The sequence below is a fragment of the Leptodactylus fuscus genome, chromosome 5, assembly GCF_031893055.1.
Source record: "Leptodactylus fuscus isolate aLepFus1 chromosome 5, aLepFus1.hap2, whole genome shotgun sequence".
Classification (NCBI taxonomy): Eukaryota; Metazoa; Chordata; class Amphibia; order Anura; family Leptodactylidae; genus Leptodactylus; species Leptodactylus fuscus.
This window is the reverse complement of record NC_134269.1, coordinates 219,091,727-219,163,137: the sequence shown is the minus strand read 5'-3', so window position 1 is coordinate 219,163,137 and position 71,411 is coordinate 219,091,727. Positions and strand designations below refer to the sequence as shown.

At 47.0% G+C, this 71,411-nt stretch overlaps 6 protein-coding genes across 6 annotated transcripts; 1 reads left to right on the top strand and 5 right to left on the bottom strand.

Annotated features, from left to right (window-relative positions):
- Positions 1 to 19,064: 19,064 nt before the first annotated feature.
- Positions 19,065 to 26,374, bottom strand: ERGIC2 (ERGIC and golgi 2). The gene is made up of 14 exons (XM_075275438.1): positions 26,258 to 26,374; positions 22,013 to 22,163; positions 21,662 to 21,770; positions 21,178 to 21,224; positions 21,024 to 21,094; positions 20,833 to 20,873; positions 20,657 to 20,758; positions 20,357 to 20,452; positions 20,210 to 20,265; positions 20,026 to 20,124; positions 19,673 to 19,770; positions 19,435 to 19,597; positions 19,269 to 19,348; positions 19,065 to 19,182 (listed from the first exon to the last, which is right to left on the bottom strand). The coding sequence occupies exons 2-14, from the start codon at positions 22,116 to 22,118 to the stop codon at positions 19,114 to 19,116; spliced, it is 1,137 nt and encodes a 378-aa protein (XP_075131539.1). The 5' UTR covers positions 22,119 to 22,163; positions 26,258 to 26,374; the 3' UTR covers positions 19,065 to 19,113.
- A 9,681-nt stretch (positions 26,375 to 36,055) lies between these two features.
- Positions 36,056 to 37,689, bottom strand: LOC142204630 (E3 ubiquitin/ISG15 ligase TRIM25-like). The gene is made up of 2 exons (XM_075275937.1): positions 36,733 to 37,689; positions 36,056 to 36,688 (listed from the first exon to the last, which is right to left on the bottom strand). Exons 1-2 carry the CDS (start codon positions 37,687 to 37,689, stop codon positions 36,056 to 36,058), a joined length of 1,590 nt encoding a protein of 529 aa, XP_075132038.1.
- Positions 37,690 to 44,802: 7,113 nt separating this feature from the next.
- LOC142205134 (E3 ubiquitin/ISG15 ligase TRIM25-like) lies at positions 44,803 to 46,547 on the bottom strand. The gene has a single exon (XM_075276494.1). It carries the CDS (start codon positions 46,518 to 46,520, stop codon positions 44,898 to 44,900), a length of 1,623 nt encoding a protein of 540 aa, XP_075132595.1. The 5' UTR covers positions 46,521 to 46,547; the 3' UTR covers positions 44,803 to 44,897.
- An 8,096-nt stretch (positions 46,548 to 54,643) lies between these two features.
- On the bottom strand, positions 54,644 to 56,224 carry LOC142204629 (tripartite motif-containing protein 75-like). Its single transcript, XM_075275936.1, has 2 exons — positions 55,381 to 56,224; positions 54,644 to 55,335 (listed from the first exon to the last, which is right to left on the bottom strand). The coding sequence occupies exons 1-2, from the start codon at positions 56,222 to 56,224 to the stop codon at positions 54,644 to 54,646; spliced, it is 1,536 nt and encodes a 511-aa protein (XP_075132037.1).
- Positions 56,225 to 58,304: 2,080 nt separating this feature from the next.
- Positions 58,305 to 62,656, top strand: LOC142205133 (histone H2A type 1-like). The gene is made up of 2 exons (XM_075276493.1): positions 58,305 to 58,347; positions 61,777 to 62,656. The coding sequence occupies exon 2, from the start codon at positions 61,789 to 61,791 to the stop codon at positions 62,191 to 62,193; it is 405 nt and encodes a 134-aa protein (XP_075132594.1). The 5' UTR covers positions 58,305 to 58,347; positions 61,777 to 61,788; the 3' UTR covers positions 62,194 to 62,656.
- A 3,476-nt stretch (positions 62,657 to 66,132) lies between these two features.
- LOC142204628 (E3 ubiquitin/ISG15 ligase TRIM25-like) lies at positions 66,133 to 67,803 on the bottom strand. Its single transcript, XM_075275935.1, has one exon. It carries the CDS (start codon positions 67,765 to 67,767, stop codon positions 66,133 to 66,135), a length of 1,635 nt encoding a protein of 544 aa, XP_075132036.1. The 5' UTR covers positions 67,768 to 67,803.
- Positions 67,804 to 71,411: the final 3,608 nt, after the last annotated feature.

Here is a 71,411-nt window from a genome sequence, read left to right as displayed (position 1 = left end):
AGCTCTTCTATCCCCCTGGTGGGCAGCCTCCTCCTGTAGCTCTTCTATCCCCATGGTGGGCAGCCTCCTCCGGTAGCTCTTCCATCTCCCTGGTGGGCAGCCTCCTCCTGTAGCTCTTCTATCTCCCTTTTGGGCAGCCTCCTCCTGTAGCTCTTCTATCCCCATGGTGGGCAGCCTCCTCCTGTAGCTCTTCCATCTCCCTGCTGGGCAGCCACCTCCTGTAGCTCTTCCATCTCCCTGGTGGACAGCCTCCTCCTGTAGCTCTTCCATCTCCCTGGTGGACAGTCTCCTCCTGTAGCTCTTCCATCCCCCTGGTGGACAGCCTCCTCCTGTAGCTCTTCCATCCCCCTGGTGGGCAGCCTCCTCCTATAGTTCTTCCATCTCCCTGGTGGGCAGCCTCCTCCTGTAGCTCTTCCATTTCCCGGTAGCTCTTCCATCTCCCTGGTGGACAGCCTCCTCCTGTAGCTCTTCCATCTCCCTGTAGCTCTTCCATCTCCCTGGTGGACAGTCTCCTCCTGTAGTTCTTCCATCTCCCTGGTGGACAGCCACCTCCTGTAGCTCTTTAATCTCCCTGGTGGACAGCCTCCTCCTGTAGCTCTTCCATCCCCCTGGTGGGCAGCCTCCTCCTATAGTTCTTCCATCTCCCTGGTGGGCAGCCTCCTCCTGTAGCTCTTCCATTTCCCGGTAGCTCTTCCATCTCCCTGGTGGGCAGCCTCCTCCTGTAGCTCTTCCATCTCCCTGCTGGGCAGCCACCTCCTGTAGCTCTTCCATCTCCCTGGTGGGCAGCCTCCTTCTGTAGCTCTTCCATCTCCCTGGTGGATAGCCTCCTCCTGTAGCTCTTCCATCTCCCTGGTGGATAGCCTCCTCCTGTAGCTCTTCCATCTCCCTGGTGGACAGCCTCCTCCTATAGCTCTTCCATCCCCCTGGTGGACAGCCTCCTCCTGTAGCTCTTCCATCTCCCTGGTGGACAGCCTCCTCCTGTAGCTCTTTAATCTCCCTGGTGGACAGCCTCCTCCTGTAGCTCTTCCATCTCCCTGGTGGACAGCCTCCTCCTGTAGCTCTTTAATCTCCCTGGTGGACAGCCTCCTCCTCTAGCTCTTCCATCCTCCTGGTGGACAGCCTCCTCCTGCAGCTCTTCCATCCCCCTGGTGGACAGCCTCCTCCTGTAGCTCTTTAATCTCCCTGGTGGACAGCCTCCTCCTGTAGCTCTTCCATCCGCCTGGTGGACAGCCTCCTCCTGTAGCTCTTCCATCTCCCTGGTGGACAGCCTCCTCCTGTAGCTCTTTAATCTCCCTGGTGGGCAGCCTCCTCCTGTAGCTCTTCCCCCTCCATCAGCAGGCAGCCACCTTCTGTAGCTTCTCCCCCTCCTTGGACAGGCAGCCTCCTCCTATAGCACCTCCCCTTCGTGGGACAGGCAGGCTCTCCACCACACCACAACCACATGCCCAAACCTTTAACTTGTTGTTGGGACCACTTATACTTTGCATGGTCAGTCCATCTTGCTGACATTGGTTGTTCGGATGACATTTGTCTAATATGTATGACCACAAACACATATCGCCAATCCTTCGGGGAATGTCACCTGACCCTTCCTGTACTTAGCAACTGTTCCAAGTTTGCTTGGCCAGTCCCTAAACTTCAGGAACAATCCTGACATATTCTGGTATAATCCGCATTCAAAATGGGCAGGTGCAGCAGTTTAGGGGCAGATTCGACCACTTTCTTGTCTGGCCTTCACCGGCACTATGGGAGACGCTCGGCCTCATGTATCAAAACACCAACATGTGAATATGGTCTTACACTGTTTTGATAAATGTGGCCTATTGAAATGCTCTAGTCTTGCAATATTTGGGACACAAAAATAACCGGAACAGCTTCTTAGGTCGTTTGATCCATTCTTTCGATCCGATCTTCCGATTGATTTTTAAGATCTGCGTCGTTTGGTCCATTCTTCCGATCCATGATAGGACCGGAAGAACACATTGATCGACTGATCCTGACGTGCTCCATTGACTATAATGAGGTGCGTTGCGCATCCTTATTTTCTCCTTGACGCCGCCTACATCTTTCTTGCAGGACTTTTTTGTTTGCGATGTCTGACAGACTCTGCAGCAGACGGGCATTGCAGCCTTAGAGGTCCGGGATGCTCTGGGCCTTAAATTCGTGTCCAGCCCGCCATATGGACCCTGTGTCACTGCGTGAATTCAGCCTTAGACCATTTTGATAAATCTGACCCATTGAGTTTCTCTTGTCCTACGAGGCTCAGAACCTCTAGAGGGTCCAGGATCCCGCAGCGGCAGAGTTAAGGTCGGCGTGGTCGCCTGTCTATGTGCTCAGGGATCTGTCAGCAGCATCCTGTGTATTTATGTGTTATATAACTGAGTAACTCCATCTCCCCGGTGTGCGTCGTGTATATAACCCGTCCCCACAGGCTGTGTATAAATCTGTATATATTTGTGTGCTCCGTGCTCCCTCTCCCTGTGCGCCCTTGTTTGTTCTGGATGCCGGGGCCCTGGCACAGCCGCCTGTGAGTGATGAGAGGTAAATTGTATCCAACATACACCTGGGGAGGAGAAAAGACAACACCAGACAGCTGCCAGGAGCCAGGAATAGATTCTATAAATAGGGGTGAGCCCCCTGCCCCCACGCACTATATACACAGCGCCATTTATCGTGTGCAGTGAGGTCACCCCTGGGAGGGAACGCTGTAAATCACACAGAACGGGATTTCCTGAAGGTCCTGCTCTGATTTCCGTCATCTCTTGATGCCATGTTACCCCCCTCGCCCATATCTAGAGCCCCCTTATCAGTGATTGCTCCCCACCATCACAATGCTCTGCAGATTTGGGAGTTGGCATTTCAGCGCTGCACCCTTATTAATCCCCTGCCCGCAGGCTGGGCTGGCTGGGCTGTGGGTGGTTGCAAATAATTCTCGCTGGCCCAGCAGTCAAGCCAACAGAAGCCCTCACACTTCCACTGTGTACATAAGCAGGGTTGGATAAACACGCCGTTTCGCTCAGCAAAGGCGACCAAAGAAAAGCCGAGGCTGCAGCTGCTGCAGAACTTTATGGCACCTTCAGACGTACGCCCTCTATGTGGGCACAGGGCTAAAAGCAGCGACAACATCCGTCCTGCCACAGTGGGCAGGAAATATTTAATATTTGCCACCAATATATTCTATGCCACAGGGAGCTGGAGCTGTCCTGCCAAAACTACAGACCTAATGCTACTCATCGCTGAGGGTTTGCTACAATTGTACCCAGTCTAGACATCCCTGTCTGAGCTAAACACTTCATCATCACGAGTCTCTCTCTCTCATCCTGATTGTTACAATGTATCAGGTTATGTAGTGCTAAAATCTGCTTACCCGAGTCGATAAATTGTATAATTTTGACCACTAGGGGGTGCTCATTGCATATAAATGTATACAATGTTTGCTCCAGTTCTTTGCACGCTTCAGTAGGCCCCGCTCCACTGATTCTGGCGCAGTTGGGATTTTTTCTGTAGCCCCCACCATTCCTGACCAATCAGTGCAGTTAGTGCCTGATAGGCTAACTAGACTCTCTCATGTCAAGTGGGTGGTGTCAGGGAGGAGTGGGCAAGACACTGCCCACCTCTGATTGGACATTGTTTGGGAGCTCTAAGTCACGCCCCCTTGACCGCTTAGTCTGAGTCGCCTGTGTCAGAGAGCTGAGTCGCATCCTCTTGCATTCTCCTGCCTGACATCACCCACTTGACATTAGGGAGTCTAGATTCCTATCAGGCACCAAAACTGACTGTACTGATTATTCCGGATTGGTGGGGGCTAGAGAAAAAATTCCAACTGTGCTGTAATTAATGGAGCGGCGTCTATCAAGGATGGAGTTCGTGAAGAGTCAAAGTAATTCTATATGCACTGAGCCCCCCCTAGTGATTACTGTAGGTAGTCACTATTATAGCGTTATGGTCCCTGGTCCCTTAGCAGTCATACGGTATACAGTATATACCACTGCCCCCTCCCCACACATGTTTCACCCAAGGACACAGACAATACACAGTTCACTACCCAGGTCTTGGACCTTTCCTTTGTATTTCTCCTCTGTTAGTCATACAGCTGTGGCTTCGTTCCTGTGTACACACTGTCTCATGTTTATTTGGGTGGATGAGAAGAGGGTTATTGGGAGGTTACGGGATCCCCCCACATTGTGTCACGTCTGGAGGTCTCATGTAACCGATATCTCACTCCCCTTCTGAGTGTATCATCTTCAGGAGGGGCCGGCAGTGAGGATAATGATTCCATCATATCTGCCAAATCAAATGAAGATCAGCGCACACACCCCGGCCGAAACGTCTTCAGACAACTTCTCACATATCATTTGCTCTTGTTTTTTAGTATATCTGAGTCTGGGAACTTATAGGGCATCTCTCTGGGTTGTTACGAGTCCCACGTGGCCAGTCAGCCTGGGGCAATGGCTTTGCATCTTGATTCTTTTTGCATTTCTGCGGTTGCGCTCCTATTTCTCACCTTGCAGAGGCAACACAAGTAAGATTAGATGGCTATGGAATAAGTCGGACATTGATTTACAGATTAGCTACCTATAGGTGGCGCTAGAGAGACAGTTGTCTTCCTAATGGAGGAGAGCTCATTTGCATACCATTTCCCATACTGCATAGTGCTACCCTCTAGATTCCTCTAGAACTAGGGAAAGGGCACCAGTGATATTTTAGAGCCTGACTACAAGTCTCTCATTATCACCATCATTGGGGGTCCCATTTCATAACGTAGCTATATCAGAGGATACTTGCAGCCACCACTAGATGGAGCTCAGGAGCTAACTGCATACATAAGCTCCCTCTAGTGGTGACTGCAGATAATTCAGATTTAGTCATTTTAATTCTCTATCTACACGGGTGATTTGGAGCGCTATATACATTACATGGAGCTCTGACCCCTGTAGGTATATTCTAAAATTAAACCACACAGTTTACAGTCCCTGGCGTTAAACAGTGGACATTCCCATTAAATCTTATGGTGAGTTAAAACCAAGAGATTTACCCAAACCTCCTTCCACATCTTTTGTCAAAACCGAGAAACAAAATCCTCCGGAGGTCGCCGCAGCTTCTGCTGGAGGTTTGGAGATTTATTTATAAGAAGAGATGATCCGAAACAGCGAGAAATGATAATAATCCTGATAGAGGGGGCGGGGCAGCGTGTATCGGGGGGGCGGGGGACGTCATTTTGTGAATTCTTTAAGTGAAGCCCTTGTGTGCTGCGAGTGTTTTATCAGCACATTTCGGGGGCTCGGGATACGGGGACGACCACGTCAAGAACTATTCTGTTTCATGAGAGAATTTGTGGAAAAATAAATGAGAAACCCGAGAGCGAAACCAGAGAGTGCGGGAGAGAGCCCACATCAGAGAGGAGCGAGCGTCAGTGGAGAGGGAGCCCCCACGGCACCGCTGACAGCGCTCTGCGCTTTACAAAGCCTGCCAGGGGGGCACAACAAGGCTGCACTTGTTAAAGAGCTCAGTCCTGAGCCATCACATTCATGTACCGGCCGTGGAACACAACCTGGAACCAGGAGAGCTGAGCTGTGCATTCGTGGAACTCAACTGGAGGCTGAAGCTGCAGAGAATCTCTTCTCTGTACTGGGGGCCCCTAAAAAAGAGGCAGCAGCGCCCCCGACTTCTAGTCTACAGCAAAAGCTTCACCTCTGATGAACTTATTCCGCCGGCCCTTTAAGAAGTTGTCACTTGTGTAAATCTATTAGGAGATATTAGAAGTGACAATTGTTTAAAGGGTTAACCCCTTTTTCATTTGAAGACATTCAGAGATCACCTGATCGCTGCGGGACTGACTCTCTCAGTGATCAGCTGATCGTCAGCCTTTGGGGATCACTTGAGAAATTGTAACAGCGGCCACTAATGGTGAAATGTGGTATTACATGCAAGTTGAATAATTGGTAAAAGGCATCCTGAGTCGGACAGTACTATAGCAGATGACCTATGAAATAGCTGTGAGAGTGCATGTGCTATCTCCTGGCAAAACAGAAGAGAACCGCCGCCACTCAATGACCATTCAGATGTGCAACCACAAGCCCCCTTATGTCATTTGCGTTGCCTTTTACAGTTTGGCCAGGGCTTAGACTAAAGGTGGACATAACTATCAGCTGAAACAGTCCAACAGCTATTCCTTCTGTATTTCATCACATACTTGCATGCTCTGTTCAGAAGAGTAGTATGCTCATTTTAAGGCAATTATCCGTCCACTCCTGTGATGCTGTTGGTGAGGACGGTCCTTCCTTCTATATACATATAGATAGGGGATCTTATTTAAATTTTAAGGCAAAGTGCCCTTTATAGGGGTCATCTCTGAACATACCCGGCCTAGTGTGCTCCTCGAACCCCCACTGATCGTCTTTGATCACCGGGGTGAGCAGGGACGAGCTGTGAATTTATTCTGCAGTGACCACTAGTGGTAAAAGATAATATGACATGCCAGCCATGTAAACGAGGGGTCAACCATGTAATGCATGAATGGACCATTTAGTCCAGAGCATAAGTAACATGACTTGGCCCATAGTGGGAGGTCTCGATGACAGTCCCGTCTCTATAACATCCATACGTTCTGTCCAATTGAATGTTTTTCACCTCCTTCTTGCCTATCCCTTTGCACGTGCTTGCCTGGTTACATCTGCTGTTCTCCAGAAATATGCCAGATGTCTCAAGTATTCGAAGAATGAACAAGGTGCATTTGTCAAATCTGCGAGGCGACACGTGTGAGCTGTAAAAATAGGAGGAATCAAAAAAAATTGTAAAAAAAAAAATAAAATCTGCAACTGTACAAAGTGTATTGTGTCGTCCCCCCGCGGCTGCAGTGTAAGCTCAGCTTCAATTAGGGGTCGGGTGATTATCTGTAACGAGACTCTCTATACACACGAGCCCTGGCATCTCCTCACATCTCATCTCCCTTGCCCGTGATTTGCTCCCAAATCCCTTTTCCATGGCCCCCAGGCTCCTGCTCATAAGGTTTGGCCCCTGTCCATCTCCGCTGCATAGACCTTATTGTCCGGCTGCAATTTTACCTGGAGCTGTTTTTTGATCGCTAATTGAAAAATTGAGGTTGAAAAGGCCAAAGCACACACAAGATGCCGGCAGAAGTGGGCACTCTGGCGCGGGTGCAGGTACTTTCTGGCACGGCCATGGGTACAATCTGTCACTACCTAGCTCAGCAGTGGGCAGAATTCATCCCCCTGGCTCCTCGGCAAACACTTTTTGTTCCTGAGCTGAGCTGTTATCTAGTCGCACCGATTCAGCAGTGGGGGCCCTCGGGTCATGGCGGGCGCTGTATAGGGTTCAATGTGTAACCTCTGGAGTTCACTTGACTCCGCCATGTTTGTGGCTCATCAACCAACATTAAAACAGGAGAGTGAATGGTGTTCTTGTTGTGGTCACCTCCTCAGTCCGGTCTAGGATACAATTGTAACAAACCCTCAGCTGTGAGGCGTATTAGGTGTAAGACTGATTGTAGGCAGAGATCAGGAAAATGATGAGGAATTGAAAATGACCATATTTAGCTTAGAAATGAAGGGGTTAACTCCATTATCCTTGGTGGTCTAGAGTAAAGAAGGGGTCGGTGCCATCGCCTCCTGTGCTGTAGAGTAATGAAAGGGATAATGCTATCATCGCTAGTAGATTAGAGCAGAAGAGATTGTAATAATAGTATCCGTGATTTGATTGTGAAAGGATTAATGCTATTGTCATTGATAGTCCAGAATCGTGAAGGGATCAATGCTATTGGTCTAGGGTAGTGAAGGGATTAATACTATCATCCATGATGGTTCAGAGTAGTGAAAAGATTAACACTATGATCCCTGGTGGTCCAGAGTAGTGAAGGGGTTGATTCCATCATTTCTGGTGACCCAAAAAAGTGAAGGGATTAATGGTATCCCTGGTGGTCTAGAGTAGCGAAGGGATTAATGCTATCATCCATGATGGTCCAGAGTAATTAAGGGATTATTGCTATAATCCCTGGTGGTCCAGAGTAGTGAAGGGGTTGATGCCATCGTTCCTGGTAACACAGAATAGTGAAGGGATTCATGCTATCATCTCTGGTGGTCCAGAATAGTCTAAATTACTGAAAGGGTTAAGGCTATCATCCCTGGTGGTTCAGAGTAGCGGAGAGCTTTAATAAAAGTATTGCTGATAGTTTAGGGTAGTAAAGCAATTAATACCATCATCTTTGGTGGCATATGGTAGTGAAAGGGTTATTGCTATTATCCCTGGTGGAATAGAACAGAGGTGACTTTAATAACAGTATCCCTGGTGGTCTAGAGTATTAAAGGGGTTCATGCCTCCAGTCCTGGTAGTTTGGAGTAGTGGCGGTACTAGTGCTATCATCCCTTGTGGTCTAGAGTAGTGAAGGGGTTCATGCCTCCAGTCCTGGTAGTTTGGAGTAGTGGCGGGACTAGTGCTAACATCCCTGGTGGTCTAGAGTAGTAAAGGGGTTCATGCCTCCAGTCCTGGTAGTTTGGAGTAGTGGCGGGACTAGTGCTAACATCCCTGGTGGTCTAGAGTAGTAAAGGGGTTCATGCTTCCAGTCTTGGTAGTTTGGAGTAGTGGCGGGACTAGTGCTATCATCCCTGGTGGTCTAGAGTATTAAAGGGGTTCATGCCCCCAGTCCTGGTAGTTTGGAGTAGTGGCGGGACTATTGCTATCATCCCTGGTGGTCTAGAGTAGTAAAAGAGTTAATGCCAGCATCCATGGTGGTGTAGAGTTTTGAATATTGACTTATACTTCGGGTAGGTCATCAATATCACATTGTACCAACACTGGCACTCCCACAGAACTATACTTCACTACTACAGGCGCACAGCTCCCTTCCCCGTGTAGTGGCCGTGCCGGGTTACTGCAGCTCCCCTGAATGAGAGCTGAAGTGCAATAGTCCGGCACAACAACTACATAGAGTACGTAGTCACCGACAGCAAACAGAGATATTAAAACTGGTGAAGGAGTGCAAGTTGTAGAACCTTTAAGAGGGTGATCAGGTTGTTAGTGATGCCCCCATGTTGTACATTTCGGCTCTGTCCCCTGGAGTAGTCTCTGCGCTCTCTCTCATACAGACCCTTGAATGTTTCTTGCAAAGCTCCTTCTTCCATGGCTGGAGCAGCCGCCAGAACTGTCAATATAAATTATTAATTTGGACCTGGCAGCGCCCCCAATGATTAAGTTTTTTCCGGTCGGCTATTTATACGTGGACTGTGGGCACATGGTTTATTTCACCGGTGATCAATCCACTGATGTTCCTCAATCCTTCCTGGAGAAAACTGTAATGGAAACCAGTCACGTCCTGTGGACTCCCAGCAGGACTGTGTGTGCAGGGCGCCCACGTTATGTCACGTTATCTGTCATATCAGGAACAACCAGTGTAATGGAGTCCTGGGACGCCCAGTGATCGGCTGTGACTCAACTCCCCTGCAATGACACTAGTCTATGTATATACCCTAAGGGTGTGCTGGGGTAGTAAAGGGGTTAATGTCATCATCCCTGGTGGTCTAGAAGGGAAAGGGGTTAATCCCATAATCTTTGATGGTCTTCAATAGAAAAGGGGGTGAAATGTCATCATCCCTGGTGGTCTAGAATAGTAAAGGGGTGAAATGTCACCATCCCTGGTGGTCTAGAGTAGTAAAGGGGTGAAATGTCATCATCCCTGCTGGTCTAGAGTAGTAAAGGGGTTAATATCATTTCAGGTGGTCTACAATAGTGAAAGGTTAATGCCATCATCCCTAGTAGTCATGAGCAATAAAAGGGTGAAATGTCATCATCCCTGGTGGTCCAGAGTAGTAAAGGGGGTAAATGCCATCATTCATGGTAGTTGTGAGCAATAAAGGGGCAAAATATCATCGCCCCTAGTGGTTGTGAGTATTAAAGGGATGAATGCCATCATTCCCGGCAGCATAGAATAGCAAAGGGGTTACTGCTGTCACCCCTGGATGAATAATAAAGGGGTGAAATGTCATAATCTAGAGTAGCAATGGGGTGAAGGCCATTATTTCTTGTGGTCTGGGTTAGTGAAGAGGTTCATGTCATCATCCCTGGTAGCCAAGAGTAATAAAAGAGTGAAATTCTATTGTCCCTGGTGATCCAGAGTATTGAGGTGGAGAATGCCGTCATCTCTGGTGGACGCCATCATTCCTTTTACTATACAACAGTACTAGGTTAAAGACATTCCTGGTGACCTAGGGTAGTGAAGGGGGTTAATGTCATGATCTCTAGTGGTCTACGGTAATGAGAGAGTTAATGCTACCATGCCCGGTGGTCTAGAGTGGTTGAGCATTTGAGTATCACTGACCATTTACAGTAGTGAAGGAGTTAATACCATTATGGGCTATAGTAGTGCAGGAGATAGTACCGGCATCCCTGGTGGTCTAGGGTAGTGAGATGGGTTACTCGTGTAGTTCCAGCATTGTCCCTACTACCCAAAGTGTCTGATCACTATTTGATTCCTCTATTTGCACTGATTTAGGCACCCCTGAACATAAGCGTGCCCATCAGACTCCTGGTCCACCGGCGACCACCCGCTCCACAACTCTCCCTGTGCCATGAGTCCTTTGTCATTCTCCAGACTGGGGATGATACGATATTGGCACCAATCAGAAGCGGGCATTGAAAGACGGGGTGAAGTCAACTGTCAGAGTCAGGCCTCATGGATCTGTATGACAGATGCTGACTGCGGCATGCAGTCCATGATTCATTTTGCCATGGCACGACCCGTACTGACAGCATGCTCTCTGGCTCAACACCAGTTTTTCTTTGGCAGGGCACGCACCTGGCTGACTTAGCTGCGGCCACTCTCTGGCACATTTTGGACGAGGAGTCGACATTTGTAGAACTTCTCTTTTCCAAGTTTATTTTAACAATCATGATCCACTATATCGGAACATTCCGGGCCCCAAAGACACGTTCCATTACTGCCATGTCCCTGGGCACGTCGTCCCCTCCTCCTCACTCCGGGGTACTCGCAGCCTGCTCCCCCTTTCTCCTACAGAATGGATTTAGTTATTGCTCCTTGGCATGGTTTCTCTAACCCTGGGCAGAGTTCGGCCATTCCTGCTCATAAATCCAGCACTTCGGGCCACTCCTTCAGGGCCTGACGCCCTCCCAAGAAGACGAATGAGTGAGACTTGGCAAGACGTCTTCTGCAAATCCAGCTCTGTAGATCAGCTCTCCCTGTGCTCCTGGGGGAGTCCGAGTTTCAGGCCTCTCTCTGAAGCCACCGTGGGAGCTCAAAGTCCTGATACATAAATTCTACATACGTGTGAAATGAATCTTTTCATCCAAGTTCTGCTCAGTCCTTTCTTTTTTTCCTCCGCTGCTGAAAAGCCGTCATTGATAAAAAAGAAAAAAAAAAACGTAATTTGAGGGCAGCAGAGCCGAGTGCGTGGGGGGCCCCCAACAGAAGCATGGCTCTTTCTTCTTCACTGCGTTCACCTGCCCTGGTCCAGCCTCCCGCGCGTTTCTCGACCTGACTCAGTCATGTGATTTCCAGACACACGGCTTGGAATGAAATATTGGGAAGGAGACTCAAACATTCGAGGGAACAAACACAAGAAAATATTTCAGCTCTTAAACATTTATGGCAAATAACGGGATCCCGACTATAAAACGCCGTTCCAAGAAATAAAAATGTGTCTTTTATGCCGTGTCCCTGAAGTGGAGGTAAAAAGTGCGCGGCAAAGCGAAGTAGTCATCAGGAGGTCTGATGTATGGAAGGAGATCTCATCAGGAAATGCACCAGCAGAATAGTGAGCGCAGCTCTGGAGTATAATACAGGATAAGTAATGTATGTACACAGTGACTGTACCAGCAGAATGGTGAGCGCAGCTCTGGAGTATAATACAGGATAAGTAATGTAATGTATGTACACAGTGACTGTACCGGCAGAATAGTGAGCGCAGCTCTGGAGTATAATACAGGATAAGTAATGTAATGTATGTACACAGTGACTGCACCGGCAGAATAGTGAGCGCAGCTCTGGAGTATAATACAGGATAAGTAATGTAATGTATGTACACAGTGACTGTACCAGCAGAATAGTGAGCGCAGCTCTGGGGTATAATACAGGATAAGTAATGTAATGTATGTACACAGTGACTGCACCAGCAGAATAGTGAGCGCAGCTCTGGAGTATAATACAGGATAAGTAATGTAAAGTATGTACACAGTGACTGCACCAGCAGAATAGTGAGCGCAGCTCTGGAGTATAATACAGGATAAGTAATGTAATGTATGTACACAGTGACTGCACCAGCAGAATAGTGAGCGCAGCTCTGGAGTATAATACAGGATAAGTAATGTAATGTATGTACACAGTGACTGCACCAGCAGAATAGTGAGCGCAGCTCTGGAGTATAATACAGGATAAGTAATGTAAAGTATGTACACAGTGACTGCACCAGCAGAATAGTGAGCGCAGCTCTGGGGTATAATACAGGATAAGTAATGTAATGTATGTACACAGTGACTGCACCAGCAGAATAGTGAGCGCAGCTCTGGGGTATAATACAGGATAAGTAATGTAATGTATGTACACAGTGACTGCACCAGCAGAATAGTGAGCGCAGCTCTGGGGTATAATACAGGATAAGTAATGTAATGTATGTACACAGTGACTGCACCAGCAGAATAGTGAGCGCATCTCTGGGGTATAATACAGGATAAGTAATGTAATGTATGTACACAGTGACTGCACCAGCAGAATAGTGAGCGCAGCTCTGGGGTATAATACAGGATAAGTAATGTAATGTATGTACACAGTGACTGCAACTATGTTTGGATAGATAGATAGATAGATATGTAATAGACATATAGAATTGCTGTATATGCACTAACACCCCCTTCCCAAACAAAACAAAACCTTCACCACCCCCTTGTACTATTATTTTCTGTCTCGCGGTTGTTATTACAGTTCTGCCTGTGTCTTACCTATAATCTGAGGATACTCAGACGTCTGCGCTGTGACCTCGGGAGCTTGAGTCTTGTTACCTGTGGATTATCCCTGATTTTGGGATCCCCCATGAAGAGGGTCTGGAGTCGCCTCCCACAGAGAGATAAACCTCCCTGACAAAGAGCCATTGTGCTCTTAACCTCCTATGCCAGGTGCCAGCCCGTGCCCAGAGGATCTGGCTCCTTGCCTGACGTCACGAACCTGTCAATGCTTACAGCTCTATTATTCTTGTGGAGAATCATTACAAGTTTTTGGGGCCTTCAAAAAAAGCTGAAATCACGTCACTGCCGCAATTCCTATATAGTGGAGCAGATCTACCGGAAAGATATGTGAACAGCAAACAAAATGTTCAGATATCTTACGGTACAGTGGTAACAGCAAGTATGGCGGCCACAAGAAAGAAAAATCCCTTGGTGCCCCAAAGTTCCCTCGCTCCCAAAAGTTTAGCCGTATGGAGCAAGAGCAGGGGAGCCTCTGGGTCCTGACTCCTTGGGTCCAAATTAAAGGTCCCGTTACTTCGACTTGGCCCATGTTGGGGAGCGTCCTATACATATGGGTGGGACATAAGTTATAAGATGAACAAGTTGGGCCACTTAGGACTCCTGTCACTGCTGAATAGTAGACGTCTAAGGGTTAAATCCCCCATCGCCCAGGGACGACTGTGAGGATTTAGGAGTCATGGAAAACTGCACCCACAGATTGGAGGTCAGAAGTTTACATAAAACACGGAGTCCTGTTACCTGCGGCCAGGAACATCTGCAGAGGACGCTTGTGGTCGGCTGATGTTCTGCAGAACAGGTTTATTATAAATTACGCTTCCACTTAGAGCCTATCTCGTGGTGCGGAGTAAGTGTCTCCACGACCGTCAGCCAGGACAAAGAGGCCTGTGTGCCCCGAGCCAAACCCAGGCAAAGGGCCGGGTGCCGACATGAATCTGCTGGCAAACGGTCAGGTGTGGAGGGGTAGTACAAAATGGAGCTGGCCGGGCTCTATAGGCCGATCCGCTGTGAGATTTATGGGACGCCAGTAGAGGTGCGCTTATAGGAGAAGTTATAGGATGGATGTGTGTGGTGTCTGCGAGGAAGGAAGCGCCGCTTATCACAAGTGGAATCCTAATAAACAGATTTCCATTCTCTTTTCATGTGGTCGCACTTGATGCTTCGCACAGCGCCCGGGCCAGACGCCGACATGTCTATATATAACTGCAGGAGTAATGTACACATGTAGCAGAGCTGAGCGCGTCCTTAAAGGGCAGGCCCAGAAAAAGAAGTTGTAGGAAAATCTCATTCATTTAGCAATCGAAGGTGGAGGACGGTGTGGATTATAGCCTGCCGGCTCAAGTTAGGGGCAATTCTGTCTTGATCGGATGTTCTGAGTGGTGTCAGATTGGTCTACACGACTCCGGAGGCGGCCACGACTCCGGAATTTTTGAAAATAATTCTGATTTCATAATTCAGGTTTTGAAATTCAGAAAACAATTCAGGTTTTGACCCTAAAATGGGCGTGGTTTATATATAAAAAAAAAAAATCCCACAAAAATTTGGGGATGATCCTGGGACTAGTTGGGGGCAGTTCCAGTGGTGGCTCTGAAACCTCTTCTATCATACTTGCCCTCTTTTGTTGGGACATGTAGCGCCTTGGAGAGGGGTCACATCACCTTTAAGTGGCATGGAACCCAAATGCGCCAGCCATTCCTCCTTTATGTGACAGGAACGGCCATTATCGCATATCATATGACCAGCAGCTGGGCAGAGGCAGGAGATTTGCCAACTTTTTCGGGAACTGGGAGGTCACCTCTTTTTTGCAAGACATTTTGGGAGAGTTTGCAGTATGCCCTATATTATCAGGTAAGTGACCAATCGAGATTGAGGTCGTAATCCTGCGGATCCTTCCAAACCCCAATCTCACACTTAGCAATAAGTCCTAGCCTGTCATTTTTCTCACTTTGGTCAACACCTCCAAAGTTCTCCAGAGGGGCTGTCCAATGAAAGCACAACGCCTGGACGCAGGCAGCAGATTATAATGTGGAGGCAGCGACGTGGAGAGAACGCAGCAGATAAAAATCTATATGCACAGGGCATTGCTCTCCTGTCCCAGGCCGAGTCCCCCGGGTATCTGAGGTAGAGGCGGCTGCTGACCACGTACCACAAGTGGTTATGAAGGAGAGAGGAAAAAATCCACAAGTATCTGCTGTGCTCACCAGAGCCTGAGAAACCCAAACACACAGCGACCGCAGCAAGCGCCACTCACTAAGTGTGTGTGCAAGGGAGACAGGCTGAGCCAGTGCAAGAGCTGCCGAGGGTAGCAAGGGGCAGCGTCATACGCAGGGGACGCAGAGGTCTGTGCTCCGAAAGCTGCATCATCGAGGGTCTTATTCGCTTCAAGCACAAGATTCAGATAATATTAAGGAACTGCTTAAAGTGGAACGCTGCCCAAATTTTCACAATTTGTAAAACGGACACCCTAGGGTCATGTAACGTACTGGGGTATCTCCAATACATGTACAATCCCACAGGCAAGAATAACTACTGCTGTATGTTACTACTGCACAGCCATAGCCACGCCCCTTCTCTGACATCACTCATTGCTCTCTCACTATTGGCTGAAGTTACACATTTCAGACTTCCTGCCTTTCCGCCCCCTTCATAAAATTTCCACGATATCGAAATCTCTCTGCTACATTTTAGCTGTTTTTGTGCCAGAGAACAGAAACGTTATGAAAAATAGAACAGCGAATTGTCAGTATAAGGGCTCGTTCACACGGGGGGTGGGGGGGGGTGGGGGGGTGGATTTTGGCACCAAGAGTGACGCGGGGAGCTGCGTCACTCTCGGGTCAAAACCCGCCTGCCACGACTGTTGCGGTCTCCCCCTCCGAAGTCGGCTCAAATGAATGGGCCGACTCCGGAGGTTGACGCCACGGCTCAACGAGCTGCGGAATCCACCTGAAGGGCAGCTCGCATCTTTTTTCCAAAAATGAACGCTAGTGGTCTCCATAGACCACCATTGTGGACAAATCCGCAGTCAAAATCCGCCTCCTTGCCCCCATGTGAACTAGCCCTTAGGGTGTAGCGGTAGCAGTTACTACCAGGACTCCAATTTTATCAAGCCCAGGAGCTTCAAGACACGCCTCGGTACTACTAGTATTATAGATGCTATAAAGTGGATGCAGAGGGCGGGCAGAACAGGAAGTCTGCGAGGTGCAGCTTCAGCCAATAGCTATACAGCACTGAGTGATGTCACAGAAGGGGTGTGTCTTTGCAGCAGTAGTTTTTTTGCCTGGTGTGACCTTAGAGCTACAAATTGCTGAAACATCAACCCATTCTAGGAACTGGGGAGACGCAAGATCCCGACCTCGCTCCTTAGGGCTCTCATATGACTGGGTGGTGTCTATTAACCCCTCTTGGCCGAGACGTCATCTGTGACCAGCTATTTTCCAGCTTTTTCCGGCACTTTGCTGTTTAATAGTGCAGTGAATGCAGTCCTGTGCCCTCGCTGGCATCGTGTCAGCTGATTCATCATGCTAGAAAAGGCCACCCTCATGCCAGTTTGACAGGGCCCCGTTCCATCGAGGCCACAGAATGGCTGCCTCCGCGGAATTGAAGGCTTACGTTAACTGAATGTTTGCCTGTGGGTAGCCGTGCCCTTGTAATAGCCGCCCATCGTCTGTGCTTCATACTTGGCTCCCAGAGATGAGGAGCAGGATGTGAATGTCATATTAAAAGGCCTTTAAAACCACCGGTGCCCTTGTAAATCTCACTAAATGTGTTTACGTAGGAGCGGGCGGCACGTATCTGACGAGTATCACGCACCGCCACAGGAAGACTTCAGTATAATCCAAAGCTTGTCACATCCAGAGAGGAAAAAAAAAAAAAAAAAGATGATTTATGTCTGTAAAAATCCGATCCCCAGCCACAGATCCACGGCTCTCGGCCTCCGCTATGCCCAGAGCTGGCACATCCCGGCGTCCTCCTCCGGTTAGAGCTAAAGCTTTGATTTATAAAGTACATAAGACACCTGTAGCCACCTACATGGAAAGCAGACGACCAAAAAGAAAATTCAAGAAGCCTTCCAGACAAGAAAAACAAATTTTTCAATCTCGACCAGAATTTTGCGAGTCCACCCAACGCCATCACGACGACGACTCCCTCCAATACCATTTAGAGGCATCTTATCGAGTTTCTGGACATAAAAGAGGGACAACTGGTGGACATGGACACTCGATGTGTGGGAGGGAAAGCGGGACAACTGGTGGACATGGACACTCGACGTGAGGGAGGGAAAGCGGGACAACTGGTGGACATGGACACTCGACGTGAGGGAGGGAAAGCGGGACAACTGGTGGACATGGACACTCGACGTGTGGGAGGGAAAACGGGACAACTGGTGGACATGGACACTCGACGTGAGGGAGGGAAAGCTGGACAACTGGTGGACATGGACACTCGACGTGTGGGAGTGAAAGCGGGACAACTGGTGGACATGGACACTCGACGTGTGGGAGGGAAAGCGGGACAACTGGTGGACATGGACACTCGACGTGTGGGAGCAAAAGCGGGACAACTGGTGGACATGGACACTCGACGTGTGGGAGGGAAAGCGGGACAACTGGTGGACATGGACACTCGACGTGTGGGAGGGAAAGCGGGACAACTGGTGGACATGGACACTCGACGTGTGGGAGGGAAAGCGGGACAACTGGTGGACATGGACACTCGACGTGTGGCAGGGAAAGCGGGACAACTGGTGGACATGGACACTCGACGTGTGGCAGGGAAAGCGGGACAACTGGTGGACATGGACACTCGACATGTGGGAGGGAAAGCTAGCCAAAGAAATCCACTGAAGAGCGAATGGCTAAGAAAGTTCTTGCTGACATTGATATAAGGGGTCATTACATACGGTCATCAGACATCAGCTTGTGTCTATGAGGTAGTCACAGACTGATCCCTGTTCATTACTATGATATAAGGTGACATTTACTACCTATCAAAATATTGCACCAAATATTCCCCGTCAGTTGTAGTAATACCCCATAATGGCAGCAGGATAATGCTCTGACCAGGAACACAACAAAGACCAAGGTGATGACTCGACTCCAGATCTCAATCTCGTGCTGGTACAGCTCGTCCAATCCATGGAGACCTCATTCACGCCGGGTGACCTGGACCGACTGTCATACTGGTTTCACTTTTGGTACCAGCACTATAATTGCTGCTTTGCTCCTCTTGTCAACATCTTCCCCAATTTGTATGAGCTTTCTTCTACTATCTGAGGTCCTGTGCTCTCCCATCGTCGCCGGTTGCCCCCTCTGGCTTAGGTCAGCGAAACTGAAGATAGAGAGCATTGACCAGGGTGCAGCAAAGACATGGCTACAGTGCTTGGCGAACACTACTCATCATGACATCGATGTCATGGCACGGCAGGGCCGAAGTATATAGGAATATGGATGCGGTTGACCAGCATTTAGGAGAGGGTTGGGTGCAGTAGTGAGCAGCGTATTGTTGTGGTAGGGCACCTTGCAAAATCCAGTGCAGCTCCCAGTGACTGTGTAATGGTTTGAGCTGCGGTGTGCCCCACATCTGCTCTTATTGTAATAGAAACCTTGCACTGAGTTGCAAAAAAGCAAAGCTCTAGGTGGAGCAGAAGGGACCGTTCCAACTACTTCAGATACAATACAGCCGATTATAACAGTAGCACACGCCTTTCTCTATGGTGTCTATCGTGACCACTTCTGTAAGTAGATCGTAAGACGCCACTCGTAAATTCAGGAGCACACGGGGCAGAGGATGACCGGCCCTGTATATGACAATCTATGGTCAGCCCTAGAGTAGAGGTGTCAGGAGATGAATAGCGCCCTCTAGTGCACAGAAACAGATGTACAAAGTCGAGGGATAGCATTCTGACATTATATTAGACTTCACGTTACACAGCCCATAGTGGTCGAAACGATACTTCTGTTGTCACCCAGCTCTCCTAGGCTCCTAAGTGCCAGTCCTACTTAAGTAAGTCATAATTGCAGCAGCGGCCATACTGGTTGATGCCGGGAACTTGGAATAGACAGAACACCAGAGGCGACATGTAAAACAGCAGAGGATATGTTTAATCTGATCATAAAAATCTTGAGTCGCTCATAAAGGGTCCGGCGGGGAGGTCTCTGCGCTGTGATTGGACGAGAGGAGGTTTGGTACGTGGTTTTCCTACAACAAAAGACACATTTAACCAATTAGTGTCCATCCACAAAAGTTAAGGGAAGCGGAGAAGACTGACGACCGATCGCACTCACTTCATGACGTCTGTAAACGCCGAGCTTGAAACGGCAACAGATAACGTCCACGAAAAACTCGGCCAGTCCGTGGATCATGCCTGGAACGCAGAAGAAAAAGCAGTTGCTAAATCCTGCAAACCCAGAAAAGATAAAGAAAGTGAACCCTCCTGAGGTAAAGACGGACCTGTGGTGGTGAAGATCCCCCCGATAATACCGCAGAGCCGCACAAGAAACTTCCAGAGGGGCATGTGGTCCTCGGTCACCGTCACCATTAAGGAGCTGATGTCATACTTCATAAAGATCCCCGACACGCCGTGACTGCCGGTGGCGTGGTTTATCACGCGCTCCTATAACGGGACAACGGAGACTGAGCGGAGGGTTTATTATAAGGAACCTGGGATGTCAGCAGTAGAGGAACTTACCCGCTCCGTCACCGAGAACTGGTGCGTGTCCCCGTAAACCTTGTGCGTGTGCAGTTTGGTTGGGACTATGGTGATAAAATACTGGTACATCTGATTACCTGCAAGAAAAAAATAAAAGTTCAGTCGATGGGGCGGGCGGATAAAAATTTGCAGAAGCTAGCACAAGGGCCGCAACACCCAAAGGATTACACAATAAAGTTTTCCACCGTATCTGCAGCCACGATGCAGACGTATGTATCTCCATGATTGCAAACTACAAACAAACCCGTGCAGACGGTAAGCAAGATCTGCAGAGGATCAATAGAAGGGAGCAGGACTGCAAGATTGTCGCCTATGGGATGGGGGGCACTTACTTTCTTCAGCAATTTTTTCCGTTCCGTCTAAGGGGTTGATGATCCCGGGTAAAACTTCACCGAAAGACAAGTGATCGATGCGATGAGAGAAATTATAACCTGATAGAAGGAAAGAAGGAGAGGTTTGGGCTCCGGGGGTACAGACCTGCGAGTTTGAGGTTTTGCTTCTAATACATATACTCACTATCGTGGCTCACGAGAGCGGCCAAGTGTGCGTGTCCTCTGGGATGTGGAATGGCTCTAAAGGATAAATTATATAGAATAAGAAGATACAACTCTACAATATCTGTGATCGATTCCTCAGAGATGACGCGTTCTTTACACCACATACTTGCCCACCGTGATGTGGAAGTTTCCAGCCACTTTATTGATATCGAGGTGACCGTGAATACGGCAGGCGGTGGGCGGCTCGGATGGGGAGTCTTCCCTAAAAAGCAGAGGAGACAGGAGTCAGGCGGACCGGCCCTCCTCTGCCATGTACACAGCAATAGCAAGGAGGTTATGTAATAGTGTCATAAAACTTATCGCCATACTGTGCACACATAACGTAGCTATACTGTAAACCTACAACACATTCTAAATAATCCACCATATAGTGCACACATATCGTATACCACACAAGTTGTCTTACCTGGGGGGCAGGGCAGTGACCGAACTCCTCATGGCACTCTTGAACAGCAGATCCTGTAAGGACGCCTCCTCGTGCAGCCTGCTCTGAATCTGCTGCAGCATCCTAAAACACAAGGAACCGACCGTGAGACACAACCTCAAGGAACCTGCACCCCCGGCCGCAGCCCAGGATCTCACCTCTGCCACTGCCTCTGCCGAGGAGACAACTCAAATATGACCTGGAAGACATAAGAATGGTGACAGTCAGGGGTCAAGGCATGCTGGGAGTTGTAGTTTCGCAACAGCTCGCCAGCCACAGGTTGGAGAACGTCGCCGTAAGTGAAACGGTTCTAGAAAGTTCTTTCTCTACATGATTTGTATCCGCTCACCGGCTCGTACACCAGTCCTTCTGCGGAGGTCACCATGGTCTCCGCCAGATCCAGGACATCGGCACCGACATCTGGAGAGCAGACACTATAGGTGAGACGCGCGTGGAGGGACAATACAGCAATACCGCCACCTGCTGGATGATGCCATACTTACACTGACATTTCATGGCCACCGTGATGTCAATGTTCAACCGTAATTTACTGGAGAGAAAAAAAATATAAGTAAAAATTAAAACAAATTATAACCCCTGCAGTGCCAGGTATCATTCTACTAAAAGTGGTCACTACCATTAGGGAGCAGCACTGCCATATGTATATAATGTGTAAGGTGATGGAACGTTTCACTTCCCCCAGATGCCGGGACACAACATTACCAGATCATTCCAATGATGCTTTAAGAACTGCTGCCACCCCTGGAAAGGCGCCACAGTCCCTGGACAATCCACTGCACCTGGTTTTAATGTTGTGGCTGATGTAGCGATACAAGACCACCAATATAATTCTCTCCGATTCCATTGCCTGTACTCTGCTGCCCCCTGCTGTATAATCAGTGGCATTACAGACATGACATTTGGGCAGGACCCTCTACAGATTTGCCCCGCTCCCCCTTCTTAGGCCAACACAGGACGGATAATAACCTGGTGAAGTCTTTGTCCACTTCGTAGTCGTATCTCATCCACGTGTCGCGATAAACCAGGAACTCCAGGATGGTGAGGGCGGCCATGACAGAAAAGGCCAGCACAGACACTGAGGAGAGACAGAGGCAGGATGACATGCATGGGGGGGGGGGGGGCGTGTGGTAGGGGGCGCCATGTGGCCAGTACACAAGTCCTGGAGCAGACGCCTTACAGGTCGGAGCAACAGGATGTAAGTCACTAGAACAAGCGCTGCAGACACTGGACCAGAAGGTTCTGCGCTATTATAAGCCGCACCCTTTACAGTTTCTGGCAGTTTACAGCTATTCCCCCCGCACCCCCTCCCCCCCGTACCTGTCCCCCTACTCGCTGAGGTCTCCACATAGCTTTCCGGCACTTTGGGGAAAGCATCAAGTTCCTTCACCAGGCTCAGCGTCTTCTTGCGGCTCAGCCGCCTCATCTTCAGGACTCAACCCGGCGAAGCCAAGGACCCCCGACAACCAACCTGCAAGAGGACACCAAGCAAGGACACGGTGATCCAAACTAGATCTGAGACAGCGGTGGAGTCAGTATAGGGGCAGCGTCAGAGCGGTGCAGTATAGATGTAGTGTCAGAATCACAGCGGTACAGTATAGATGTAAGGTCAGGGTCACAGCAGTACAGTATAGATGTAAGGTCAGGTCACAGCGGTGCAGTATAGATGTAAGGTCAGGACACAGCGGTGCAGTATAGATGTAAGGTCAGATCACAGCGGTACAGTATAGATGTAAGGTCAGGTCACAGCGGTACAGTATAGATGTAGTGTCAGGTCACAGCGGTACAGTATAGATGTAAGGTCAGGTCACAGCGGTACAGTATAGATGTAGTGTCAGGTCACAGCGGTACAGTATAGATGTAAGGTCAGGGTCACAGCAGTACAGATGTAAGGTCAGGTCACAGCGGTACAGTATAGATGTAAGGTCAGGTCACAGCAGTACAGTATAGATGTAAGGTCAGGTCACAGCGGTACAGTATAGATGTAAGGTCAGGTCACAGCGGTACAGTATAGATGTAAGGTCAGGTCACAGCAGTACAGTATAGATGTAAGGTCAGGTCACAGCAGTACAGTATAGATGTAAGGTCAGGTCACAGCGGTACAGTATAGATGTAAGGTCAGGTCACAGCGGTACAGTATAGATGTAAGGTCAGGTCACAGCGGTACAGTATAGATGTAAGGTCAGGTCACAGCGGTACAGTATAGATGTAAGGTCAGGTCACAGCGGTACAGTATAGATGTAAGGTCAGGTCACAGCGGTACAGTATAGATGTAAGGTCAGGATCACAGCAGTACAGTATAGATGTAAGGTCAGGGTCACAGCGGTACAGTATAGATGTAGTGTCAGGTCACAGCGGTGCAGTATAGATGTAAGGTCAGGATCACAGCGGTACAGTATAGATGTAAGGTCAGGTCACAGCGGTGCAGTATAGATGTAGTGTCAGGTCACAGCGGTACAGTATAGATGTAAGGTCAGGATCACAGCGGTACAGTATAGATGTAGTGTCAGGTCACAGCGGTGCAGTATAGATGTAGTGTCAGGTCACAGCGGTACAGTATAGATGTAAGGTCAGGATCACAGCGGTACAGTATAGATGTAAGGTCAGGTCACAGCGGTACAGTATAGATGTAGTGTCAGATCACAGGGGTACAGTATAGATGTAGTGTCAGGTCACAGCGGTACAGTATAGATGTAAGGTCAGGATCACAGCGGTACAGTATAGATGTAAGGTCACAGCGGTACAGTATAGATGTAAGGTCAGGATCACAGCGGTACAGTATAGATGTAAGGTCAGGTCACAGCGGTACAGTATAGATGTAAGGTCAGGTCACAGCGGTACAGTATAGATGTAGTGTCAGGTCACAGCGGTACAGTATAGATGTAAGGTCAGGGTCACAGCGGTACAGTATAGATGTAAGGTCAGATCACAGGGGTACAGTATAGATGTAGTGTCAGGTCACAGCGGTACAGTATAGATGTAAGGTCACAGCGGTACAGTATAGATGTAAGGTCAGGATCACAGCGGTACAGTATAGATGTAAGGTCAGGTCACAGCGGTACAGTATAGATGTAAGGTCAGGTCACAGCGGTACAGTATAGATGTAAGGTCAGGATCACAGCGGTACAGTATAGATGTAAGGTCAGGGTCACAGCGGTACAGTATAGATGTAAGGTCAGGGTCACAGCGGTACAGTATAGATGTAAGGTCAGGTCACAGCAGTACAGTATAGATGTAAGGTCAGGTCACAGCGGTACAGTATAGATGTAGTGTCAGGTCACAGCGGTACAGTATAGATGTAAGGTCAGGTCACAGCGGTACAGTATAGATGTAAGGTCAGGTCACAGCGGTACAGTATAGATGTAAGGTCAGGTCACAGCGGTACAGTATAGATGTAAGGTCAGGTCACAGCGGTACAGTATAGATGTAAGGTCAGGTCACAGCGGTACAGTATAGATGTAAGGTCAGGATCACAGCAGTACAGTATAGATGTAAGGTCAGGGTCACAGCGGTACAGTATAGATGTAGTGTCAGGTCACAGCGGTGCAGTATAGATGTAGTGTCAGGTCACAGCGGTACAGTATAGATGTAAGGTCAGGATCACAGCGGTACAGTATAGATGTAAGGTCAGGTCACAGCGGTGCAGTATAGATGTAGTGTCAGGTCACAGCGGTACAGTATAGATGTAAGGTCAGGATCACAGCGGTACAGTATAGATGTAGTGTCAGGTCACAGCGGTGCAGTATAGATGTAGTGTCAGGTCACAGCGGTGCAGTATAGATGTAAGGTCAGGATCACAGCGGTACAGTATAGATGTAAGGTCAGGTCACAGCGGTACAGTATAGATGTAGTGTCAGATCACAGGGGTACAGTATAGATGTAGTGTCAGATCACAGGGGTACAGTATAGATGTAGTGTCAGGTCACAGCGGTACAGTATAGATGTAAGGTCACAGCGGTACAGTATAGATGTAAGGTCAGGATCACAGCGGTACAGTATAGATGTAAGGTCACAGCGGTACAGTATAGATGTAAGGTCAGGATCACAGCGGTACAGTATAGATGTAAGGTCAGGTCACAGCGGTACAGTATAGATGTAAGGTCAGGTCACAGCGGTACAGTATAGATGTAGTGTCAGGGTCACAGCAGTACAGTATAGATGTAAGGTCAGGGTCACAGCGGTACAGTATAGATGTAAGGTCAGATCACAGGGGTACAGTATAGATGTAGTGTCAGGTCACAGCGGTACAGTATAGATGTAGTGTCAGGGTCACAGCAGTACAGTATAGATGTAAGGTCAGGGTCACAGCGGTACAGTATAGATGTAAGGTCAGATCACAGGGGTACAGTATAGATGTAGTGTCAGGTCACAGCGGTACAGTATAGATGTAAGGTCACAGCGGTACAGTATAGATGTAAGGTCAGGATCACAGCGGTACAGTATAGATGTAAGGTCAGGTCACAGCGGTACAGTATAGATGTAAGGTCAGGTCACAGCGGTACAGTATAGATGTAAGGTCAGGTCATAGCGGTACAGTATAGATGTAAGGTCAGGTCACAGCGGTACAGTATAGATGTAAGGTCAGGATCACAGCGGTACAGTATAGATGTAAGGTCAGGGTCACAGCGGTACAGTATAGATGTAAGGTCAGGATCACAGCGGTACAGTATAGATGTAAGGTCAGGATCACAGCGGTACAGTATAGATGTAAGGTCAGGTCACAGCGGTGCAGTATAGATGTAAGGTCAGGGTCACAGCGGTACAGTATAGATGTAGTGTCAGGTCACAGCGGTACAGTATAGATGTAAGGTCAGGATCACAGCGGTACAGTATAGATGTAAGGTCAGGTCACAGCGGTACAGTATAGATGTAAGGTCAGGTCACAGCAGTACAGTATAGATGTAAGGTCAGGTCACAGCGGTACAGTATAGATGTAAGGTCAGGTCACAGCGGTACAGTATAGATGTAAGGTCAGGTCACAGCGGTACAGTATAGATGTAAGGTCAGGTCACAGCGGTACAGTATAGATGTAAGGTCAGGTCACAGCGGTACAGTATAGATGTAAGGTCAGGTCACAGCGGTACAGTATAGATGTAAGGTCAGGTCACAGCGGTACAGTATAGATGTAAGGTCAGGTCACAGCGGTACAGTATAGATGTAAGGTCAGGATCACAGCAGTACAGTATAGATGTAAGGTCAGGGTCACATAGCATAGATATACTGCAGCTTGCACAGTATGGACGTAGTGTCCCCGTCAGGGCTGTATACATGTTGTAGTGTTGTGATTGGCGCCGCACAGCTGTCAGGGCAAGGTAAAGACATAATGTCAGTGCAGATGTTTAGTCAGGGCCACACAGTACAGACACAGCGTCCATGTCGGGGCCACACAGTACACATGTAGTGTTACACAGTATAGACACAGCACAGATATGTTACATAGGACATGTACGACCACCACTGCCCCCTGTAGTGACAGAGCTCAGTGTGCACAGCAGGGGGCAGCACACCCCGTGCCATCTCTCACACTGATACAGCTCCTGCATGGCGGACAGCAGCGGCACTCACCGGCTCCTGGGGGCCCCTACCCCGGATCTAGGTGACAGAGAAACCAGCTCTTGTATCCTGGATCATCACTTAGACAAGTGAACCGCCGTCACGTCCGGCCTCGTCAGCGCTGTGGTATCGCCGGTGTAATCGTCCTTTCCTCAGAGCCATTTTATAATAGCCGACGCCATAGACATGAAGGCAGAACGGTCTACAAGAAAATGGCGGCCGCGCGGAGCTCTCCAGCGCGCGACATCTATGTAAAAGCTGATTGGTCAAGCGGGGTGCTCACGTGATGCGCTGTGAACGCCATGATTGGTAGGGGCGAACGGTTTGCTGTCTAGTCAGATTTCGGCGGGCTTTCCTGTCATGGTAAGTTACAGTACATGGTTCTTGTCACTGGTTTCCATGATAACTATATAGAGGTATATATTATATATACAGTGCTTTACCTCTCATAGGCCTGTACTGTATCACTGCAGAGGTGTTGTCATCATAGCGATAACATGCCCGCGTACCACACGGACCCCTGAGGGCCACAGTAACCCTGTAGAGAGGGACATTGATGTTATTGCTTGAGAACGAGAACAGCGGATGGACCGAGACGTATCGGGCCCCGCCATTGAGACGGCAGAGGGGTACGTAGGATTTATTTTTTATTTTTTTCATTTTAACCCCTCCAAGCCATCGTCTTATGGGCCCAGAAAAACCCCCGAGAGCACTCGGTGGAAGTAAAAGTCGCCGTGTGGCCATAGTTACCTCATACGTGGCGACATTTGGTGAGTACGTCCTGGAAGAACAACAACGCGTTCTGGGTGGTGCAAAAAATTTTGTGAAGCCACTCCCCTTTTGGGTGGGGTCACCCTTTTCACGGTGACACGCCCCTTTTTGTGACGTGGAAGTTCCCGTTAAAATTGTAAGTTGAGGGGCAGCGACTTCTCTCTAATATCTTTATATACAGCAAGGAGAGGCTCAGTGAAGATGGCGCCGAATGAAGGTATATCAGGCGTAAAGGGAGAGGTGCCCGGCCTCATCATCCACATCGATCCTGACCCTATATATGGAGATTGGGTGACGTAACCAGATCTCTTTACCGTCATGTCTCACTGAAAATCGATTAGTATACTCATCTACATACAAACATCAAGGCTTGTAACGTTACCCAATATGTGATTCCCGCCCCCTCGTGACTGCACTGATCACCTATCCCCACTATCCAATCCACTGGCTCGGAGATCTCCACATCCCAGTAATGTCGCCCAGGTTATACTGAAATTTCTCTGCTGTATCCGGTTTATTCCTCTACACGTTGCAGTTTGTAGGTCGTCTGATATAGGGATATCATTAGCCGCCATGTTTACTTCCAGTAATACAGCCATGGCCGTAAGTGTTGGCACCCCTGAAATATTTCTATATAGAAAATGAAGTATTTCTCCCAGAAAATCATTGGACTTACACACGTTTTGTTATACACTGGTTTATTTCCTTTTTGGGTACAAAATAACAGAGATATAAATTTACACAAAATTCCAACTATGTCAAGATTCTGGGTAAATAACATTGTCTCAAGCATGTGATGCTGGTTCAGGCTCTTCTGTGGCAAGTAACAGGTGTGGGCAATATAAAAATCACACCTGAAACCAGATAAAAAGGTGAGAAGGTGACTCAGTCTTTGTATTGTGTGTCACACTAAGCATGGAGAACAGAAAGAGGAGAAGAGAACTGGCTGAGGACTTGAGAACCAAAATTGTGGAAAAATATCAACAATTTCAAGGTGACAAGTCCAGCTCCAGAGAACTTGATGTTCCTTTGTCCATGGTGCGCAATATAACCTAGATGTTTACACCCATGGCCCTGTAGCTAATCTCCCTGGATGTGGACGGAACAGAAGAACTGATAAAACGTTATAACGCAGGATAGTCTGGATGGTGGAGGAGCAGCCCCAATCGAGCTGTCCTTCCGGCTCAGGTGACATCAGTGTCAGCAAGGACTATTGGTCAGAAGACCCAGGAGCATCCCGACTCCTAACACAGAGAAAAAAAGCTAGACTGCATTTAACAGCCAAAATGTACCTACCCAGTGCCCGGGGTCACAGGGGCTGGCACCTTACCTCAGTGGACGTCGGATATTTGAACTTTTACGATTGGAAATATATTGTAGAATATTTTTTTTGGTACCAGCCTGACAGTGACCCAATGTATTCTGGATACAGAGAGGGCAGTATAGGAGCCCAGAGGGGGCGCGGTGCTTTTGAGGCTCAGCCAACAAGTTGGGATTCACCGAAGGAACGTCAGAGCAGATCTGAGCTACGAGCAGCATTCATGAAATATATGCTATTGGTGTTCCATTCAGGCGGCATTTATTCCTGCACGTTTTTGTATGCAGTTTTTAATGCCAAAATCAGGAATGGATTAAACAAAGTAATGGTGATGAAGACACAGTACTGAATGAATAGGGGATACGTTGTAAATGGCTAAGTATACCAGTGGTCAGACCCCCAACCATCCCGAAATCTGCTACCGCTCCATTCATTTCTATGGGACTCCTGGACATAGCTGATCGCTGTACTCCCCAATCTCTGCAAGTCCCATAAAAGTGAATAAAGCCTCAGTACCTGGCAGGGTAGGAGGGAATCCTATTCTCATGATCACTGGGCGGTCCCAGCAGGGGAGAGGGAATCATTTTGATTTGTGGGCAAACCTCTTGAACGCCTGTGTCTTCATTTTTTATATTCCCCTGTATTGGGGCACGATTGTGCAAAAGAAAGGTACATAATAGAAATATTTCTGCCTGCAGTCACCTCTAGGGGGAGCTGAAGAGCTTACTGCATACGATTATACATTTGAGCTCCGCCTAGTGGTGGCTGTAGACAGAATATATTTCTCTCATATTTCTATATGTATTCAGGGGATTTGGAGCTATGTGTTAGAAAATGGAGTAGAGATCTACCCAGGACACAATATAGGACATGAGTCGTAGATTTACTCCAGTCCTCACATAATCTCATATCCCTGCCCCCGGTATTCTGATCAGCGGCCATCAGTTTCTATGGGAGTTATGTAATATAGACTGTACTCTGTCTCCCTCCTGTGGCACTTTAGTAGAATGCAGTCATTTACTTTTGTGTTTGTTTTCTTCTTTTCTGAACTGACTATAAATTTGTACCTAGTCAGTAACACATACACATTGCTCTCTGTGTAGTCACCACCTGGGGATGCTCTGGAACTGACTGTATACTGTATGGTTGTATGTCATCCTCTGCAGCTCCCCCTAGTGGAGGCCACAGGCAGAATGTTGTCACTTATTAGTGTGTCTTTGCCAGGCATTTGGAGTAGTGTTAGGTCCGGGCCTCGCCTCTAGCCCGTTGTTTACTTATTTCTCAGGCTTGCGGCCCACCTACCAAATCATTTTGCTGACAAAGTAAAAAAAAAAAAACAACAGCTTTGGTGCAGATTTTAGCAGAGATTATGAATTTATTTACAAGTAACATCTCAAATAAATTTGTTTCATTTGTAAAATTAGAAAAGAAAATCAAAACTGTATCCAGGATTTTCTATTGTAGTTTGTATTGTTTTCATACTGAACTGTATGAACGTGACCTTAAATCTCTAGGCCACTAAGGACACATCAAATGTCACCTTTCACCATCCCCCGTTATGATCTTTGATCCTCTGCCCAGATAAACACAATCTTTATGTCTTCCTGGTCTATAAACTTTTGGGGGTTGGATCAGCAGTTATGTTGTATGTCTGTATCTGCTTTCCTGACTATAGAATATTTTGTGATTTATCGTTGAAAAAGAGTAATAACTAGAAAACATAAGTAATGAAGAATCCTGGTGCACCAAAGCAGACTTGTCCACTCTCCCGTAAAAGTAAGGATCTCATGGAATCAGAGAAGACCTTGTATATTTCCCAGGCATCCCACATATTCACATCTCCCCATTCCTCTGCTTCAATGTACCTTTTAGTGGGGTCACAGACAATATCCTAATATCAAGCTTCATTGGACATTATCAGCGGTTACACCATGGACAGGTGGGAAACCTAGAAACAGGGAGCGTGATATAGCTGAACGTCTGGTCTGATATCTATACACAGATTCAGGATCTGTACTGAAAAGTTTGGTCTGGGGTCTGTAAAAAATGGAAAGTTTGTGATCTGTACACAGAGGGGTCTGGTCTGGAGCCTGTATAGAGCTCCTAGGAACCTATCTATGAAACAAAGTGTATGACACTGTCAGGACTCCTAGGAACCTATCTATAATACATAGTGTATGACACTGTCAGGGCTCCTACGAACCTATCTATAATACATAGTGTATGACACTGTCAGGTCTCCTAGTAACCTAACTATAATACATAGTGTATGACACTGTCAGGACTCCTAGGAATCTATCTAGAAAACATAGTGTATGACACTGTCAGGGCTCCTAGGAACCTATCTATAAAACATAGTGTATGACACTGTCAGGGCTCCTAGGAACCTATCTATAAAACATAGTGTATGACACTGTCAGGGCTCCTAGGAACCTATCTATAATATATAGTGTATGACACTGTCAGGGCTCCTAGGAACCTATAGATAATACATAGTGTATGACACTGTCAGGGCTCCTAGGAACCTATCTATAATACATAGTGCATGACACTGTCAGGGCTCCTAGGAACCTATCTATAATACAAAGTGCATGACACTGTCAGGGCTCCTAGGAACCTATCTATAATACATAGTGTATGACACTGTCAGGGCTCCTAGGAACCTATCTATAATACATAGTGTATGACACTGTCAGGACTCCTAGGAACCTATCTATAATACATAGTGTATGACACTGTCAGGACTAGGAACCTATCTATAATACATAGTGCATGACACTGTCAGGACTCCTAGGAACCTATCTATAATACATAGTGTATGACACTGTCAGGTCTCCTAGTAACCTAACTATAATACATAGTGTATGACACTGTCAGGGCTCCTAGGACCCTATCTATAATACATAGTGTATGACACTGTCAGGGCTCCTAGGAGCCTATCTATAATACATAGTGTATGACACTGTCAGGGCTCCTAGGAACCTATCTATAATACATGTGTAAGTGTTCGCCATGTTCCTCTTCAGTTCTGGCCGTTCCTGAAACTTCACTCTACTTCTAGGACAAGAGTAAACTCCAGACCAGTCCTGTGTATTCAGGACCTGATTGATACAGATGGAACATTCCAGTTTGTTTCTCAGAGCAGCAGATGCCATGACTGACACTACGTTCAAGCAGAGAAAGCTGATGTAACCTATGTACCTGGCAGCAGGATGTTGCAGTAAATTATTTTTTATTATAGAAAGATCTTTGATCCTCTGCCCAGATAAACACAATCTTTATGTCTTCCTGGTCTATAAACTCTTGGGGTTGAGTCAGCACTTATGTTATGTGTCTGTATCTGCTTTCCTGACTATGGAATATTTTGTGATTTATCGTTGAAAAAGAATAATAACTAGAAAACATGAGTAATGAAGAATCCTGGTGCACCAAAGCAGACTTGTCCACTCTCCCGTAAAAGTAAGGATCTCATGGAATCAGAGAAGACCTTGTATATTTCCCAAACATCCACATACTCACCTCTCCCCATTCCTCTGGTTCAAAGTACCTCTTAGTGGGGTCACAGACAATATCCTAATATCAAGCTTCATTGGATATTGTCAGCGGTTACACCATGGACAGGTGGGAAACCTAGAAATAGGGAGAAACACAGACAAAGTTACGTCAAAGTGAGAGTGACATTATTATAATATAATAGATGGAGGACCAGGGGAAGTGAAAAAAAACCAAAACATTAATTCTACCTTCCGTTACTTCTTTTGGGCCTCCTCTTGGAGTCCGGCACGCTCTCTGCCTCCTTGATGACCTCATTCGCCAGGGTCCCCAGCACATGCAGCAGCTATTTAAATTTGTGTCGAAACTAATCTCCATTTGTTTGATTTTGTTAAAAACCGAACAATCTGTAATATCAGGGATGAAGCAGTTTTCTTATTTATAGTGTTGAGCTCAGACCTTCATTGGACCACAGACCCAGGTACGCAGACTTTACTAAATCTAGTCGAGCCTCTCTGGTATATCATATATTGTAATATATATACCGCTGTACTCTTCCCTGGTCAGACCACACCTGGAATACTGTGTACAGTTCTGGGCGCCTCAATTCAAAAAAGACATCGATATATTGGAGCAAGTCCAGAGAAGAGCAACCAAAATGGTGGAAGGTCTGCAAACCATGTCCTATGAGGAGCGGCTAAAAGAACTGGGATTGTTTAGTTTGCAGACGAGAAGGCTGAGGGGAGATTTAATAACAGTCTACAAATATCTGAAAGGTAGTCACAGTGCAGAGGGATCTACCCTATTCTCATTAGCACAAGGAAGTACAAGAAGCAATGGGATGAAACTAAAGGGAAAGAGATACAGATTAGACATTAGGAAAAACTTTCTGACAGTGAGGGTAGTGAGAGAGTGGAATAGGCTGCCACGGGAGGTGGTGGGCGCTCCATCAATGGAAATCTTCAAGCGGAATCTGGATAAACATATAGCTGGGATGATTTAGGAAAACCTGCACTCGCAGGGGGTTGGACCCGATGGCCCTTGAGGTCCCTTCCAACTCTACCATAAGATAAGATAAGAATCTGCTGCAATCTACACCGAGGACTAGGGTTGAGCGATCGTGTTCAACACGATCTTTTTAGGTGGGATCAAGATCGGTGATTATTTCCCATAATGCTTTGCTACTGGCCAAGCATTGTGGGAAAAGCTAACAATGTTAGCCTTCACACTGAGTATACGCTCCGCTCATTAAAGTAAACCCTAACGAGGACATTTCCAGACGCCTTGAATAGTTGAGCACGGAATTTATTTTGTCCATTAAAACAGATATTCACAGAAAAATAGAACTGACACGAAATCTATAATGGTGCCAGGCACGGACACTGCACCCTTGTGTTACACCACCCAACCGAAGAACGGGACAGCCGCTACCCCATTAGGCCAGTTCTTCCATAGAATACGGCTGAAGAAGCACACCACCACTCGCAGGTCACTGCTTCTCTGGGCACTTTACAGCAAAGTCTTCAATCACAGCGAGTCAAAGCTGAAGTTCACAGAAGTTCTACAACAGTTTCATCCAATTCAGGCAACACTATCAGGGTAGAGTCACAGGCCTGCCGAAACCTAGCCCACACAGCAGCGTGTCAGTCATTCACCGGCCAAGCAGAAGTGTACAAATGAAGTATCAGCTCTCATGCACAGGCAGAATTCCAACAAAGAGAGGGCACCGAAACGGAGACTTAATGCCAGACTCCTAGACAAACAGGTAAGTGTATAGTATTTGGTATTTTAATCTTTTCTATGCCATATAATAAACCTGTAACACCCCTTTAACGCTAAACCTGACCCTTTTAGACAAACAGATTAGCTGCTGGCCTGAACTGAAAACCAGGAAATGGTGGGGAGAGGAGAAAGAAGGGAAGGTGAAACCCTGAAATGAGAAAACCCCTTTACAGATCTGTATGGATAATCATGGGCAATATTTGGATCATTACGGTTATTTTTGATTCATTTAGATAACAATGAATATTTATTAATAATTATGGATATTTACGGGTAATTATTAAAATTCATAGATAGATACGGAGATTAAAGATAATTATAATTCCAACCCTAACCCCAGCTCTGATTTCTAACTCTAACCTAATGGTAGGTTTATATAGATAGAAATAACTATAAACATAGATCTGGAGAATGATCAATTGCTATAGACTAATATAGATTATTTTTCTAGTTAGACGTTGGGTTGCAATTTGACTTCACAGGACAATTTGCCAATTTTTGGTCATATAACAGGAGTTGCAGGCCTCACTGCTCTTCCACCAATCTCTAAAAAGGGACTAAGATCAGCACAGACTTTTGGAACATGATGGTAACAGATGTAGCTTCTAACCATCAGATTTGCATAATTTCCCATGGTGCATTGCCTTTATACCTCCTTAGGCTAACCGTTCCAAGTTTTTTTTATAAAACGCTTGTAAAATATAACAAATGTGAACCATGAAGAATGAAACCCACAATTCTATCCAAACCCATTCAATTTTTTTTTTTTTTTCAAAAATTTTAGCCAATGGCCCCCTCCCCAAGACACCATACAGCCTTGACCAGATCTAACCAGATTATAGGTCAGCAGGCAGGAGTCTCCGCCCACCCTACTAGGCCACAGCAGCACAGGGCACCATACTAACCAGATTTCAAGATTTTTCATCATTTGATTTATTCTTTACCCCCTTCATTAAACTTAGGGAGAGATCCAGCAATGCATTCTGGGAAATTATGCAAATTATGAACATTTCTATTGGAGAACATACTTCAGAGAAGTTAATTATTCAAAATGGCTGCCAGGTAGGCAATCCATGTTAGAAGGTACCACAGCTCAGCACCAGAACAATGGTCTTCTCTCTACCTGTCCTGTGATACACAGACTGCCCTTACCTGCAATCAAAAGTAGGCAGGCTTACCGCCAAGGTAAGTAGTAAGGTGCCCAGGTCAGTATGCAGCAGCAGCCTACTTTTTCTTCCGACGCTCTGCCCTGAATTTGCTGTTTCTTCCAAATGATGATCCGTGTCTGATGAAGGTCCATGGTGTGGATTAAAAAATGTTTTACCCGTTTTTTTAATGGATTGCATATTCTACAAATAAAATGAATCCCTATTGTACAACAAATTTAACTATAGATATTGGGGTGAAACCCTATGGGTGCGCCACATGAGAAATAATAGTGCCGTGGCTCTCTCCAGTATTGTGGATGTTTATACAGACTCCGCTATCAAAAGAAACAAAGGCTTTTAAAGTGCCACAAAATTATCCCCTTTTGCAAAGATTTGGGGTTATTTTAAAGACCTTATAAAAAAAAATTACCCATCTCCATTTAGGGGCCCCGTGACTTGTCCCCAAAATCATTAGTATTAACAATAAATTCCATCAATCACCAACACTTATCAACTCATATTTATTTGTATATAAATTCTAATAAAACCACTACCGCCGTATCACGTGACCCGATGCAGTGCCAAGACCCATGAAACAAACAATATTGAGAGTTTAATTCTATCATGGACATTATAAAAGATCTGGTCACAACAAAAGGTTCATCATATAGAAATACACAAATTTTCTGCTGATATAGGATCACATGAAGTTCCAAAGCATGAGGCTGCACTACTGAAAGATTCTGTGACAACTGGTCTTCCGATTTCTGTTAATTATAGGCAGTGTTGTCAGAGAGACCTTGTGTATCTCCAAACCACCCGCTGCATGAATGTCTAACCCAGACAGTCCTTGGTGCTGAACTCGGGCCAATGACATCACAGAGGAGCGCTAGCCCCTGCGAGGAGGCCCAAAGGAGGTAACGTAAAGAGAGTAGGAGTGTATTTACATTTTTGTCGCCTCCCCTGGGCATCCAACTATTGTACTCTGCGGTCTGAAGAGAAATCTAGTCCACCTGAGACTAATCTCCATTTGTTTGGAATATTCAGGACAAGTTCCGGTCGTTACAACCGGATTCGCTCATCGCTAGCTTGAGCAAGACTTTTGGAAAGCTCAGGAATAATCAGTATGAAAAAGCATCCACCAAGTGGAGAACCCATCACCATGGTGTGAGGAGCAGATCACAGGAGGGGCTCTAGAGAAATACAAGGAGGGGCTTAGCTTTAGCCACACCCACTGCTGCTCTCTACTGGATAAATGCTCAACCAATCCAATTCTGCTTCCCATGAGGTCACCAGTCTCTATGACGATTTTGTCCAAGATTTCTTTCCAACATCTTTATAAAACCACCATATACATGGAAGGGGCTCGGTGAAGGTGGCGGTGAAGGTGTATAAGTGTCTGATGGGGTCACACAGCTCGTAGAAGGACAACTGCTCGGCCTCATAGTCCACATAGATCCTGAATCTATCACTGGAGATCCAGTGAGGTAACTGGATCTCTTTGCTGTTATGTACCACTGAATACTGAACATTACTTAACGGATGCCCTCCACATAAACCCCAGGATTTACTATTACACCCAAGATACAACTGCTGCCCCCTCCTGTCTATACTGGGGTAACACACCCCCATCCTCCACAATAGTGATCCACCAATCTCCACATCCCAGTAATGTCTCCCTGAGGTAAATCTCCTGATACTTATCACCTGACAATCCTGGAATTTCTCTGTCATTTCTGGAAGGTTCTGCCTTTGGTGTGTCCAAGCTACAGTTTTCAGATCGTCTGATATAAGGAGATCATTATCAGCCGTGTTTACATCCAGTAATATGTCTGCCGGACCCTGTATATAGAAGTTGATATTTACACCTCGTACTATATCAGATAATGTGGATAATGTGTCCAAAATCAGTTCCACTCCCTGATCACCTCCCTGCTCCTCAGGATCATAATAGTCAACCGAGTCCTCGTGACCACCATCATGTCCCCCGTGTCCTCATCACTTCCGTCACCTCCCCCCTCCTCACGATCACACAAGTCACCTGTATCTGGATCCTGTAAGACAGTCAGTGGATCAGACATCTTACACAGCTCCTCAATGTGCTGCATCTTCATGGACAGCTCGAACTCCTTTATTTCTAGATTCTGGATCACATTCAACAGTGACAGTGACTTCTCCTGCTTGGAGATCTCACTTAGGATTGTCTTCTCCAGGTCGTCCAGGCGTCTCCTGATGTCTATAAACAGGGCAGTGACTTTCTTGGCTTCTCCAGATGCTTTTTCTTGAGCTTTTCTCCTGCGCTCCTCCAGACTCTGGACTCTTTCCTCAGTCTTTTTTTGCTTTAAGAACAGGTTCTGTAGAACACTTCTCAGTTTCTTCTTCTTCATCTCAGAGGCCTCATCTAGAGACTCCATCTTATGTCCATTATGTTTTCCAATCAGGCAGCAGGACACACAGATACAAGCAGAGTCCTCGGTGCAGTAATATTCCAGGACCTTCTTATGGACAGGACATTTCCTCTTCTCCAGGTCGGTGCTGGGCTCAGTTAGGACGTGTTCTGGTCCTTTGCTGTGGACTCTCAGATGTTTATCACAAAAAGAAGCTTCACACATCAGACAGGATTTAGCTGCAAGTACAGGAGAGTCCACACAGTAAGTGCAGCGGATCCCAGAGATCTCCACCTGATGTGACTGAGTAGACTGAACGTTCTCTACTACATTACACAGAGTTATGTTCCTCCTCAGTCCTGGCCGCTCCTCAAACTCTTCTATACATTCAAGACAGGAATAAACTCCAGACCCCTCCTGTGTATCCAGGACCTCATCAATACAGACCCGGCAGAAGTTGTGTCCACATCTCAAGGTTGCAGGATCGGTATAAATGGTCAGACAGATGGAACATTCCAGCTCCTTTCTCAGTCCAGCAGACGCCATCGCTGACAACAGAAGTGAAAGTAAAATGTCTGTAAGGTTCAGAGCCCAGTGGGTGTGATTCATTTTTATCATCACACACGGCGAGGCCGGGCTTATGACAAAGTTCTTACATGCTAGTTCAGACAACAGGACAAATCTATTATAGATATAGCGTGCCTCAAAACATGTGAAGTCCCTGTATGTTTTCTAGTATAATGGACGCAGCATATGATCTACTACTGAGGCTTCTGTTGTGGATCAGTATTACTACGGCAAAGCAAAAGAGAAGTACAAATCAAAAACGCTGAGGTCACGAATTGCAAAACAAGCAGCATTTTTTTTATTGCAGAATTTGCTGTGTACTTTTCAGCCCAGAGTGGTTTCAAAAGGAACATGAAATATGGAGGACCTCTACTTGTCCTTTCTGCTAGATCCACTCCGGGACTTAGCTGACTTAGATCATGTGCACATGTTTTTCCTTACCTATAATACACACAGCAAAAATTCAGACGGTTTACATGTTCAATCTGAATCTCACGCATATATACAGTATATATGGGGTCTTGACAATCTCAGTTCACATGCACAGGAAAGAGTGGGTGCAGATTTGTTGCTTGCTTTCTGCGGTGACTCAAACTGAAACTCAGCGCAGCAAACACTGCTGAAATCCAAAAGGTCATTGCCTCTGTTCCAAAAACTCCTGTCACCTCTACGAACAGCCCAAGTACTAAGAGCAATGTTTGTAGTTTACCAATAACTGGTCAAATGGGTGGAGCATTGGGGAAAAAAAAGAAGTCAAAAAGACAAAAAATTGGACCATGGACTGGAAACAAGGCCGCTGAGTCGCGCCACTGCAGGTTCTATGTTGTGTTTCCACTGGTAGGACCTAATAGAGAAGAGACCTAAGGCTGGAAACATGTAGTTTGTAATAGATTTCTCAGCCACAGGCAGTATTAGGGTTAGTTCACACGCAGATTTTTGGTACAGATTTTGATGCGAGAAGCCGTGTTAGAATCTGGTCCAAAATGTGCCTGCCACGGCTAGCTGCGACTGTCCGCTCCAGATTAGGCCCAAATGAATGGGCCTAGTCTGGAGGGATTGTCTTGATGCAGATGCTACGGTGGTTTCCACAGTGGAATCTGCGCCAAGATAGCGCACGCAGGTCGCTGTTTTTTTTCTGTGAACGGTATTTTACCACTCGCGGAAAGAGGAAATGACCGTCACCCATTGAATTAATTGGGAGGTGGTTTTATGACTCAGATTTCGCGTCAAAATCCGGACCAAAAACAACATGTGAACTAGCCCTTATATCCAGCAGGAGGGAAACCTATCAGTCCTCACTTTCCCTCACCTCCTTCCGGCTTCCAGCTCTATCTCTGGGTCTTCTTCTGGCCTCCTGAGTGACATCTTGCATCCCGAGGTCATTGCTAAGGCCTGTGATTAGGCCTCAGCGGTGACATGGGGGGGGGGGGAGGATGTTTGTCAACATTGTGATGCTCAGCATGCCCCATGTGAACACTGTGGCCCAATCACAGGCCTCAGCAGTGACCCCAGGACTTACGCTACAACTACAGGATCAGAACAACAATACACGCCATCGCTATTCTCCATTTACGAGAAGAAAAATGCCACAGAGATGCCAAATATTTTTATCTGTTTTTATTTCACCAAGGCCATAAGTAATAACAGTAAATGCCATCAGTTTCAAATTTTTCTTTAATTGTTCGCTGCAAATTATAATAAGACTGGAGTTGCTGCATCACATGACCTGGCGCAGCGCTAGGACCCAGGGGATACTAACTAATAAGAATTGTAAACTTTTGCGGCTACTGCAGAACATCAGGTTGTCACAGTTATATATAAGATTGTATATTGTAGTACTGTAACAAAAAAAAAAACCTTTTATGTAAATCTGATGTCATTTTTATGCTAAGATATTGCATGAAGTGTCCAGGCCAACGTCTGAGGCTGAGAGATCACAACAAGGGACACTCAGCAGGGATCATCGATTGCAATGTCAGTCCTCTGCTCCATCCTGTGCCTACACTAATGGGTCCAGAAGTGAGATGGCTCCGATGACTTCTGTGGCCATAGGTGTCCCATGCTGGGTACTGGTGACCTGACTTCTAATACATCACCGATACCCTACATGTGACCATCGTAGCCTTTGATTGGCTGCAGCGGTCAACCGAACTCCCTCACTTCCAGACCAGTCAGTGTGGGATGGGATAGAATAGGAGACCCAAAAACAAGTATATTGCATTATTTTTATTTTATTTTTTACAGTCAAGAAAAGGGAACCTATGAAATATTACATTCTGAAACGCTGTGACACTACAGAGGAGATGTAGAGGTAGACTTCTTATCATCCAACGCCACTTAAAGGGATTTTCCCATCTCCCTGTCTCAGTGGCTTTGTTGTTTCACAAATTTCACAAAGCAGTATTGCTAGAGAACTGTATTTAGGAAATGTTTTAATTTACATAATATAGATAGGATCCTTCAGGTGCGATTACCCCTTTAACTGGTATAAGAAAAAAAATGGGTTTGCAACATTGCAAGCATCAATAGTGCAAAACGTTTGCGCTAATGCTGTTTCACACCATTCGAAAAAAAGGGGCAATTCAGGAATGTGTGGGCAGGGCCTGTGGTCCGATCAGCTTTATCACCATGGAATTTAATGCGTAGAAAGCAGAAAGTTTAGAGGCAATAAAATATGTACGCAGGTTAAATCCAGTAGCTATAACTAGAGATGAGCGAGTAGTACTCGATCGAGTAGGTGTTCGATCGAGTATTACGGTATTCGAAATACTCGTACTCGATCGAGTACCACTCGCTGTTCGAATGTAAAAGTTCGATGCAGAACCAGCATTGATTGGCCGAATGCTATACAGTTGGCCAATCAACACTGGTTCTTCTCCTACCTTTAGAAGTCTTCTCCGTGCAGCGTCCCCGCGGCGTCTTCCAGCTCTGAATTCACTCTACCAGGCATCGAGCCTGGGCAGAGCCGACTGCGCATGTCCGCTTGTAGTGTGGGCATGCGCAGTCGGCTCTGCCCAGGCCCGATGCCTAGGCAGAGTGAATTCAGAGCCAAAAGATGCCGCGGGGACGCTGCATGGAGAAGACTTCTCGGAGGATCCAGCCCGACCCTCACTCGTGGACTTGGTAAGTATAATTTGATCGAATGTTGCCTACCCCTGAAACGAGCATTTTCCCCCCATAGACTATAATAGGGTTCGATATGCGATTCGAGTAGTCGAATATTGAGGGGCTACTCGAAACGAATATCGAACCTCAAACATTTTACTGTTCGCTCATCTCTAGCTATAATGGGATGGCCAAACTAAGCAGAAGAGTCCCAGAGAATTATTCCACAACTTAATCTGAGTATATCGCATCCAATAGGAAGAAGTCTTAATAAAATGTTGATGAGCAATCACAGCTCTGTACAGGAAGAGAAATACAAAATCAGGAGCTCAGCTGTAGCCACGCCCACTGCGGCATCCTATTGGCTAAATACTCCACCAATCAGATTCTCCTTCCTGCTGGATCACCAGGCTCTGTGCTGATTTCTTCTAGGACGATGGTTCCTCATGGCCGCTGCTCCTCCCTAATATCTCTATAGAACCTTCCCATACACATAATGCAGCATGAAGGGGCTCGGTGAAGGTGTCAGTGAAGGTGTATAAGTGTCTGATGGGGTCACACAGCTCATAAAAGGACAACTGCCCGGCCTCATAGTCCACATAGATCCTGACTCTAGCACTGGAGACCTGCTGAGGTAGCCAGATCTCTTTACCGCCATACATCACTGAAGACTTATTAACATACCCCTGTCCTCCATATAAACCCCAGGACTTGTTATTATCTCCAATGTATGACTGACCCCCTCTCCGGTCTATACTGGGGTAACACATCCCCACCCTCCACCACCGGGATCCACTGATCTCTATATCCCAGTAATGGCGCCCTGAGGTAAATCTGCTACTGCTCATCACCTGTCGTAACTGGAATCTCTCTGCCGTTTTTGGACGATTCTGGTCTATTCTTGTACAGGTGGCAACCTTCATGTCATCTGATATGAGGATATAATTGCCAGCTGTGCTTACATCCAGTAATATGTCTGCGGGATCCTGCATATAGAAGGTTACACTTCTTATTATATCAAATAATGTGTGCGATATGTGAGAGATCAGCTTCGTACTCCATTCACCTTTAATATGTCCCCCTGTGTCATCTCTCTCAGAATCACAAAAGTCCCCAGCGTCCTCATCACCTCCATCATGTACCTCTGTGTCATCATCATCACCTCCATCATGTACCTCTGTGTCATCATCATCACTTCCATCATTTTCCCCCATGTCCTCCTCATTAAGTCCATCATGTCCCACGTTGTCCTCATCACTTCCATCATGGCCCACGGTGTGCTCCTCATCATCTCCATCATGTCCTTCCATGTCCTCATCATCTCCATCATGTACCCCTGTGTGCTCATCATCTCCATCATGTCCCACTGTGTCCCCATCACCTCCATCATGTTGCCCTGTGTGCTCATCATCTCCATCACATACCCCTGTGTGCTCCTCATCATCTCCATCATGTCCCACTATGTCCCCTTCACCTCCTTCATGTTCCTCTGTGTGCTCATTATCTCCATCAAGTCCCACTGTGTCTCCATCACCTTCATCATGTTCCCCTGTGTGCTCCTCATCACCTCCATGCCCCTCTGTGTCACCATCACCTCCATCATGTCCTCCTGTGTGCTCCTCATCATCTCCATCATGTCCTCCTGTGTGCTCCTCATCATTTCCATCACGTACCCCTGTGTGCTCCTCATCATCTCCATCACGTACCCCTGTGTGCTCCTCATCTCCATCATGTCCCACTGTGTCCCCATCACCTCCATCATGCTGCCCTGTGTGCTCATCATCTCCATCACGTACCCCTGTGTGCTCATCATCTTCATCATGTTGCCCTGTGTGCTCCTCATCATCTCCATCATGTCCCACTGTGTCCCCTTCACCTCCTTCATGTTCCCCTGTGTGCTCCTCATCATCTCCATGTCCCACTGTGTCCCCATCACCTCCATCATGTCCTCCTGTGTGCTCCTCATCACCTCCATCATGTCCTCCTGTGTGCTCCTCATCACCTCCATCATGTCCTCCTGTGTCTTCATCACCTCCCTCCTCCTCAATATCACAAAAGTCACCTGTGTCTGGAGCCAGTAAGACAATCAGTGGATCAGATATGTTACACAGCTCCACAATGTACCTCATCTTTCTCAACATCTCATAGCTCTCTATTTCCAGCTTCTTCACCATATCAGCAAATGACCGTGCCAGCGTTTTTTCCTTCTTGGAGACGTCACTCAGGATCATCTTCTCCAGGTCATCCAGCCATCTTCTGATGGCGCAAAATTGACCACGGACTCTCTCCGTTTCTCTAGCTGCTGCGTCTTCAGCTTTTCTCCAGCGCTCCTGCAGACTCTGGACTCTTTCCTCTGTCTCGTCTCCCTCTCTGATCAGATTCTGCAGATCTTTTATCAGTTTCTTCTTCTTCTTTTCGGAGACCTCACACAGCAGCTCCACCCGATGTCCCCGATGTTCTTCAGCCAGGCAGGACACACAGATACAAGCTGTGTCCTCAAGGCAGAAATAATTCAAGAGCTCTTTATGGATCGAACATGTCCTGCTCTCCAGGTCAGTGCTGGGATCAGTTGCGATGCGTTCCAGTCCCTTGCTGTGGACTTTCAGGTGATCATCACACGGAGAAGCTTCACAATGAAGACAGGGTATAGCGGCAGGTACAGGAGAGTCCTCACAGTCCCAATGAGTAGACAGGACATTCTCCACTATGCTACACAAAGTTCTATTCTTTATCAGTACAGGACGCTCCTGAAACTCTTCTCTACATTCATGACAGAAATAAATCCCAGTCTCCTCCTCCGCATATAGGACCTGATCTATACAGACCCAGCAGAAGTTGTGTCCACACCTCAGGGTTACAGGATCGGTATAAAGGTTCAGACAGATGGAACAATTCAGCTCCTTTCGTAGAGCAGCAGACGCCATCGCCGACAGCAGAAGGAAGAAATGAAAGTAAAAGACTCGAAGACCAATAAGTGTGATAAGATTGGTCTTACAGATTTGCCACAAAGATGTTTACTATGTGATCCTCCAAGTATAAAAGACGTAACAGGAAATCCTCTAAGGAGGCAGATAGATGAGGAAGAAACCCACAATTATTACGAGAGACGTTAACCACCAAGATGAAAAGTTAGAAGCTGAAACTTGTGGTTATAATAAAGAAAAGAGGATTTGTCAGTACTTATCTAAGACCCAACTACATGGAGGACACATGGTCAAATTACCTTGGCCCCAAATTCAGCACAAGTCCATCTGGCTTGGTGGCTGGCACTGGTGAAGACATTCGGGCGCTTGGGATCTATCAGTGCTGTGAAAGATTTAACCAGCTACTTCTACTGCTCTCAGTTGTCAGCCAGTTCCTGCAGTTTCTGATATTTGCTCTAGATGCACTATCATAAAGAACATTTTTGATGACAGATTTATAAAAGAAATCCCAGTGATTCGGATTGCCAACATTTTATACTTTTTTGACATCATACAGTTCTACTGTATGGAGCCTGAGTTTACTAACGACACGAGATAACGGCCCACGTCCTACCCGAGTTACTAAGGCAAGGGACCAAGTGAGAACGGGTGAACGGTATCTGAAGGTCTTGATGATGCAACTGACTAATATAAATCAGAGCTGTGGTCACGTCATAAAGCCATTACTGCAGTGTTGACATGTCTGGTGCAGCTCCGCACCACAGCACTCGAAACACAGAGCCCTGACCGGACAGATGACCTTACATCACTATACAGAAAAAACGCCATGACACCAGGATTTTATATCCGTTTAAGTTTTTACTAAATAACACAATAACGAACAATAAATCTCATCAAGTGACAGCGGCAGGTCACGTCATGCATTGCAAAAAAAGAAAAAAAATCACATGGTCTTTATTTGGGGAAGGGTCTTTTCTTATGAGCATATTGAACCAGAGACATACAGTCTATGTGCTGACCATATTTCCAGCCTCAACCTATTTCCTAGAAGCAGTGCTAGAAAATGTGGCCATCGTTTAGCATCTGAATGGCGACCACAAGTCCCAAAGACATCGCAGGTCTAAGGACCAGAAATGATGGCGCAGTAAATTAGCAAGGCTAAACATTGGGTTCAGAAAACCAATAGTCATTCTCCCATCTGCGGCTACTGAATGATAGCTTTATACAACCTCTATATACAAATAATGCAGCATGGAGGGGCTCGGTGAAGGTGGCGGTGAAGGTGTATAAGTGCCTGATGGGGTCACACAGCTCATAGAAGGACAACTGCCCGGCCTCATAGTCCACATAGACCCTGATTCTATTACTGGAGATGTGGTGAGGTATTGGGATTACTATACTGTTGTGTATCACTGTACTTAGATGATTATATACCTGCTGCCCTCCACATAAACACCAGGACATGTCATTATTCCCAATATAGGACTGACGCCCCCTCCTGGCTATACTGGGGTAACACATCCCCACCCTCCATGCTCCTGACCCATTGATCTCCACATCCCAGTAATGTCTCCCTGAGGTAAATCCCTTCGTGCTCATCACCTGATCCTCCCGAAATCTCTTTCTGGTTTCTGGACGATTCTGGTTTATTAGCGTCCGAGATGCAGTCTTCAGGTCGTCTGATATAAGGATGTTATTAGCAGCCATGTTCACATCTAGTAATAAGTCTACAGGATCCTGCATATGGAAGGTGACATTTATATCTCTTATTACATCAGACAATGCTTGAGATAAATGCGAGATGAGATCCATCCCCCGATCACCTCCATAATGTCCCCCCATGTCCTCATCACCTCCGCCCTCCTCAGGATCACACAAGTCACCTGTATCTGGATCCTGTAAGACAGTCAGTGGATCAGACATCTTACACAGCTCCTCAATGTGCTGCATCTTCCTGGACAGCTCGTCCTTCTTTATTTCCAGCTTACAGATCAGATAAGACAGTGACAGTGACCGCTGCTTCTCCTGCCTGGAGATCTCATTCAGGACCTTCTTCTCCAGGTTGCCCAGTCGTCTCCTGAGGTCTATAAACAGGGCAGTGACTCTCTCGGCTTCTCCAGATGTTTTTTCTTGAGCTTTTCTCCTGCGCTCCTCCAGACTCTGGACTCTTTCCTCAGTCTTCTCTCTCTTTTTGGACAGTTTCTGTAGAACATTTCTCAGTTGTTCCTTCTTCTTCTCAGAGGCCTGACCTAGAGACTCCATCTCATGTCCCCGATGTTCTCCAATCAGGCAGCAGGACACACAGATACAAGCAGAGTCCTCGGTGCAGTAATATTCCAGGACCTTCTTATGGACAGGACATTTTCTCTTCTCCAGGTCGGTGCTGAGATCGGTTAGGACGTGTTCTGGTCCTTTGCTGTGGACTCTCAGATGTTGATCACACAGAGAAGCTTCACAATGTAGACAGGACCTAACAGCAGGTACAGGACAGTGAATACAATAAGTGCAGCGGATCTCGGTGATCTCCTCCTGATGTGACTGAGTAGTGAGGACGTTCTCCACTATATTATTTAGGGCTATGTTCCTCCTCAGTCCTGGCCGCTCCTGAAACTCTTCTCTACATTCAGGACAGGAATAAGCTCCGGACCCCTCCTGTGTATTCAGGACCTGATCAATACAGACCCGGCAGAAGTTGTGTCCACATCTCAGGGTTACAGGATCGGTATAAAGTCTCAGACAGATGGAACATTCCAGCTCCTTTCTCAGTTCAGCAGACGCCATCGCTGACAACAAGAGGGAGAAACGAAAGTGAAAGTTTTCAAGGCTCCGAGCCCAGTGGGTGTAATTCAGATTTATCACACATGGTGAGGCCTCACTTACAACACAGTTTTATATGCTAGTTTATACAAAGTGACACAGCATTAATAGACAACCTCATATCTGAGGAAATGGACCTATGAAGACCACCCAAAGCCCCAGAACAGGTGGCAAATCGTCTGAGTCTTGTGGGAAGCTCCTATCTGGGACATTTACAAGGTCCTACAGTGCTCGGCTATTCTCAAAGCTCCCATAGAAGTGAATGTGCAGCCTCCTCGCCGCGCCAATGTGGGTGTGAGATAGATGCAGGTCCTATGGGTGGGACTCGCACCTATTGCCTGTGTATATGTCAGAAATGGCCCAGATAGCCACACGTGGCAGTCTGCAGTGGAGTATCCCACATTGGACCAGTCCATTGCAAAAAAACAAAACTGCTTTCACTGTATGTTTAACCCCTTAAGTGGTTTGTATTTCATGGATCGAGAACCAATAATTGGCATGCTGGGATTCCATAAACAGCACCGTACACGTTGTGCTAAAGTTTTTTTTTTTTTTTGCAGTGTGTGGATGGGTGTTACGGAAGCAGCGTAGAACAGCGATCCACATCGTTTCTGTAATTCCCATTCACTTCTATGAGCTTTACGGAAACAATGAATTCATCGCTTTCCATAAACTCCAACCATAGCTCAAAACCTTCTCAGCGAGGTCACAGCCGGGTAAGTAGACGGACACAGAGGCAGGTGGGGCTCATTTTAGACAGACACAAATTCCACCTCTGGGATCTGCATCTATCAGACATTTATGACATATCCTAGGCACACGCCAAAAACATCTTTCGTGGGGAAACCCCTTTAACTTGCACTTAATTCATGGCTTCTGTAATTTGCACTGAGTTAGTGATCTCTCTACTAGGTGCACCGGTGTATTGCAACTTCCCCAAAAGCAACCCTGCTGCCTGTCTTAGCCCCCTAACTCCGGCTCTCAAAAAACACTTCACAGTGATAGAAAACCCCCTAAAGCCCTGCATGGAAGTGCACGGAGGAATAAGACTTACCCCCCAAACCAGCTCCAGTTATGCCGCCCAAGAGCAATATTGGTGAAACCTTTTTTGCAATTTCCTCCTTATTAAAAACTCCTGGAGCAAATGGGTGAAGCGCCGGGACCAAGGCGAAAAGTAGCAAGAGGACAGACCAGTTCAGAGGTCATCTCCAACTGTTACAACAAGTCCCAGCATGCCCTGACATAGTCCAGATATGATGGGATGTATTTATCTGGAGTTGTCCCCTGTGTTCTCCCTATGAGTGACGCGCCAGTGCTCTCGTGTGACCAGCTACCTATCCACTTTATCAGGCCTGCCAGAGATTGCAGCCGCACAGCAGTGAATGGGGCAGCGAGCAGGCAAGCGCACTGGAGCAGGGAGAATACATGGGGACTTTTGGCCCCCGTCCTCCTCCTTGCTGAGGGACACAGCGGTCGTTCCCCTAACAATGTGACGCCTATCTCCTAGTGGGTTGCACCAATGTTTGAGGTGTGTAATAGCTTAGAGGGTCTGGCGTGTCGTAAGCATTCTTTTTGCGATGTCACATGCACAGCGTATCATTGAAATATCATGTTATGGGCGTGGCCTACATAAGTGGGTGTGGCATAGTCAGCATGTCATGTATGATGTCCCCTAGAGCTGGCCGGGTAACCCAATACATCCAATAAGTTCACCCTGAAGGTTATAACCAGCAGTTTCTTCACGGTGGTCGGACAATGAAGGTGCATGACTTTAGTTGTTTTTTTTTTGTTAACCCCTTCCTAGCAGTGGAATTTTTCAATTTTTGTTTTTGTCTCCCCACCTCCAAATCCCATAACTTTTTTTTTTTTTTTTACAGAGCTTAATGTCTGCGGGAAAATTTGTTCTTCCTAAAGGTACCATTTATTATTCTAGATAATGGGAAGCTGGAAAATACTTCAGAATTGGGTGGAATTGGAGAAAAAGTGCGCCTGTGCGACATTCTTATGGGCTTCATTATTACAGCGTTCATTCTGCAACCAAAATGACCTGTCATCTGTATTCTGTGTTTCGGTACAACTCCGGAGATATCAAATTTATATGGTTTTATTTACAATGTAACCCCTTCACAAAATAAAAGCCCCCATCATCTGACAACCCTATGGGAGCCGCGTCACTCACGGTCTGAACCCGCCTGCCACTACCGTTGCAGTCGCGGATTCCCCCTCCGGAGTCGGCTCAAATGAGTAGCCCCATACAGTGCAATGTCCCGCACCCGTAGCCCCATACAGTGCAATGTCCCACACCAGTAGCCCCATACAGTGCAATGTCCCCCAACCCTAGCCCCACACAGTGCAATGTCCCCCACCCGTAGCCCCATATAGTGTAATGTCCCGCACCAATAACCCCATATAGTGCAATGTCCCACACCCGTAGCCCCATATAGTGCAATGTCCCACACCAGTAGCCCCATACAGTGCAATGTCCCGCACCAATAACCCCATATAGTGCAATGTCAACATAATGATGCTTTGAAATAATTCTTGGTGCACAGAAGCGCAAATCATCACCCTTTCCCATGAAGTCACCCCCCTTTTTGTGGTCAAATCTGAAGAGTGTGTAAGGGTGCATTCACACTGAGTAAACGCTAGCTTATTCTGAACGTAAAACACGTTCAGAATAAGCGGCGTCTAAAGCAGCTCCATTCATTTCTATGGGAGCGGGGATACGAGCGCTCCCCATAGAAATGAATGGGCTGCTTCTTTCACTCCGTGCAGTCCCATTGAAGTGAATGGGGAGTGCCGGCGTGTACGCTCCGGCATGAGCAGAGCTTGCCGTATACGCCGGCAATCCCCATTCACTTCAATGGGACTGCACGGAGTGAAAGAAGCAGCCCATTCATTTCTATGGGGAGCGCTCGTATCCCCGCTCCCATAGAAATGAATGGAGCTGCTTTAGACGCCGCTTATTCTGAACGTGTTTTACGTTCAGAATAAGCTAGCGTTTACTCAGTGTGAATGCACCCTAACACACTTGATAAATGTGGTGCTCCGCATGCCGGACAGTTCTTCGCTGTAAGTTACTCCAGAATTTTGCTGCATTTTGCTTTATATTTGACCCCCAATGACCTACACAATAGAGGAAGGACAATTCTGCAAAACAACAAGATTTCACAACAAGTTGACCTGAATTCCAGATTTGAGCCTGGACGGAGAGGGGAACTGATACTGAAGTCTACGCTCTGCGTTCCCAATCCTGGCTTCCATGTGACTGATGCTTTATTAACCTTTTCTATATAACATTATTGCACCATGTGCATGAAAATTACAGATAGTATAACCTATTTAAGCAATGAATGATCACAAAATGTATAATCTGGAACCCCCCAGATATTTCACAGTAGTTTTCTTTTATCTATTGCATTACTGTGACTTCTGACAGGTCCTTGAGGAACTGTATGCAATGACTGTCACCCAAACTCATCCAGGACTGTCCCCCTGACCCACATGGGAATAATGACTGGCAGCAATCTTTCTCCATGTCATTGACCACTGGAGCTGGTGGGTCACAGTGTGAAACTCGCGCTGCATTGTTGCACCTGGAAAATGTGGTGGCCATAGTGCACCTTCCTGTCACAGCACTGAACATGTAAAACATTATGTACACACCATTTTATTTCAATTTTTTTGTCCCTAACACATAGGAATAGCCTTACGAAAAGCTATTCGTCTTCTACCATTAGATATCTTCTCCATGCCGCCGTTCGGTATAAATCCCGGTTTTTGTCGGTATGCAAATGACTTCTCTCCCAGCACTGGGGGCGGGCCTCAGCACTCAAACAGCACTGGGGGCGTCTCCAATGGTAAAAGAGAACTCTCCAGCGCCGCCTCCATCTTCAGGAACGGTCTCACTTCGGGCGCTGACTTCAAACTTCTAGGCTTTGGGCAGCTGACTGCGCATGCCTGCTGGCCACAAGAAAATGGCCGCTACACAGTATTGTAAGAAGTGTTATGTGAGGTGCATTCTGCAGCAAATATACCCGATGCAAGAATTGTGCCTTGCCATAGAAGCGGCGCTGGATAGAAACGGGCAACATGGTGTCCAAACTGGTAAAACGTCATTGGTAGAGACGAGCGAACCACTTTAGAATGAATCGCATTCGATCAGGATTTTTCAAAAGTTTTGACTTTGACGTGAACCTCCAACTATTGGGGTTTGCACCCAAGAAGCCATATTATACTCAGGGGTCATAAAGGTGTGGAAACATAAAAAACACTGATATCCAGCTCTCCTGGGCTACCATGATGACCTCTTCTGTAGTCTTCCGACCTGCTAGGGGACATCATGCCCCTTTTATACTGGTGATTGGTCCCCCAAGGCTCTTGATGTCACCCAGGAGGCCAGCCAAAGTCAGAAGACCACTGAAGAGGACTCCAAGGGAATACCGAACGCTGCAAGTTAAATTCAGACCACGTCATTCGGCGCTTCCCAGCATACTTGACGAAGGTCATAAACTTTTGTCAAATCTTATCCTGCCTCTCCTGGTCTTATGGTCTTCTTGCAGCGTCCTGGGTGACGTCAGCGGGGCCAGAGGACTAACTAAGGTCTCAGAGGTCCACCATGAAGCCACCCTGGAGGCCACAGGAAACTGGAACACAACCAAAGAGAAGGCAGAGGGAATGCCAGATGTGAGGACAAGTAAGTATCTTGTGTTTGTTACGTCTCCACACACTCCCTGGTCCTCCACTTATTATATACTAGCTGGTACCTGCGACTTCGTCTGCGGTGATTGTAGCAGTGGGTATATACAGGCGTGGGTAAGGTTTTCGTACTGTGTATAAGGTATGGGATATGAAATGTAACTTTGTATCTTGTTTTTTCTGTAATTCAGACAATACATGAGACTTTTATGTTGAAGTTAATTTTTATTAGAGCTGCTATATATTCGGTGTTGTGAGAAACTTTACATAGTGACTTTGGGACAGAAGTATTTGAAGTTAACCCCTTCCCGTCGATGGCATTTTTTGATTTTGGTTTTTCATTTTTGACTCCCCTCCTTCTAAACCCCATAACTTTTTTATTTCTCCGCTCCCAGTCATATGAGGTCTTAATTTTTCTTGGGACAAATTTTTCTTCATGATGCCACCATTAATTATTCTATATAATGTACTGGGAAGCAGGGAAAAAATTCTGAATGGGGTGGATTTGACAAAAAAATGCATTTCTGCGACTTTCTTACGGGCTTTGGTTTTACGGCGTTCACTGTGCAACCAAAATGACATGTCCCCTGTATTCTGTGTTTTGTTACGATTCCGGGATACCAAATTTATATGGTTTTATTTACATTTTGACGCCTTAAAAAAATCCAAAACTGTGTTAAAACATTTTTTTTTTGAAAAGTCGTCATATTCCGACAGCCGTAACTTTTTTATACGTCTGTGTACGGGGATGTATAGGGAGTCTTTTTTTTGCAGGATCGGGTGTACTTTTTAGTTCTACCATTTTCGGGAAATGTTATTGCTTTGATCACTTTTTATTCAAATTTTTATCAGAATCAAAAGAGTGAAAAAACGGCGGTTTGGCACTTTTGACCATTTTTCCCGCTACGGCGTTTACTGAACAGGAAAAATATTTGTATAGCTTTGTAGAGCGGGCGATTTCAGACGCGGGGATACCTAACATGTATGTGTTTCATAGTTTTTAACTATTTTATATGTGTTCTAGGGAAAGGGGGGTGATTTGAATTTTTAATCCTTTTTATTTGTTTTTATATTTTTTTTTACTTTTTTTTAAAAAACTTTTTTTTGGCATTTATTAGACTTCCTAGGGGTATTGACATGGGTGGGCGGTGTCGCGGATTGTCAGAGCAGTGGGGGTCGGCAAACATGGCTGCTCCGGAGCGTTAAAGAGAGCCTCCTGGAGTATCATTAAGGTGAGGGGCAAAGTGGTAAAGTATATGTATATGTGATTGTGTGGGGTTAGGGGCGAGGCTGCAGAGGGCAATATGAATTTTGTGGCTTGCTATGGTCCAAAGTGTGTGAGATTGCAGAGATGGTGGTGTGAGTTTGGGTTTTGTGGGGGTCCTGGCACAAACGTATGTGCGCTGTTGTGACGAAAAGTAGCCTATTGCGCAATCGGGTATATTAACTATGTTTGTGGAAACTTTCAGCCAAATCGGTCGAGCGGGTTTTGCGTGATTGAGGAACAAACATCCAAACACACAAACCCACAAACATCCAAACTCACAAACTTTCACATTTATAATATTAATAGGATACAAGTGTCAGGGTGCTCTCAATGGGACCACGTAAATATCGAGTCAGTGATGCGTTTAACACAGAGACAAACTGAACCTGGGTAGAAGCGAAGCTTTATTGGGTACATCGCACCTTCTTATACCCACTAAAGGGGGCGCACATATAGGGTTAAACATTAATCTCTTGAATCAGCATTTTCAGTTTCATATCCATTGAATACCCCCCCTCCCCCAAATAGGAAAGTTCCCATCACATGAAGCCACGTAGTCATCTTGTTACGTCACAGCTCAAAGTCCCCAATGACCAATTTAACATTTATTTCTCCATTAATCTAATCCTGTTTATGTCAATGTATTATTCTACCAGGCCTGTTGTCCCAGACACCATTATTCGGTAAGTACTGAGAACAGGTCAAGATCACCTAGGACAAGCTAAAGAACACAGGCCTTGCTGGAGTATATAGTATATCTACTTCACTATAACAAGTGTTTGTACACCAAACATACTCATACTCCACCAAACGTACTCATACTCCACCAAACATACTCATACTCCACCAAACATACTCATACTCCACCAAACATACTCATACTACACCAAACATACTCATACTACACCATACTCATACTACACCAAACATACTCATACTACACCAAACATACTCATACTACACCAAACATACTCATACTCCACCAAACATACTCATACTACACCAAACATACTCGTACTACACCAAACATACTCGTACTACACCAAACATACTCATACTCCACCAAACATACTCATACTACACCAAACATACTCGTACTACACCAAACATACTCGTACTACACCAAACATACTCGTACTACACCAAACATACTCATACTCCACCAAACATACTCATACTACACCAAACATACTCGTACTACACCAAACATACTCATACTCCACCAAACGTACTCATACTACACCAAACATACTCATACTACACCAAACATACTCATACTACACCAAACATGCTCATACTACACCAAACATGCTCATACTCCACCAAACGTACTCATACTACACCAAACATACTCATACTCCACCAAACATACTCATACTACACCAAACATGCTCATACTACACCAAACATGCTCATACTACACCAAACATACTCATACTACACCAAACATGCTCATACTACACCAAACATACTCATACTACACCAAACATACTCATACTACACCAAACATACTCATACTACACCAAACATACTCATACTACACCGAACATACTCATACTACACCAAACATACTCATACTACACCGAACATACTCATACTACACCAAACATACTCATACTCCACCAAACATACTCATACTACACCAAACATACTCGTACTACACCAAACATACTCATACTCCACCAAACGTACTCATACTACACCAAACGTACTCATACTACACCAAACATACTCATACTACACCAAACATGCTCATACTACACCAAACATGCTCATACTCCACCAAACGTACTCATACTCCACCAAACATACTCATACTCCACCAAACATACTCATACTACACCAAACATGCTCATACTACACCAAACATGCTCATACTACACCAAACATGCTCATACTCCACCAAACATACTCATACTCCACCAAACATACTCATACTACACCAAACATACTCATACTCCACCAAACATACTCATACTCCACCAAACATACTCATACTACATCAAACATACTCATACTACACCAAACATACTCATACTCCACCAAACATACTCATACTCCACCAAACATACTCTCTGTGATGTCACCAGTCTCCGGGCAGACTTTCTATAATGATGGGTCCTCACAGCCGCTGCTTCCCCCCCAATATCTTTATATGACCATTATATACACATAATACAGCCTGAAGGGGCTCAGTAAACTTGTTAATAATCGTGTGTAAGTGTCTGACTGGGTCGCGCAGCTCATAATAGGACAACTGCCCGGCCTCATAGTCCACATAGATCCTGACTCTAGCACTGGAGACTTGGTTATATAACCAGGTCATATCTCTGTTATGTCTCACAAAATACCTATTATCATAGATTCGGCCTCCCCACAAACCCCAGGACTTCTCGCTACCTCCAATGTATGACTGACGCCCACTTTTGTCTATACTGGGGTAACACATCCCCACCATCCACCTCCATGACCCGCTGACCTCCACATCCCAGTAATGGCGCCCTGACGAGAAACTGTTCCTGCTCATCACCTGATTATATTCCAGGAACCTCTTTGCATTTTGTGGTCGATTTTGCTTTATTCCTGTCTGGGTCGCAGTTTTCAGGTCGCCTGATATAAGGAGATTATTATTAGCCGTGGTCACATCCAGTAATATGTCTGCAGGACCCTGTATATCGAAGGTGAAATTTACACCATATAGTACATCATATAAGGTGAATAACGTGCCTATGATCAATTCAGAACTCTGATCACTTCCATAATGTCCCCCCATGTCCTCATCACCTCCGCCCGCCTCAGGATCACACAAGTCACCTGTATCTGGATCCTGTAAGACAGTCAGTGGATCAGACATCTTACACAGCTCCTCAATGTGCCGCATCTTCCTGGACAGCTCGTCCTTCTTTATTTTCAGTTTATGGATCACATCAGACAGTGACCGCTGCTCCTTCTGCCTGGAGATCTCACTCAGGATCTTCTTCTCCAGGTGGTCCAGCTGTGCCCTCATTCCTGCAAACATAGAAGAGATTCCTTTGGGTGATATTTTCCCTCTTAATTCTTGAACTTGGCTCCACTCCAGACTCTGGATTCTTGCCTCAGTCTTCTTTCTCTTTGTGGTCAGTTTCCGGAGAACGTCTTTGAGTTTCTTCTTCTTATTTTCGGAGGCCTCATCCAGCATCTCTACTTGGTGTCCCCGATGTTCTCCGGCCAGACTACAGGACACACAGATACAAGCAGAGTCCTCGGTGCAGTAATATTCCAGGACCTTCTTATGGACAGGACATTTCCTCTTCTCCAGGTCGGTGCTGGGCTCTGTGAGGACGTGTTTTGGTCCTTTGCTGTGGACTCTCAGATGTTGATCACACAGAGAAGCTTCACACATCAGACAGGACCTAACAGCAGGTGCAGGAGAGTCCACACAGTAAGTGCAGCGGATCCCGGAGATCTCCTCCTGTTTTGGTTGAGTAGACTGAACGTTCTCCACTACATTACACAGAGTTATGTTCCTCCTCAGTCCTGGCCGCTCCTGAAACTCTTCTCTACAGTCAGGACAGGAATAAGCTCCGGACCCCTCCTGTGTATTCAGGTGCTGATCGATACAGACCCGGCAGAAGTTGTGTCCACATCTCAGGGTTACAGGATCGGTATAAAGGCTCAGACAGATGGAACATTCCAGCTCCTTTCCGAGAGCAGCAGACGCCATCGCCGAGAGCTGAACGAAGAAGTGAAACTTAAAGCCTGGGAGAGAATCACATATCTCACACAAGACGAGGCTGGTCTTTCTACAGATTGGATTGTACAAAATGACACAATGATAGAGGACATCATATCTCGAAACTACCGTCATATGGCGTAACTACCGCCATAGCAGCAGAGGTGGCTGCCACAGGGCCCGGGACATTTGGGGCCTGGTGACAGCCGCTACCGTTGCAGTTTTTTTTTTTTTTTAATACCGATCCTGGCTGGGCCGAGATCAGTAAGTGACACCGCAGGCCCCACAAAGACTATCATTATACTCGGGGGTCTTTGCAGACTCCCAAGTATAATGATCGGAGGCCCGGGAGAGGTAAGAAACATAAAAAACACTGTTACTTACCTCTCCAAGATCCGGGCAGGCTTTCAGGCCTAGTTGTCTGACGTCTCTGATGTCCCATGATCCCGGCCTGTGTCCCGGGTCATGTGACGTCCGACGTCATTGAACAAGGACGTCAGCGGAGATTGACAGCGTAGGAGCCGGGGGACAGGTGAGTAACAGTAGTGTTTTATGTTTTTATTCCCCCGGGTCTCCGATTATTATACTCTGGGGTCTGAAAAGACGTCATCTGTGATGAGTGGGGGACCTGCAGACCATACAGCTACATTCACCGTGGGGATAAAATCACCCAGGATCGGTAGAGGCCCCACCCCCGCCTATCTGCAATGAATCCTCCGGGATAGACAAGAGTATTTTGAATATTTTAAAAAAAAGTTTCATTTATTTTATTTTTAAGCCCCCGAAGGATCTGAACCTGCGATGATGAGATCACTTGTACAAGTACTGAAGCCCGCCAGTCTCTGCCATACTAACTGGACGGCGCTCGTGGTCCTGTGACATGGAAGACGGACTGACAATAATAGGTAAGAGGAGGGGGATGTCACTGGGGTGGGGGGGGGAGGTGCACAGACAGTATCGGCAGCCCTATAGGCCACTTCTGAATGACGATACTGTTAAAGGGATTCTACCATTAAAACTTTTTTTTTTGTGGATAAGACGTCGGAGTAGCTTTTAGATAGGCTATTCGTCTCCTACCTTTAGACGTGGTCTCCGCGGCACCGTTCCTCAGAATTACCGGTATGCAAATGAGTTCTCCCGCAGCGATGAGGGCGTCCCCACCGCTGACAGAGAAATGTCTTCAAGCCCCGCCTCCTTCTGCGCCCGCCGTGTCATGTTCAATGTCTTTTTCAGGCGCAGGCTCGTAACCGAGCAGAGCAGACTGCGCAGGCGCACAGGCCACGGGAAAATGGCCGCTAACAATACTGTGCAAGCGGCCATTTTCCCGTGACCTGTGCGCCTGTACAGTCTGCTCTGCTAGGTTACGAGCCTGCGCCGGAAGAGACTGAAGATGACGCGGTGGACGAGGAAGGAGGCGGGGCTTGGAGACACTTTTCTGGCTGCGGTGGGGACGCCCTCGTTGCTGTTTGAGCGCTGGGGCCCGCCCCCATTGCTGCGAGAGAACTCATTTGCATACCGGAAAAACCCGGTATTTCTGAGGAACGGCGCGGCTGAGACCACGTCTAAAGGTAAGAGACGAATAACCTTTCTAAAGGCGACTCCGACGTCTTATCCACAAAAGAAGTTGTAATGGTAGGATCCCTTTAAAAACCATAAAGACCGGACCCCTTAAATCGAATTCATTCAAATAATGGCCTGGCTGTGACGTGATGCTGGAGCAGGACCCGGCCGTGACTATAACCGCTGCCCCCCGGGGTCTCCTCAAGTGCCAGGACCGGTCTTGGAGGTGACAATGTCCTGCCCTGGCCTATAGATTATACAGGGGGGGAGGCCTCGGCACCCAGGACAGCCCTGATTCTGTAGATAAGAAGGGGCACGGCAGGTAGATGGGACAGGGCGGCCAGTAATATCACACATCACCACAGGGGGCGCTTGTCCTGACTCCGGAGCACAGACATAGAGCAGCGCCGGTTGCTGTGTCCGCGGTTGCCATTGTGCGGTCCGGGTACCCAGGAGTGACGTCACGCGCTTTCACGTCCTCAGGAGTGTGCCGCTTTACGTCACCTGATCCCGCCCCGCCGTCTACATCCCTCGTGCGCCGCAGACACTATGAGGTAGCTGTATATGTATAATCCTATGGCCTGACTGCAGCTGTATACCCGGGGGCAGCTATAACGGGTTGTCTCTGTAGTCAGTATATACTCAGGAGCTGCAGGCACATGACGGGTCTGTGTGCTGGGGATATCATATCTTCTCTCCCTTATACTCTGCCATACTGTGACCAGGGGTGTGTGTGGCCATAATACAGTTATGTGGGGCCCCTGGGATCTGCACTGGGTTATGTGGGGCCCCTGGGATCTGTACTGGGTTATGTGGGGCCCCTGGGATCTGCACTGGGTTATGTGGGGCCCCTGGGATCTGTACTGGGTTATGTGGGGCCCCTGGGATCTGCATTGGGTTATGTGGGGCCCCTGGGATCTGCATTGGGTTATGTGGGGCCCCTGGGATCTGCATTGGGTTATGTGGGGCCCCTGGGATCTGCACTGGGTTATGTGGGGCCCCTGGGATCTGTACTGGGTTATGTGGGGCTCCTGGGATCTGCACTGGGTTATGTGGGGCCCCTGGGATCTGTACTGGGTTATGTGGGGCCCCTGGGATCTGCATTGGGTTATGTGGGGCCCCTGGGATCTGCATTGGGTTATGTGGGGCCCCTGGGATCTGCATTGGGTTATGTGGGGCCCCTGGGATCTGTCCTGGGTTATGTGGGGCCCCCGGGATCTGCACTGGGTTATGTGGGGCCCCTGAGATCTGTACTGGGTTATGTGGGGCCCCTGAGATCTGCCCTGGGTTATGTGGGGCCCCTGAGATCTGCCCTGGGTTATGTGTGGCCCCTGGGATCTGTACTGGGTTATGTGCGGCCCCTGGGATCTGTACTGGGTTATGTGTGGCCCCTGGGATCTGCATTGGGTTATGTGGGGCCCCTGGGATCTGCCCTGGGTTATGTGGGGCCCCTGAGATCTGTACTGGGTTATGTGGGGCCCCTGGGATCTGCACTGGGTTATGTGGGGCCCCTGGGATCTGTGCTGGGTTATGTCTGGCCCCTGGGATCTGCATTGGGTTATGTGGGGCCCCTGGGATCTGCCCTGGGTTATGTGGGGCCCCTGAGATCTGTACTGGGTTATGTGGGGCCCCTGGGATCTGCACTGGGTTATGTGGGGCCCCTGGGATCTTCTGCTGCTATTCAGTTATTCCAACATTAAATAACATCACATCCAGGGGTTGTTTAGGGTCCACATGTAATGTTCGATGACTCCTGGAGGGTGATGTGGAGGGGCCAGGACAGGATTGGGGAGGGGCGAGTAAATATCACTGTTGGAACTTGGATTAATGTAACAGGTACAGGCCTTATATGGTCTCCATAAACCGGGGGGCAATAAACCTCGTGGGGATCACAAAAGGGGGGCACTATAATGTTTGGGGGGTATAAAGGGAAACTTCAGGAACGCAAATGTGCGGGCAATTCTGGTAAAAAGGGCACATGAGCCCTGAAATGACAGACCCTCTCTTGCCTGTGACCACTGCCCCCCCTAATCTGTCATGTCCGCTCTGCAGGCGTCTTGCAGTGTTTCTAGGGTGTGTATGAATTCTGCCTCTGGGTGTGACTGCTCTTCCTCAGGATACATGTACATGACCGTAGTCGCTGACTGCAAGAATGAATCCGAATTCTGGAAAAAAAAATCCACATTGTGTCAGTATGTCACCCGCAGAAAGGCTTGTCTGTGCAGTAAATACGTACAAGAATATTGTCTCTGTCGCGATACACCGCCTCTGATCCCGCTTCCACAGCTGTATACTGCCTCTGTTCCCGCCTCTTCGTCTATACTCCGCCTCTGTTCCCGCCTCTTCGTCTATACTCCGCCTCTGTTCCCGCTTCTGCGTCTATACTCTGCCTCTGTTCCCGCCTCTGCGGCTGTATGCTGCCTCTGTTCCCGCTTCTACAGCTATACTCCGCCTCTGTTCCCGATTCTGCGTTTATACTCCGCCTCTGTTCCCGCTTCTGCGTCTATACTCCGCCTCTGTTCCCGCTTCTGCAGCTATACTCCGCCTCTGTTCCCGCTTCTGCAGCTATACTCCGCCTCTGTTCCCGCTTCTACAGCTATACTCCGCCTCTGTTCCCACTTCTACAGCTATACGCCGCTTCTGTTCCCGCTTCTGCGTTTATACTCCGCCTCTGTTCCCGCTTCTGCGTCTATACTCCGCCTCTGTTCCCGCTTCTGCAGCTATACTCCGCCTCTGTTCCCGCTTCTGCAGCTATACTCCGCCTCTGTTCCCGCTTCTACAGCTATACTCCGCCTCTGTTCCCGCCTCTGCGTCTATACTCCGCCTCTGTTCCCGCTTCTACAGCTATACTCCGCCTCTGTTCCCGCCTCTGCAGCTATACTCTGCTTCTGATCCTGTTTCCGCAGCTCTACGCTGCCTCTTGTGGTTTTGCACCCCAGTTGCCTGCACCTAGTCCAGTGCTATTAGCCAATGTCATGTGGGCAGGACAAAGCACCCAGAACAGACATCGCATTGCCCTCTTAGAAACGTATTAAAGTTCATCAGAATCTCCGTTATTAAAGGGTTTCCCATCTTGGGGTTTCACCTTCTCTTCTGTCTCCTCTCCTCCACTTTCTAGTCACATTGACATCTTGGTGGCCAAGCTTAGCCTGTGTGCTGTGTTCTCAGGCCATTGTGTACTCCCTGGACTACTCCGGCCAGCAGCTAAGTGGAGCTGACAGAAGGCTCCATCAGACATCAGTTGTGCAATGCTTCAGATATGGTCGCTGATGGAGAGTCTTGTGACTTATCCCATTTCTCAGCAGCCACATCATGACCAGCTCTGACCCTAACCTTGGCCCTAGGACAGCCCTGTGAGAGCATCTAGTCAGACTGGGGTTCAGATTCTGAAGTCACAGCCTCAGATTTCAGTATTGTCTCAGGTCTGCGTTCAGACTGGTGGTCTGGCTCTCCCAGGAGGTGACGATGGAACGCAACTTGTAGTGATGAGATGGGAGACTTCCCCTCAATGGTGAACAAGTCCATGGTCTTGGAGAAGATACCGTTGTGAGGGTGGATTGGTTTGAGCACTTTGTACATGTAGATGGCGTAGCTTTTCTTGCTCTTCCTTCGCTTCTTGCCATTCCTCTTTTGGAACGTGGTCACAGCTTTCCTGCAGCTCTTGTTGGGCACTGGGGCAGAGTTGGTGGGAACAGGCATGGTGACGCAAAGATCTCTTCACCAGAGAGATAAAGTAATGTTCCTGCTCTTCCCACCACAGCGGTATTCATGGATGGGCCATGAAATGATCACGGTTGTCTTCTGCTGAGTTATCCCGTCTTGTGACCTATGTAAGTCGGCCCAGTGAAGCTCATTGGCGTTTCCACAAGTCTGATCTCCATTGACCGCCATCTGATCTGCCCAATGACTGGAACCACAGGACGGGTCAGAAGAAGGGACATTATTGTTATTGCACATACTAGTGTCTTCTCTTTACTTTACAGTAACTGACAACAATGTCTGGTCGCGGTAAACAAGGAGGCAAGGTCCGCGCTAAGGCCAGGACCCGCTCATCCCGGGCAGGACTTCAGTTCCCCGTAGGTCGTTTGCATCGGTTGCTCCGCAAGGGCAACTATGCTAAGAGGGTTGGCGCTGGCGCTTCGGTCTATCTGGCGGCAGTGTTGGAGTATCTGACTTCTGAGATATTGGAACTGGCCGGGAATCACGCACGGGACGGCGCAAGAAAAAGAATCATCCCCCGTCACTTACTGCTGGTCGTGCGTTTTGATCAGGAGCTCAACAAGCTGCTTTGTGGGGTGACCATCCCTGAGGGAGGCGTTGTGCCCGGCGTCCAGCCTGAGATATTGTTTCCCAAGAATCTGAAGAAGAGTAAGCACCGTGGCATTATGGATCTTTGGTGAATACGGTCAGCTGCCGGGTCAGACACCTATAGCTCTGCTTAATGTTCCATGTGACTCCTAAATCCTGCGGGGTGTAGTCATTGTCCTGGATGTCATGTATGAAGAAGATTCCACCACCATCGCAAAAGTAACCGGCAAGAAAGGGCCCTTGGATACTGCATCGGGTTAGCTGTGCTGCTTCCACTTCAGTTCTAGCTTTGTCCGAGTGGCCTTATTCTCTGATACAAAGGTGTAAGGTCACCAGTGACGAGGCCTAGACGCAACGCAGGCACTTATCTGAACTTCTGGAAGGTTCTGTACATTAGGGAAGGTTATGAGGCTTCGATGTATAGTATACTAACCGGATCATTTGACATCTATAGGTTCCTATCCTGTGCCACTTGCCTATATGTTTATGGTCTTGCGTCTTATTACAATCGCTTAGCTCAGTGGTGTGTAGCATTCTTATTTGCACTATCCTTATATCCAGGACTGTGGAGTCAGAGTTGGTGAAAAGTGACCGATCTCGGCGTCAAAATAAAAGTATTTTATTCTAATGCACCGCTATCGCCTGTTTCGTCCATCCGTGGCTCCGCTCCCTCCAGTTTCCACTTATTATTCTTTATAAAGCTCCGTTCTGTTGCTCCTACGACGGACTAGAAGAATGGATTGCATGACGCAGGTGTGAACGCACCCTAAGTTTTCTTGTTACGTTGGTATTGTGTCTATTGACATCTTGTGGCCATTTTTTTTTAATGTAGATTGAGAGTCCCATATCGGGCCCATATAGAGCTCACAATGTACGTTTTCCCTATCAGTATGTCTTTGGAGTTTGGGAGGAAATCCATGCAGAGACGGGGAGAACATACAGACTCCTTACAGATGGTTTGTCCTTGGCAGGATTCGAACCCAGGACTCCAGCACTGCAAGGTTATAGTGCTACCCACCATATCTTGTGGCCATTTTCTTGTATTACAGCCACCATTCTCTGCCGCTGTACACGTATATCTTGCTCTGTAGTGATAGAAGTCATATAGTTAGTGGCGGATCAGTATTTGACAACTACAATAATACTCTCTCGCTGACTTCTTGTTATAAAATGAACTGGAGCAACAAGAAGGTCCTCATGCGGTGCAGGATTTAGTCTATTTACTAGTCTACTAGTCTAGCACAGGGCTAGACCTAAACCTTGGGCTCTCCAGCTGCTGTAACACTACAACTCCCAGCATGCTCCATTCACTCCAAGAACAGCGGAGTAAGTGTGCATGCTGGGAGTTGTAGTTTTACCACAGCTGGAGGTTGCCGACCCCTGGTCTAGTATTTAGTGCACTATACATTGGTGCCTCGGTACAGGCGTGGTCTCCTTACTGCTGCGTGTTGCTTCGGCTTTAACTCAACTTTTTTGTTCTAAGTTTATTTATGATCCTTTACTTGAGTGAAAAACCTTTGTAAGCTGAGAATAGACTATATATATATATATATGATCCAAATCTCATTTTCTATAGTGATTGAGAACATTGTATAGATGGTCTTTGATATGGGACACGAGGACTTACTTAGATCTACATGTTAGTGGTCACCAGATGCACAAAAGATGGCAATGTAGCTTCAGAGACAAACAAAAACCTCACCGTGCTCTTAGGTCTTCATGTACGTGACCCTTCTATAGTCTTTGCGTCCGAAGCTCAGACATTCGTGCCGCAGACCTCCTTCTTAAGTTAATAACTGGAAGTTGCCGATTGTTTGCCATGTTACAGGTGCGGTGAAGCTGCTGTCTGGTTATCGTCTCTGTAGGCCGGTTCTCCCCTCCTGCGGGTACTCGCATTATATTCGCGCCCATGCTGCTGTAATCACAGGACTTCACTAGATGACAGGTCACTTCTATAGACACCCTGAGCGCTTGTAGCCGCATGTACGTGTGAGATATTGCTGCTAGTTATCTATATACTATCCGTCCACTCTTGTATCCAACATCAGAGAGGAGTAAGTAAAGGACTGATTCTGTACCACACATGTAAACGGCACTTACCAAAATGGGGGGGGGGCATTTTAAGCCCTGTTTTACCCAATGTGAACTAAAATGCACCTTTTGAATAGAAACTACCATAACTTTCTCCCCTTTGTTGTCCGATGCTATTGACGGTCTTGCGGTTTTATAGATGGCGACTGTGATGCACATATATATATATATATATATATATCTATAGCAATCCTTAAAGGGGTTGTCCAAGCTAAATAAGTCGGTGACTCAGTGGCCTCAGCGACGGACATGGGACATCACAGCCGGCGAGAACTTCTGGCAAAAGAATACAGCCAAGCAGCAGGACGGGAGGACACCGGAACATCAGAGACTGGCGAGTGGTGTGGGGGGTTTTGTTTCACCTCCCCTGTCCCAATTAAAAAACAAACCTCTTTGACTTTGCCATGTTCAATTCATTGAAAAGAACCTTCTTGCGCCGAGACTTATTGTATCACCAAAGTCATCCAAATGATAAGAATTGACAAAGTAAAAAACAATAATGAATCTGTACTGAATAAATTCACTTCTAAGATGTGATCATAGATTTCGGCCGGGGCCCCATGTGGCATAAATGCTGCAATTTGGCGATTTACAGTCAGAGCAGAGTGGATGGGATCAGCAGGAACCAGAATTTTTGGAAAATTAATAATGCAACCGGTACATTGAGACAACTTGCTCATCTCGAATGGAGACCTTGCGTAAATCCAAATCTCCATCCACATGAATGAATTCAGTCCACTGTCGGCTTTCTGGCGGTATACAAATGTGCCTGGGGACATGAAAGGTTAACTACTTAAATGCCACAATGCCTTAAGGGCCAGGCTACAAGTCATAGCACGATGGTGATGGAGCTGGCGGCACCGAATTACATTGGCAGATACTTCATTTACTGCAACCAATCGATAGGAACAAACGCCACGTAAATGCAATATATATATATATATTATTTAATCTAATTTTATTTCATTTAAATCCTTTGTAATAATAACAATAAATCCCATCAATCATCTGTAATAAATCTCATATCTAGTGTCTCACAGGACAATATAATACAACCGCCCGCACCGTATCACGAGACCTAGAAGTTATTGCAGGGAAAGCAGTCTAACAATATAAGATTTATCGCAGGTCCTCCAAACGTTCCGGCTACTACAGTATGAGAGTATAGATTATATCCTACTAATATATATATATCCTATCCTACTAATATAAATGTGAAAGTTTGGATGTTTGTTCCTCAATCACAGACAAACATCTGAACGGATTTGGATAACATTTGGCACATAGATAGTTTGTAACCTGTTATGAATTTATGGTCACATACTATATTACACTGCTGAGAAAGCCAGGGCTGTTATCTCTCTATGTAACAATCAGCTAACCCTCAGTCCATTGTGTACAAGCATCTGCATATTATCTGATCTGCTCCAGGCAGTGCTGACACACTGGATAGGAATACACCTTTAATACAAATTGGCAGTTTGCTACTTTTAAGCATCCCGCATTCTTTGTAGAATGGGAGGAAATCCACACAAACACGGGGAGAACATACAAACTCCTTGCGGGGATGTAGGATTTTTTTTGTCCACTGGAAAAAACAGACTTGGGTATAAATGGACACAAGATAAAATCCCATTGAAATGAATGGAAGTTTTAATGGACTACTGACTATTCCGCTAGTGTCCGCTGCTAAAATCTTGTAATGGACAATGGTTACGGACACTGCTGATGGTCACCGATGGTGGTGTGAACGCCCCCTTAAGAAGTAGGAAAGAAGTGTCTGTGATCTACAGTGATGACGTACAATATAGGGCACATAGCGACCAATCACAGCTCTGTACAAGAGAAATACAGGGAGGAGCTCAGCTGTAGCCACACCCACTGCTGCATTCTAGTGGCTGAATACTCCACCAATCAGAATCTGTTGTGATGTCATCATTTTAGAAGTATACACATAATGCAAAATGAAGGGGCTCGGTGAAGGTGGCGGCGACGGTGTATAAGTGTCTGATGGGGTCGCGCAGCTCATAGAAGGACAACTGCCCGGCCTCATAGTCCACGTAGATCCTGAGTGTATCACTGTACATCTGCTGAGGTATGTCTATCTCTCTACTGTCATGTAGAACTAAACAGTGATCGTCATGGAGCTGATCTATACATAAACCCCAGGACTTGTTATTGTTTCCAATCAATGACTGCCACCCCCTCCTGGCTATACTGGGGTAACACACCCCCACCCTCCATACTCCTGTTTCACCGATCTCCGCATCCCAGTAATGGCGCCCTGAGGTAAATCTGCTGCTACTCATCACCTGCGGATAGTCCTGGAATCTCTCCGCTGTGTATGGACGATTCTGTCTTATTTCCGCCCAGACTATAGTCTTCAGGTCGTCTGATATAAGGATATTATTAGAAGCTGTGTTCACATCCAGTAATATGTCCACAGGATCCTGTACGTAGAAGGCGACATTTACACCTTTTATGAAATCTAATATTGTGTGTAATGTGTGCGAGATCAGCTCCAGACCCCAATCACCTCCATCATCTCCCCCTGTGTCCTCATCACCTCCATCATCTCCTCCTGTGTCCTCATCACCTCCATCATCTCCCCCTGTGTCCTCATCACCTCCACCATGTCCTCCTGACTCCTCATCACCTCCGCCCTCCTCAGGATCACACAAGTCACCTGTATCTGGATCCTGTAAGACAGTCAGTGGATCAGACATCTTGCACAGCTCCTCAATGTGCCGCATCTTCCTGGACAGCTCGTCCTTCTTTATTTCCAGCTTACAGATCAGATAAGACAGTGACCGTGACCGCTGCTCGTCCTGCCTGGAGATCTTACTCAGGATCTTCTTCTCCAGGTTGTGCAGTCTTCCCCTGATGTCTATAAACAGGGCAGTGACTCTCTCGGCTTCTCCAGATGCTTTTTCTTGAGCTTTTCTCCTGCGCTCCTCCAGACTCTGGACTCTTTCCTCAGTCTTCTCTCTCTTTGTGGTCAGTTTCTGGAGAACATCTTTGAGTTTCTTCTTCTTCTTCTCAGAGGCCTCATCCAGCATCTCCACCCGATGTCCTCTGTGTTTTCCGGCCAGACTACAGGACACACAGATACAAGCAGAGTCCTCGGTGCAGTAATATTCCAGGACCTTCTTATGGACAGGACATTTCCTCTTCTTCAGGTCGGTGCTGGGCTCAGTTAGGACGTGTTCTGGTCCTTTGCTGTGGACTCTCAGATGTTGATCACAAAAAGAAGCTTCACACATCAGACAGGACCTAACAGCAGGTACAGGAGAGTGAATACAGTAAGTGCAGCATATTATGGCGTCTTCTCGATGAGTAGACAGGAAATCCTCCACTACATTACGTAGAGTTATGTTCCTCTGCAGGACAGGACGCTCCCGAAACTCTTCTCTACATTCAAGACAAAAATAAACTCCAGACCCCTCCTGTGTATTCAGGACCTGATCAATACAGCCCCGGCAGAAGTTGTGTCCACATCTCAGGGTTACAGGATCGGTATAAAGGCTCAGACAGATGGAACAATCCAGCTCCTTTCTCAGTCCAGCAGACGCCATCGCTGCCAGCAGAAAAAATGAAAGTAAAATTTTGTAAGACTCAGAGACCAGTGGGTGTGATTCAGACATCACAACGGCTTACCATGAACAGGGGTTTGCTAGAAGTATCCAGGTATGGCAGACATGCCAGTCTTTGCCCCAATGTACACAAGCTCTATAACAACTGTATTCTAGGTTCTGCATCAATGGCCTCGGTATCATGGAAACTGTAGGGAATATATAAGTTAGCCTGAACCTTCATGGGATGGACAGGGCGTCCTCTACCAAGGAATGTCCTCATACGGTTAATAGAATTTCTCCACCTTGGTATTAAATCTTGTGGCCATGAGGTCTAGCTCCAGATGATGAGATGAAAAATGTCTGAATTCAGAGACTCTCCATGAAGAGCCAGATCTCTCCTTAGTTGGTCTACAGTCATATCCAGAAGATCCCTGGATGAGAGATGGAAGAGGTTCTACTCTATTATATCTCTATGTAACGGTTATAGGGAATTTTACATAACGGTCAGCATGGTCTGCTGTTGCTTTAAGGTCACTGTGCCAACATACAAAGCTTCTTCAGTTGTCAGAGCTCTCCTGTGTTGATCCTATCAGTAGCTGAGGAGGGATATTTAAATCCTCTTCCCGCTCTCACAGGTGCCTGCTATTACATTGTACTTTAGCTAGGCTCCTGATCATTTGTGCTGTATTTCTGACCGTTGGCTTGTTACTGAAAATTCACTTGTCTTCTGATTTTGACTCTGACATTAACGCTCAGATTGACCTTTGGCTTGGACACGTTCACGTTTCGATCTTCCTTGTGACTTTGTTGTGGGTTCTGGTTTGACTTCAGTAAGTGAATGATTTATTTCTTAAACTAGTCTCTGTGGTGATAACTTGGTCCCAAATTCACCACAAGTCCACCTGGTGCTGAGGAATGTGTTTGGGTGCCCGGGACGTCTCTCGGCGCTGTGTGAGATTTGAATAGCTTATTCTACTACTCTCTGTTGTCAGCCAGTTCCTGCAATTTCTAGTATTTGTCCCAGTGATAATTAGACTTTGTTTGATAGTCGGGTATGTGTCACTTACAAACTGGCGGCAAATTTTATTCTGTCAAAAGCAGATTGGTCATGCAGGATATTCTTGGCTATAAATTGGACACAATAGACTAGTACTGGGAGGCATTCCTGGGCACTCATCGTCATCGCTGGGCGGTAAGGAACGGCCCCTCACGTTATAGTGCTACACACAGTACTGTCAGGAGGGGCGGTCCCAGTTAGACTGTCAGGAACGCCCTTCTGACAGTGAAGAGCTATCGGTAACGGCACTGACACCTCCGGGGCACGTAATGGGAAAGCCAACAGTTCGGTGAATTGGTGCCACAATCAATAGTGACTTTAAGGGCCAGTCTAGGAATCATAGCAGGATGGTGATGGCGTTGGCGGCACCGAATTACATTGGTGGATACTTCATTTACTGCAACCAATTGACAGGAACAAACGCCACACAAATGCAATATATATATTATTTAATCTAATTTTATTTCATTAAAATCCTTTGTAATAATAACAATAAATCCCATCAATCATCTGTAATAAATCTCATGTCTAGTGGCTCACAGGACATTATAATACAACCGCCCGCACCGTATCACACGAGACCAAAGCAGTCTAACAATATAAGATTTATCGCAGGTCCTCCAAACGTTCCGGTTACTACAGTGCGAGAGTATAGGTTATAGAGGATTAGATAGTATATTACTGTAATGTAGATCTAAGAACTCAAAGAAAATTACCAGAAAAATTGTCTTTTATAAAAAAATGTAGAAATACTTTTTTTTCATGCTAAGATAATGACATAAAATTCTAGGCCTCAAGCCTGAGGCTGCAGTACTGAGAGATTCTGATGACACCCAGGAGAGCTTCAGTCTGTGGTTTGGGTACGGACAATCACATACGGACTGTGACATATGAAGAGATGCTTATATGACGCTGCGCTTTTTTTAGGCATGAATGTGATCGGCATGAAATACGCCAGACCGGGCTCGTATGAACGGGACTCACTGCAGTATATTGTTCTTGCTCTAGTGTACAGTATTTACAGTATCATGTGATTACTGAGCAATATATTGGCGGTAATCTGGAAGCTAATAGAAGCATAATCCGGCAGGACGCCGTGAGCCCTGTTCATACAATCTGCGATCGGGTGAGGAAATGCTGTTCACACATAGACCAGATTTCATGTCCTGATTGTGTGACCTCAGCCTTGAATGAAGATCCTGCCTGTGTGGTTTAAAGGTCTGTCATAAAAGACGTGGATGATTGGAAATCGCATCATAAATGGGAACTTGGGAACTGAAACACAAGACGTATCCCCCACCGCCACACAAGGCGTATCCCGCACCACCACACAAGGCGTATCCCCCACTGCCACACAAGGCGTATCCCGCACCACCACACAAGGCGTATCCTGCACCACACACAAGGCGTATCCCCCACCGCCACACAAGGCGTATCCCGCACCACACACAAGGCGCATCCCGCACCACACACAAGGCGTATCCCGCACCACACACAAGGCGCATCCCGCACCACACACAAGGCGTATCCCCCACCGCCACACAAGGCGTATCCCGCACCACACACAAGGCGTATCCCCCACCGCCACACAAGGCGTATCCCGCACCACCACACAAGGCGTATCCCCCACCGCCACACAAGGCGTATCCCGCACCACCACACAAGGCGTATCCCCCACCGCCACACAAGGCGTATCCCGCACCACCACACAAGGCGTATCCCCCACCGCCACACAAGGCGTATCCCGCACCACCACACAAGGCGTATCCCCCACCGCCACACAAGGCGTATCCCGCACCACCACACAAGGCGTATCCCCCACCGCCACACAAGGCGTATCCCGCACCACCACACAAGGCGTATCCCCCACCGCCACACAAGGCGTATGCCGCACCACACAAGACATATCCCGCACCACACACAAGGCGTATCCCGCACCACACACAAGACGTATGCCGCACCACACACAAGACATATCCCGCACCACACACAAGGCATATCCCGCACCTCCACACAAGGCGTATCCCGCACCGCCACACAAGGCGTATCCCGCACCACACACAAGGCGTATCCCGCACCACACACAAGGCGTATCCCGCACCGCCACACAAGACGTATCCCGCACCTCCACACAAGGCGTATCCCGCACCGCCACACAAGGCATATCCCGCACCGCCACACAAGGCGTATCCTGCACCACACACAAGGCGTATCCCGCACCGCCACACAAGGCGTATGCCGCACCACACACAAGACGTATCCCTCACCAGTCTGTATCTCCCATTTACTAGAATAATGCCCCTGCTTATTAGGGCATACCGGCCTTTATCTATATTAGATGCATCTCCGATCCTCTAAGTACCAGAACTTATATTCCACATCAGATTTGCTCTATAATTTACCTAATTAATTCTAGTAAATAGTCCCGTATACGAGGCCTCACCTACACCAGACAAGTGCAGCAGTAAATAGTAAGAATCATTTGTTTTTCACATTCGGCCGTAGGGATTTGTACAAGTTTTCATTTTACAGTTAATAAAATGGATTTACATAAAACTGGAAAACAAATGTAATACACAAAAAAGTG

Bases quoted from the DNA above. Each gene is read 5' to 3' on its own strand.
- ERGIC2 (XM_075275438.1), bottom strand. From the start codon at position 22,118: ATGAGGCGGCTGAGCCGCAAGAAGACGCTGAGCCTGGTGAAGGAACTT. The intron at 20,874-21,023 runs GTGAGCGGATAC...TATGTCTTCCAG, and splicing joins AAGGACTGGTGTACGAGCCG to GTCATATTTGAGTTGTCTCC. The intron at 20,125-20,209 runs GTGAGTATATGT...TCCTTCTATCAG, and splicing joins CGCTCTCGTGAGCCACGATA to GTTATAATTTCTCTCATCGC.
- LOC142204630 (XM_075275937.1), bottom strand. From the start codon at position 37,689: ATGGCGTCTGCTGGACTGAGAAAGGAGCTGGAATGTTCCATCTGTCTG. The intron at 36,689-36,732 runs GTGGTCACGAGG...CCTGAGGAGCAG, and splicing joins AGGACACGGGGGACATGATG to GGAGGTGATCAGGGAGTGGA.
- LOC142205134 (XM_075276494.1), bottom strand. From the start codon at position 46,520: ATGGCGTCTGCTGAACTGAGAAAGGAGCTGGAATGTTCCATCTGTCTG.
- LOC142204629 (XM_075275936.1), bottom strand. From the start codon at position 56,224: ATGGCGTCTGCTGCTCTCGGAAAGGAGCTGGAATGTTCCATCTGTCTG. The intron at 55,336-55,380 runs GTAAGATGTCTG...ATCCAGATACAG, and splicing joins GCGGCACATTGAGGAGCTGT to GTGACTTGTGTGATCCTGAG.
- LOC142205133 (XM_075276493.1), top strand. From the start codon at position 61,789: ATGTCTGGTCGCGGTAAACAAGGAGGCAAGGTCCGCGCTAAGGCCAGG.
- LOC142204628 (XM_075275935.1), bottom strand. From the start codon at position 67,767: ATGGCGTCTGCTGGACTGAGAAAGGAGCTGGATTGTTCCATCTGTCTG.